The sequence below is a fragment of the Cibotium barometz genome, chromosome 38 (genome assembly GCF_041138505.1).
Source record: "Cibotium barometz isolate CiBa-2024 chromosome 38, ASM4113850v1, whole genome shotgun sequence".
Lineage (NCBI taxonomy): Eukaryota > Viridiplantae > Streptophyta > Polypodiopsida > Cyatheales > Cibotiaceae > Cibotium > Cibotium barometz.
In genome coordinates, this window is record NC_141083.1 from 20,784,423 (window position 1) to 20,856,511 (window position 72,089).

At 41.1% G+C, this 72,089-nt stretch overlaps 4 protein-coding genes and 2 pseudogenes across 4 annotated transcripts; 3 read left to right on the forward strand and 3 right to left on the reverse strand.

Annotated features, from left to right (window-relative positions):
• Nucleotides 1-3,264: 3,264 nt before the first annotated feature.
• LOC147616451 (uncharacterized) lies at nt 3,265-4,024 on the reverse strand. The gene is made up of 2 exons (XM_086777165.1): nt 3,526-4,024; nt 3,265-3,413 (listed from the first exon to the last, which is right to left on the reverse strand). The coding sequence occupies exons 1-2, from the start codon at nt 4,022-4,024 to the stop codon at nt 3,265-3,267; spliced, it is 648 nt and encodes a 215-aa protein (XP_086633291.1).
• An 11,724-nt stretch (nt 4,025-15,748) lies between these two features.
• On the reverse strand, nt 15,749-17,330 carry LOC147616452 (BURP domain-containing protein 16-like). The gene is made up of 2 exons (XM_086777525.1): nt 16,849-17,330; nt 15,749-16,687 (listed from the first exon to the last, which is right to left on the reverse strand). Exons 1-2 carry the CDS (start codon nt 17,287-17,289, stop codon nt 16,031-16,033), a joined length of 1,098 nt encoding a protein of 365 aa, XP_086633651.1. The 5' UTR covers nt 17,290-17,330; the 3' UTR covers nt 15,749-16,030.
• A 492-nt stretch (nt 17,331-17,822) lies between these two features.
• LOC147616453 (MFS-type transporter clz9-like) lies at nt 17,823-18,483 on the forward strand (annotated as a pseudogene).
• A 10,572-nt stretch (nt 18,484-29,055) lies between these two features.
• Nucleotides 29,056-29,913, reverse strand: LOC147616454 (MFS-type transporter clz9-like; annotated as a pseudogene).
• A 357-nt stretch (nt 29,914-30,270) lies between these two features.
• LOC147616455 (BURP domain-containing protein 16-like) lies at nt 30,271-31,853 on the forward strand. The gene is made up of 2 exons (XM_086777526.1): nt 30,271-30,753; nt 30,915-31,853. Exons 1-2 carry the CDS (start codon nt 30,313-30,315, stop codon nt 31,569-31,571), a joined length of 1,098 nt encoding a protein of 365 aa, XP_086633652.1. The 5' UTR covers nt 30,271-30,312; the 3' UTR covers nt 31,572-31,853.
• Nucleotides 31,854-61,202: 29,349 nt separating this feature from the next.
• LOC147616456 (leucine--tRNA ligase, cytoplasmic-like) lies at nt 61,203-64,854 on the forward strand. The gene is made up of 2 exons (XM_086777529.1): nt 61,203-61,247; nt 61,339-64,854. The coding sequence occupies exons 1-2, from the start codon at nt 61,216-61,218 to the stop codon at nt 64,676-64,678; spliced, it is 3,372 nt and encodes a 1,123-aa protein (XP_086633655.1). The 5' UTR covers nt 61,203-61,215; the 3' UTR covers nt 64,679-64,854.
• The last annotated feature ends 7,235 nt before the right edge of the window (nt 64,855-72,089 follow it).

A 72,089-nucleotide genomic window follows, 5' to 3' on the forward strand; every position in this document is an offset into this window, starting at 1 on the left:
TGCATAGAGCTCTCCAGATGAGTTATTAGCTGCTTTAATCATCCACCCATGATCTACATCCATTGGCCACTTACATTTGTTGTAGAGATTTTTAGCCATAAGATTTATTTCAGACCCATGATCAATTAGAACGACATACGGCTCTTCCAAGTCACCTATCTTGACAAGGGTTTTAGTGGTTGCTCTTGCCCAATGGCTCCTGGAGTAATGACTCTTTGTAAGAACTTCTTTTTCATCATCCTCATCCACAAAGCGCACTTGCCGTGCCCCTTCAGCAGAGTGATTACATTCCACCACATTTTCTCTCTCTTCCTTTTGCTGTACCTGTACTCCATGAGTCTTGGAAGTGCTTGCCTCCCCTTGTGATGGAATAGATTCAATTATGGATTGCCTTTTTCTTCCTATAATATCAATTATCTCATCATGGAATTCTTTCTTTGCAATCCCCAAGACTTCCCCTAGTGTAAATTCCACCCTGCTGTTTAAAATCCTCTCTTCAAGCACTTTTTTGAGATCTGTTGTGGCTTCAATATCAGATTGAAGCTTGTAGAGTGGACTTTTCCCTTTACCCTTCTCCTTCTCATGCTTCATTTTTGCTAGCACTTCTTCCATTGATACTTCCTATGGAGGTCTGCTATGCGGTGGAGGCATATGTGATGGCCCAGGATCCTTCTTTTCACTACCACGAGTGACCCTTTTTGATGGCCCTCCTTCCTCATTTTCCCTCTTACGCTTTCCCTCTACTTGTGCCTCATTATTCTGGCATTTTGCAATGTAGGCATGTACAGATAAAGAATCCACAGGCTCCTCCCAGCCAGTCTCAAGACGTATACAGTCACCTGCCTCATGCAAAGCTTGCTTAGACACCTTCTTTGACGCAATTAATTCCATTGTTGATGGCCAAAAATCTTCATTCTCATAATCTTCATCATTCTCAGATCCCTGCTTTGATTGACTAGCCTTTAACCCATAGGTTGCTGCCTCAACCACAGAGATGGCATGGCTAGCAGCCATATCCTCAACCAGCTTTTTCATCCCTCCTTTCCCAAAGTTTGTGCTTAATGGAAGACCAGTCTCTGTAAGGTGGATTTTCCCATCTTTGAAAAACACAAGTTGATTTCTGAGGGCTTCTTTATAGCTAGCACAGTCTTTCTTTGCATGTTCTGGGTCATCACACCATATACATCTGAATGTAAACCCTTCTTTGCTTTGAGGCCTTTGCATAGAAGCCTGCCCTAATGGTAGCCCTTTTTCTTCAATCCTGGACATCTTCAGTTTTAGGTCTCGCATGCCTTTAATAAGCTCATCCATCGGCCCTTCTACCTTTGGGATTGCAGCAGCTGGTTTTGGTAGATTCTCAGGGGTAACAACAGTTATAGGGGTTGCCGAGCTCATCACCATTTTATCCCTCCTTCGCTGCTGCTTTGCTAGCATGGTGACCGCATCCTCGACATCATTCCAATCACTCTTTAGTCCCTGCTCTGTATCCTTATCCTTAAGGAGAATTTTCAGTTTTTCTTGGAGATCTTTCCCAGCTGCTTGTAAGAAGAGCTCTGTTTTTTTCCTGTCCAAGGTTGTGCGCTCAATCCTTGACAACTGGGCATAGCGCTTCTCAAACTCTCTTAGCAACTCTGTGACAAAAATTCCCATTTTGGGTTTTGTGACCCATTCCAAGAAAGTTCGTTTGGTCACCCGCTCAGAATCCTCCATGAAATAATCATCCTTCAAAGCAAGCTTGAACTCCTCCCAATTCCTACCACCATGTGCTGCTTGTAATCCCCTTATGCGCTCTCTTATTTCAGGAACACATACCAGCTCAAAGCTTCGAACCATATCCTCCTCAGTCATCCTGTTTAGCTCCATTTCCTTTGTGTAATTGCGCAGGTACTTTGTGATGTCCTTACCATCAAATTGATCCACCTTTTTCACAATTGACTGCAGTGCTTTGGTCGTGGAAATTTGTCCCCTCTCAGCAGCTTGCTGCTGTTGCATATACATAGTAAACATCTGAAACATTTGCATAACTCCGGGGTCAAAATTAACCCCCTGACCCTCAGGATTCTCAGCCATAGCTTCCCTATGTATTTCACCACACTCTCACCCCAGCAGTTTCACGTCGGGTTCACCAAAAAGCTGTCGTGACGTGGACGGTGTCACTGGGAAAGTGCGAGACTTCTAGCTGCGACAGTAGCTTTTAATCCCCAGCAAGGAAACACACACACATAACTCTTCAAGGAGCATAAGACATCTCCATTTTTGATGACATATACATGTGCCAATTCACTTCAATACATCCCCAAATTCAGCCTGATGATTGCACATAAATTGTGTATCAAGAGCATGTCCAGTTCCAAGCATAGATTTCCTGACTCCTTTTTCCAAATGCCTCAAACCAATCACATGTAGGCATAACACATTCTACAAATGATTTCCATATACATGTGACCATTCACATCACATGTACCATATAATGCCAATTCCATCATTTCAAAATGTCTCTTGATCACCTGAAACCCTGCTTTCAGATTCCAACAACTCACAAGGCAAATGATGGCACATGGCGCATGTACAACATATTCATCTGTCTTTAAAAAAAATCTCCATGTCTAACAATCCAAATTCAAGTGCCTTTCTATTCCATGGTTTTTCAAAGCCATATATACTTTCAAAGCCTTCTTGCTTTTTAAAAAAAAAACTTTAAGGGAAAATATATTCCAAGACTATACGATTTTTCAAATCGTAAGTAACATCAAACAAAAATTTCACTTATCTGAGTAAAAAAAAAAACGAATTTTTCTTTTGATTTCGCTATTTCCCATGCACTGCCGTTTGCGCCAAGATCAAAATACGTCATATAATGTGTGATTTTTTTGAAGGTCATCTCCTTTGATAGCTCTTCATTCACTCTTTAATTCTAAACCCCCAAGAAGCTCCATACAGTAGCCGCCTTCTCATTTTTAAAATCTCTGGTTACATGTAGCTCTGGTTCTCATTTTCTGCACACCCCCCCTGATATGCGCCATTTTTCTGGTTTTTCTCTCTTTCCCCGTAAGGGATTCGGGCGCACTTCACTTTTGCAGCTATATTTTCGAATTTCCCCCGATTCGAATACACTGCGCTTCCTTTATTTTAGCTTATTAATCGGAAATTTCCTTTTTTTAAAAAGATTCTTTCGCATGCCACGCAAGCTGCCACCTTGCGTCTGCGCTAAGGTGCAGCTGAAGTCCTCTCTAATCACCACCTTCAGTAGACTTGTATCCGGAGCTATAGTAAAGCCTGTTGTTTGACACTGGAGAGCTCCTGCTCAAGTACAGCAGCTTTCCCTTCTGCTAGCGCTACCCTGCATGCGGCATCTTTTCCTAAATGCTCAATAATGTCATTGGCAGTTTGGTGCAGAGCAGGATGTATTGATACTGATCGGTAGGTGAGAATCATGATAATCTTCAAGGGAGTTGTGTTGGAGGAGAGAGCTGATGGAGCCGCGGCCTCCTCCAGAGCCTCGATAGCCAGCAAGATATAATGAACCTGCCGTCGGTGTGTGACTGCTTGCTGAAGACCGTGCAGACGTGTAGTAGAGGTCTCGTCCTTGAACGGTAGATGGCGGGCTTCGAGCATAAGCTATGGGGCTACTTGCATGTTTTATTTTAGGCGATTCTGTATCCATCATTTGTGTGGGCTTTAACACTTCCTTCGCCTCATCTTGCCTTTGATCCGTGGGAGTAAGCATACCGCCTTCCCGCCATTTCATTATGTGTTCATAGTAGATGACTTGACCCACTAGGATAACAGTAGTAATGGTGTATAACAAGGCCATGTAGAGTTGTGTGGGGAGCGTGGACGGCTCGAGGTAGCATCCGACAAGGTTAAAGACATCTCCTACAACCCAGGTCATGAGGAAGAGGAGGGAGACGCCCTCGGTGGAACCTTCCCGGAAGTTGGTGATGATCTGGGGAACCTCCGCCGCCCCCCAGCACACAACAGTGCATCTCATCATACAAAACCAGAGCCTCCTTGTTTTGCTCATTCCGACTAAGAACAGAAATCATGGCATTCCAAGACACGATATCTCAAAAGGGCATTCTTCAAAACCAATCCTTACATCATACATGCTCTCACATTTCCATACATGTTGAGAAGGGTGTTCCCTACTACAAGGTCTACCATAAGCATAAAACTCCATAATTCACACCACTCATGTACAGAGGCTTCGAGACCTGGCTCAGCCTCAGCTCGTCTTATTGAACCTCATTTACAATATGAACATATGTACTTAGGCATCATATAATGACTCAAGTCATGGCACTTAATCCCATGCATCTGGATTTGCATTTAATGGCCTCATATGCATGGTTTCACACCATAGGCGTGCCATGGCACGCCAACGTCTCCTCATGAGGTGGGGGTTAAGTCACCGCACTAGCCTGGACCCACAGAACTAGGCAGCATATATACATCACCCTGGTGGTAAAATCCAATTCCCAGTGGCATAGGAGGGGATTGCCCTGGGCCGACTCCCGGCCTCGCTATATCCTCCGCCCGGCTACACAGGCAAGCACGGAGTTAGCTAAGGGGGGGAGAAGTTGTACCTGCATGTTAGCAATAAACTAGTAGTATATCCGATAAAAAGAGACATAGCCTTTATTCAATGAATTCACACATTAACAAAAACCATCGTTTCGGAAAGACAATGATTCAAAAGCAAGATTATTTTCTTATAACTTTACTTAAGAGTAACCATAAGGTACTTTAGGCCATCTATACTAGGGGTTTAACCTTGGTTCCTTTCCTATTATTTCGAGTCTTTGCATTAAGCTTCATAAGAGAGAATTTTACTTAAACTTGTTAAATGACCAACCTGGTTATCGTTTTCGTGCCTATTCGCTTCAAGAGGGGCGAAGTCGATTGCAGGGACGCGATTCGCTTCATTCCCTCCTTGGGCAGCGCGTGGTTATTCATTTCGGCGGCGTTTTGGTGCCATAGGAGCACTAGAGTTTTAAGAGGATAGAGAGAACGGGGTGAATATAAGAGGTTGGGAACTTGGAGAGAAAAGAGAGAATTCTACTGGTTCAAACGGATTCGAAAACACAGTCCATTTGGGGTAGGAAAAGCTTGTTGGGCTTATGGGTAGGAAAGACCTCTTAGCCTAAGTTTAAGTCGCCACATATGGGGGGGGGAATTGAGAGGTGTCCTTAACTTGGAGAGCTCTTGAGAAGAGTGTACGCCTAGGGAGGCCTAGGGAAGAGTAAGGCAAGGGTTGGAGGACAAGCAAACTTTAAGTCTATTCACACGGGGGGGAGAAGAGTGTAGGACATGTCCTAGAGCTTGAGGGAGGGCTTGCGCCTAGGGCCTTGCTGGGGGCTTTCTCGGAGAAGGGGGCTAGGAGGGTCCTTTTATAGGTGCTGGAGGGTGGACATCCGGGTGCGGGAAGGCGACACCTGGGTGGTGTAGGTGTCCGGGCGAGAGTGTGGGCGTGACACCTGGGTGGTGTAGGTGTCTGGGAGAGAGTGTGGGCGCGACACCTGGGGGTGGAGGTGTCTCGAAGAGGTGTCCCCAAGAGAGAGAGAGCGCGACACCTGTGGATAGAGGGTTCTGGGAGGAGGGGGTACGTGTAGGGGTGTGCTGGAGGGTGCGTCTAGGTCGTGTACACACTTGGGTGTCTCGGGTGGATTGTCGGTCGTTTCACGGGTGGCGCCCATGCCGGCCGCCCGCTGTCGTCCCGGGGGGTCAAAATTGTTTTTTGACGAAAATGTCCGGCCTTGCCTCGTGACCATGGGGGCGTGTTCCGTTCGTTGATTAGACACCTGGATAATTACTATTTTAGGTTGGAAGTTCGCAGATTAAAGGCTTAAAAGCTTAATTAAACCCATTCCGGGTACCCATTTTTAGTTTAGAAAAAACTATTTTAAGCGTAAAATTACACGTAGATTCCAAATTTGGATTCAAAATTACAAATTTCTAAGCAAAAATAGCTCATTTTCCAAAAATAGAAGTTTTCTGATCGTAAAAATGACAAACTAAGTTATATTTTTCAACTTTGAAGCAAGTACATTGTTATTTACAATGGGTATGTTATATTTTTCAACTCTGAAGCAAGTACATTGTTATTTACAATGGGTATGTTACACTACAAGAGGGGCAAGGATGGCAACTTGCGCATGTGTGTATGTGAAGCTGACCATTTGAAAATCTTGACTCATGCACATGCAGGTGTTGGGGGTGGACACTTTTCGGGCAATACCACAGCTAAGTTGATTAGGTGGTCTGGGCTTTGGTGGCCAGCCTTACAAATGGATGTCGAAGAATATGTGAAACGTTGTGACGATTGTCAACGGACCAAATCTCCCATCACAAAGGACAATATGCCATTGTGGCCTATGTTAAGCACATGTGTGTTTGCCAAATGGGGTATTGATTTTGTCGGTCCCATTAAACCTCCAGCTCGTCACACGCATGCCGAATATATTATAGTCGCAAATTGACTATTTGACCAAATGGGTAGAAGCAAAGGCTACAGTCAAAAATGATGTCAGAACCACAGCCAAGTTCTTGTATGAGTACGTGTTTACACGCTATGGCTTACCTATTGAAATCGTTAGTGATCAAGGTGTGCACTTTGTGAATGAGGTCATAGAGCTTTTACTTCAAGAATTTTTGGTAATTCACAAGCGTTTTGCACCATATCATCCCCAGACCAATGGTCAAGCTGAGAGTACTAACAAGATTCTCTGCACAGCACTCACAAAGATTGTAATTCAAGGTGTGCACTTTGTGAATGAGGTCATAGAGTTTTTACTTCAAGAATTTTTGGTAATTCACAAGCGTTCTGCACCATATCATCCCCAGACCAATGGTCAAGCTGAGAGTACTAACAAGATTCTCTGCACAGCACTCACAAAGATTGTTGAGGGACATAGGAGTGATTGGGAGAAAAAGTTGCACTCAGTTCTTTGGGCATATAGAACAGCCTATAAAACATCTGTGGGCACAACCCCATTTGAGCTTGCTTTTGGGCTAGATGCAATTCTTCCCATTTAATTTCTTGTACCTACTCTATGAGTTGCTAAACAATTGGACTGGACTGGTCATGAGCTTTCTCAACGCATTGATGAATTGGAAAAGCTTGATGAGACCCGTTTATTGGCGGTAATGGGGATGTATGCCGAGAAGAGGAGACAAAAGCAATGGTATGATCGAAATGTAACAACTGGCCGATTCAAAAAGGGAAACCTTGTGCTCTTGTACACACTTAAGAAGCATAAGCGAAAGCTCAAGAAACGTGGCCTAGGACCGTTTGTGATTAATGAGCTTACTCCTAGTGGTGCAGTGCGTTCAGAGACTGCGTTTAGAGACACTAGAAGGTGAGCAAATGCCTAACTTCATCTTAAGAAATACAATGAACCACTAACTGAAGCCATGCTTCAACAAATGCATGCTGCCAACACACGGAAACAAGCACATGACCTACTTAAACGTTAGGCTCAAGAAGAGGCTAAAGCTAGAGTTGCAAAAGCCAAGGAGCGTCGCAAGGCTTCTGTGTTGACCTTACAGTTGGCTACTGATGAACAATATGTCGATCCTTTCAATATTCAAGTGTGTCTTCATCTTCATGAGACTACCTACTTTGTCTCTGCCTTAATTGACTCTGGTGCAGATTATAATGTTCTCTCATTTGACACATGGGTAGCCTTGGGACAACCTACACTTGTGCACATTCCTATTGACTTATGAAGCTTCTCAGGTGACAACCTACACTTGTGCACATCCCTATTGACTTATGAAGCTTCTCAGGTGAAGATAACCCTATAGAGGGAAAATGTGTCATTATGATGTCCATTCAGGATCACCAGATGTTAGTTCCCTTTTATGTGGCTAGTAAGTCCAAGGCAGTGGTGGTAGAGGTTGTTCTTGGTCGATCGTGGTGGTTAAGTGCTACCAATTGTTCATTAGATTGGAAGAATAGACAATACAAATTGTAAATTGACTCTGATTGCATCTTGGGATCTGCTACTCCACGAGTTTTATCATGTCAAAAGGGTGGTAGTTCTACCTTACACAACCCACTTTCAACATCTGCTCTTCAAGCTCCAAGACAAATGATGTGGATAATCGATGAGTCCTCAAATGAGGGCCACGGCTGGCATATTCCAACTACTCTAGTCACTGCTCAAAGAAGGCCAGGCAAGAAGGAATTGTCAATTTGGCTACCCAAAGATGCGTACAAACTTGTACCATCTAGAAGAGTTGCTAAACCTCTTAAAAAGAATATCTTTTCCAAGCTTAAGCCTCAGATTGTTACTCATTGGGTCCCAAAGCATGTTCTTAAAGCACAAGGCTATTATGAGGGTGCAACAGCACTTTGGCTTCCCAAATGCTATGGTTTGCTAGAGCCAGAAGAGTGTATCAATAAGATTCCAAAAGCCACTCTTGGTTTTTTATATCAGTGGTGGGTGCAAAGGAAATCAACACGACCTCTTCAATATAGGATAGGTGGTTGTGATAGCACCTACAAATCTCCTTGTGTTGACCTTCCCCAAACATGTATTGAATCACCAGTTGTCCCAACTTCTCCTTGCTACACAATTCCACCATCAACTTGTGTACCTAAGACAAATCCAACTTTGCATGAGTCTCTTTTGAGCATAGATTCTAGCACTTCATTGCCTAAATCCTCTTATCTTTCTCAAATTCCTCGACAATTGCTATCCTTCCCACCTCTTAAAAAGGACATACACAAAACCAAAGGTAAGGCATTAACACTACAATTGAAGCTCTTTGGTAGATCAGTGTTTGAATAGCCTCACTTTTACTAATGTGGTTCCTTATGCCTTTACAGGATTGTGTTCTTTTTGAGATGATCTTATCTACATTGTTTTTGATAGGGATTGTAATGATGAATATGAGTGTATAAAGTTTGAAGTTTCTAAATTTCATTGTTCTACGCCCAGATACCTCCTGATGGATACTTGGCGAGATACATGTCCACCATGCATTGACCCTGATAGTACTCAACCTGAACATCGCGGGGGTTATAGTGCTCCTCCTTTTCAAACTCATTCTAGGTACTTTTATGCTTCCTTAGGTGAAAATTGCTGTGGGCATCACTTTGTCACTTTATTCTATCAACAGCATCATCCATTTCCACATTGTCAAGAGTGTGCACGACTCGTATTAGGAGAAGCTTCACACATTTGCTGGCTATGCCGCTCTTACTTTCGACGATATGGCACGGGCTTAATGAAACAAATTGTGGGAATTACACCCCAACGCCATAAACTTCTTAATGTGAGAGTACCAGACCAAGGACCAAATCAACGTAGATTACCTGAGGAAGTTCAAGCACAACAATCGAGGGATACATACATAAATGACTTGCAACCACCTATCTTGCAAGCCCTCCTTCCCCCAGCCTCAACATGTCAATTTTGGATCACTATGAGAAGCTATATTGAGCAGTTCCAAAATCGGAATTGTCTGCTTAACCTTCCCATAGAACCAATGCCATATTTTAGCGAGGAAGCACTCCTTCCTCTACCACCTTTTCCAGAGGCCGGTTTTTGTACAGGGTTGTCCTTGCATCCTGAAGTGATTGATACTATCTTTCCAGCAGAAATGGACACGGATCCACCACCAGTGTAAGGGTAAGCTTATCAACTCCATAATAAGATCAACAAGCCAGGGCACTTTTCTCCCACTGGATTTTTCCCCTCGGCTATATTTGGTGATTGGCACCAATAACAAATTTTATTCTTTTCTTTTCTTGTTTGTTAATAAGACATTTTGCAGAGATCTCAGCTAAACAAGAGCATACAAACACGCCCCAATAGTCCACCTACCGTGCACACAAATTAGGAAGGGGAGAGACATGCAATGCCTACAAAGAGCAAAGAGAAGCAATCTGCACAACATCAGCAATGCATCAATGCAAATGCACAACATCAACGAGCACTACAATAGGTGTATTCAAATCATAATCTTTTGTTCTTTATGTGCTTTTCACTTTTTCATATATTGTTTGCATGTTCACACACAGTTGGCTGGTTTAAGTTTTAAATTAGTTGTTAAAATGTGGTGAGTGATTTCTAGATTCTTAGAGGACTTAGTAGAAGGTATTTCTATTTGAAGATGGTGTAGGATATATGCCAACGGAGTATGCCAAGTTCTTATGCTCTCGAAGTATATTAGTTATCCCTAGTGGTAGCTACCTCTTAGGTATGGGCTAGGTGCTAGGATTAATAAAAAATTTACGAAAATCATGTCCTAAAAAATATATACAAGTGAATCGAGACATGACATGTCTACAGCCATGTGGAATGCTTGGTAGGACCTTGGGTTGTCTTAGCACCTTGGGGCCGATGCCTTGGTTTCCATGGGGTGAACACTGACATCTAAAAGATTAAGAAAAAATCTTCAAGGACTCTATCACCTTGATAGATGCTGGTAGGACTCTGGGGTACATTATGGGCTCTCGAGACCGATGATCTCATCTTCATGGGATACTCCTTATGTCAAAAAGAAAGAAAAGGGTCTGTTGCCCTTGAGGGCCTTTAGATTCTCTTGCCGGAGGTCTCTTGGCCATTGCTTGGGTCTCATTGGGATGGAACCTTCCTCTTTATTCATCTTTTACACACACACCCAAAAAAGAAAGAAAGAAAGAAAGAAAGAAAGAAAGAAAAAAAGGTCCAATCACCATTGCTCATATTTAGGAGTAGGGTTGCCACTTAGGAATAACTTAAATACTTGTAGGACATTGAGACTACGATCATAACCTGTGGTGTACAAGCACACTTGCCTTTACATAGCACTATCTACCACTTAGTCTCACTTTGACTAGTCTTTACTCACTTCTTTTAGCACTCTTTAAACTCTAATCGGCCTTTCACTTGCATGCTCACGTGTGAGATTGTCATTGCTGTTTTCAATAAAAGGCTTTACTTGTCTTCCATTGTTTTTTGCAGCTTTTGCTTCTACCATGCTCGAGGACGTGCGCGATTTAGGAAGGGGGAAATGTTCCACGAGAACACTCACGGGGGAACACGGATTATGGAAGGAGGCCGGAAGCAATTAATGCGAGAGAGCGGGATTGTAGCCATGGGAACATGAAGAGGCACATAATTTTTCCATATTTTTGTGCCGAAGTGCAATGTAAATCGTTTTAGGCCAATATGGATTCTAAATGAGAGTTCTAAGTGTATTAAGCAAGACTCACTTATGGGGTTGTCCGCCCATGTGTGAAAGAGGCCTAGGGTTAGGGTTAGTGGCATCTCTACAAAAGAGATGTTAGCTAAAGAAAGTGGACGTTTTTGCCATTCTCATAAGCTATTGAGTGAAGCTCTTGAGCTCTCAAGCTATGGCAGCTCTCTAACTCTCTCTCTATTGTACTCTAATGAGCATCAAGCTCCAATGAGTATAGCTCCACTTCTTTCTCTTAATCTGTTTTAGCATCATTGAAGTAGATTAATCTATGATTAGTTGAATGCTTCTTTCTTTCTCTTGTGTATGCTACATGCTTGTAGTGTGTGTGTGTGTAGTCTCCATTGATGCAAAGCTCTTGCCCACTTCATTGGCAATGAGTTATTCATGGATAGACTCTCTGTATGAGCTTGTGGGTTTGTGAATGTTACATTCTCTGCTTGCTTAAGCTTGTGGGTTAGTAGATGCACGCTTTTGGGTTTGCAGGCATTAGGGAAAGCTAAGATTTAATCAATGTTTGAATGGGATTAAGAGATTGCTATGCATTGCTTGTTCTCTTGATTAGTGTAGTGGATTTAAGGGATTGAGAGATTGATTGAGGTGTTGAATGGTTGAATCGTCAAGTGGTGGTTTGTGTATGTGAACTCTCCCTCATGGGATAAGCCTTCATGCACTAATCAGGTCGAGTCCTCGGATCGACATTGTGTTTCTTAACACATTTGTTGATCGGTAGTACTCTATGAGCACTATATTGCACGATAGAGAGAACAGCTCTACAAATGTCCCTGATTCTTGGAAGCACAATGTGCTTTAGAATGGCCCTAAGGCCACTCTACCATGCACAATGTGCTTGAAAGAGTGGACCTAGGGACATCTAATAAACGTCATGGATGGTCGAATGGCCCTAGGGCCATTCTACCTTGCAAAATCTTGATGTTTTATGCATGATCATAGAGAGAATGGCCCTATGACCATTCATCTTGATGTTTTATGTGGTATTTAGATTTTTTTGTGATAATGAACTATCAGTGGTATTTTAATGTTGTAAATTATATGAATATTATAAAGACTTGAATTGATTAGGAACATTCACGATGAAAGATCATTGCTAAGAAGCTTCAACGATATTCCTACAGATTAAAATGCTATTGCAGTTGTGGAGGAGTCAGTTACAGGTGATAATGAGAGTTGTACAATACAAGACATGTACAGGTGATAATGAGAGTTGTACAATACAAGACATGTATAAGAAATCAATGTTGAATGTGGTGTTAGATTTTAATGGATTGCTATTGAGGTGTTGTATTCAACAGTCAATGTTGCATCAATCCACTATGTATGGTACAAATAGATATTTTATACTCCGACTTGGATACATAAAGTTTTTGCATAACCTTTTTGAACAATGTAATGTTGGAATCTAGTCAATGGCAATGGAGGATAATGTCATTCAATTGGTGAGAGCTTTGCAAAAAAGCAGGGAAAATACCTTCTTTTTTTCCATTTGGGGTCAACACGATTGACGTTACACTTATGAGAAGAAGAAACTATTTAAGTCAGATAGTCTAGGTGTCGAAGCAATGTTTAAGACATTGGAGAAAATGTCCAAAGCCTTAAATGTGATCCTAGGAGGACTGTTCTTGTTAATGACTCTCCATATAAAGGATGTGTTACTCTCGCTCTAGTAACTGCATCTTCCCATCCAAGTTTGAAACTCAATAAAGGATGTGTTGCTCGCGATAGTAACAACATTATTCTGGGGGAATTACTGCCTTACTTGATGCGGCTTGATTATGCTAAGGATGTACATAGAGTGATTGACTCTAACAATTATGGCCAACACCCACTATCGAATGACCATGAATGGTTTAACCTTGTTAGTGGTTTTGTTAATTATTGGAAAGAGTATAATGTGAAATGGTCACATTTAGATTTAGCACAAGTAGACTTCCTCTTGCAAAGCAATTACAAAACATTTCTAAGGGTAATGCAGAAGAAAATTTGGTTGATACCAGTGGTCCAAGAGGTGATAAGTAGCTATGATTAGTGCAAGGAGTATGCAAATCCTTAGTCGTTGTTCATCTCAACACATAGGAGATGAAATATGAGATATCCTACTAAAAGAATGTTCACACATTTCAAGCAAAGGCACCACATTTGATTCACTAGCTAAAAGGTTGGGTCGCAAAAGGACAAACTAGCATGAAGGCTTAGTCTGCAAAGGAATTTATTAATAAATTTCTAAATGATCATGGTCTCTTGAATATCAACAAGTAATACAAAGGTACCACTCTATTTGAAATTTTCACCACAATAGACAATGGTTTATAACGTATCTGTATTCTAACTCAAGAAACTTGTTTCATGCAAGTTTTTCTAGGCTTATGAATTGATCAAAGAGTTGTTGTCAAAATGATAATGGCTTGCATAGGATCAAGGAACTTTAAACCAAGGTAGTACTTGGAAGTTTAGAAGTGCATATGCAAAGAAATGTATAGATGTGAACACTTACTAATAGTGTAAACTTGTAAGGTGTTTTTCCAAGGGGGAGAAATTATTATGTTACATTAGTACTGATATCTCAAGAAATTTTCCAATGTATTTAACTGATATCTCTTAATAATGCCTTAAAGTTTATGTTCATGAAAATCTTAAACCCTTCTAGTAGCAAGAGTTCTCTTAAACTTTAGTGTCTGTTTTGTCATATTTTCTCGGAGTAGATCAAAAGTCTGAGTGCATCCTACTTTAAGGGGACTCCTTTGGTTTGAATAGAAGAAGAAAGTCTCTAAGACTTAAAGAATGTATTAAAGTTTATGTTCTCAAAAATCTTAAAGAGTTGTCTTAAACTATATTGTACTTTTTGTGGTATTTTGAAGGAGTGGATCTGAAGTCGGATTCCATCCTAGTCTAAGGGGCCTCATTTGATTTGAATATAATAAGATAATGAAAGTCTCTGAATGAGTTCACCGACAACCATAAACCTTTGTGGCAAGAGTTTTTAAACTTGAGTGTGCTTTTTGTGGCATTTCATTGGCCTGGAATCTAAGTTGGTGTGCATCCTACTCTAAGGGGACTCCTTTGATTTCAATATAAGAGCTGTTTACAAATGGTTCAAATACAACAAAACCGTGTAGCTTATTATATCAAGTATTGTAACACCATTTCAAGCACCATTCATGATCGAGAGATGAAGTGTGTAATGGATGTTTACTTGTCAAGAAACACAAAGATGCTTGATGGAGATTTATACATATACATAAGGACTATATGTACATCATGAATATCTATAATTGTGTGCTCACTTGAGGGCATGTACAACTTTGGACACATTCTAACATTTTGGATGAGTGATGATCATGATCTACGTGTCTTTACTAGCATTATGGGATGGTGCTAGGGCACTTTGACACACCTTGTGCTTTAATAGAACATAGTGCCCATGGTAGAATGGTCTTATGGCTATTTTGGAACCCCTTACACGTTACAAATAAATTAATGCACATGGTAGAGTGGCCCTAGGACCATTCCATACCCTTCTGCTACATTGGATATAGAATGGCCCTAGAGCCATTCCATGTCCTTTATGCTACATTCAAGAAAGAGTGTGCATGGTAGAATGGCCTAGGGTCATTCAATAATCTGGCATGCATGGTAGATGTAGAATTTCCCTAGTAGGGACCCTCTTAACATCCTATTATTATACTTGCACACCTTTGATTTTTCAAGTGCTTATTTCAAACCGAATCTTGTTTGTTCCCCTTTCTAGCCTAAGAGACAAGTTCTATAAACACATTGTTGATTTGGCCCTAGAGCCATTCCATGTCCTTTATGCTACATTCAAGAAAGAGTGTGCATGGTAGAATGGCCTAGGGTCATTCAATAATCTGGCATGCATGGTAGATGTAGAATTTCCCTAGTAGGGACCCTCTTAACATCCTATTATTATACTTGCACACCTTTGATTTTTCAAGTGCTTATTTCAAACCGAATCTTGTTTGTTCCCCTTTCTAGCCTAAGAGACAAGTTCTATAAACACATTGTTGATTTGAACATTTTTTTAATACTCAATTCTATAGATTGAGCGGCCTTAATTTCTTGTAGGGAAAGAAGAAAAACCTTTAAAACTCAAACAATGGGCCAATCTGGGAATGGGATTTTTTCCATTTTATCTAATATGAAACCTTAGCATAATTCATGAGAACACATAGAAAACAATTGTCATTGACGCTTCATCTTTTCATTGGGGTTGCATGAGAGAATGCGTGAGAGATACATTCACGATGGTGGTGGTTATTGAGCGTGGGATGTGGAAAGGTAGAAATGAAAAGACACCTCCTAAGAGTGTGTTCAGACATGCTATGATAGAAGTGTGCTCGATTGAGGTCGAAACGTGAATAATGCTCGGCTAAATTACCAGTTAACAGGGAGAACCATGAAAGAGAGGGGGGGATCACAATAGGAGGAAGGGGGATCTTAACTAGGGGGGATTTTAGGAGAGCGAGGAAAGCTAATTATAAATCAAGGATTGGAGAGATTAGAACCAACTAGCATGAGAGAGTCGAGTAATTTAGAGTAAACATTATTCCAAAAGTAGACATAGATACATTATTACAACGTGGATGGTGGGGTATCAACATAAGATGGCGTAGTCAAAAGCATAAGTGATGATTCTACTAGATGAAGATATGATGCAGATGATTGGTGAGTGCAAGCGAAATATCATTGTACATGCATAAGTGCCAAAGCACTGGATTGCAAGCGCATAATAAATACTGTAGCTAGAGCAGAGCACATTGCCAAGTGATGATCGTCTCATAAGGACCCACCACTTGTTGGAAACTCATTGATGAAGAAACACAAGGCCGTTGTCGGCCATCCAGTGGCATGCTTCGCTCTCGCCGGGCTTGGTGCCAAGGTCGGAGAATGAGACATGGTTGGGGTTCCAATGGCTTGTATCATAGTGGCACACTGCAGCTCTATCGTGGATGCTTCCATCACTTGCTTGGAGTGTGGCAACAAAGAGTTTGGTTTGTGGAAGGTAGTGGCAATAGAAAACCCGGAATGGGAAGAACATGTCATGGCATGTGACATACTTGTCACTGGGATCGCCCTTGAGTGTTTTCACATCGAGAACGGTTTGAGTTTTCCCGACGATGACGTGATGGCCATTGGAGACATCGAGGACACCCATGGGTTTTTGGGAGCCCATGGTAGAGGCAACGAAATCCGCCATAGCTTCGATGGAGGTGGGGCAGGACAAGATCTCCCCTGGCAGGCCGCCTTGCTGGCTGAAGCAGTCGGAGACGGTCTCTTGCATGCTGGGCAGGGCCTCCTTGGAGATGCCCAGCATGCGGGCCAGCTGTGGCAAGCCTTCCTCGGTGAAAGGGAAGAGCTGCACCAGCCCTCGAGGCAAGAATGCACGGGGTTGGTCGTATCGGCCATCACCCTTCTCAGGACTGTTGATGTTTAGCTCGATTCGAGCACCCTTCGCTAAGGTCTGCATGCATATATATATATATAGTAAATAAAAGGAAAAATAAAGGAACTGCATATTAGTACTTACAACAACAAGAGAGAAATGAAACCAACATTAAACAGCGATGGATCAGTCCTTTTTTACTAGCTTTTCTAATTACTGATGACTTAACTTGGACTCACCTGCTTCTCCCGGAAGAAGCCACCGTGCCCGAGCTCCTCGCTTTTCACGTTAAATTTACCGTAGTTGTGTTGGTAGCTGCACGCAAGAGTCGAAACGTAGGCATTGCGGTCACAGACGATGCGGGTACGTTTGCAGAAGGATGGAGCGTTGGAGGGCAAGTAGCTGACCACGGAATCTCTGATCTTGGAGATGAGGAAGTCGGCCTCGTTTGCTTTGAGGGGTGTGACCATGGCACTCAGCATGCGTGGCATGGGCACATCGTGGAGCGTCTCCTTCCAGTACCCCATCACCCCTTCCTGATCATCATCAGAACTCGAAGAAGATGATGAAGATAGTAGCTGCCTTGATGAATATGCAGATGCTGTCATCGTGCCATTACTAATCAGAATAACAGCCAAAACCATCAGAACCACCTTCAAGAACTGCGCCGTCTTCTCCATCGCTGTACTACTGCCCCGCTCGTTCAACGTCTAATGTCGTTCCAGCGACCTACTTATATAGGCGAATAAGGCCTTAGCCCAATTTGCTGATTGCTAATCAATAATGCATCTATCTCTAGTGGTAGGCATAATAGACAGACTAGACCATTCGTCGTTCTCGTCGGTACACTTTACACATCTATCTCTAGTGGTACGCATAGACAGATTAGACCGTTCTCGTCGGTACACTGAGCCCTTTGCCCCCGGCTTAACATGGCTTCAATTATTCCTCGCCACCTGTTATAGCAGTACGTTAATGGCCCCTTTCCTTTGCCCTTAAAAGGCTAACCAATAATACATCAATCTCGTCGTTCTAGTGGTACAGATCAGGCCATTCGAAGCTACAGATTCATCATTCGTCGTTCTCAGGAAGCAAATCCCTGCGAGTATCTCCTCAATTTTTATCCACCTTATCCTCGCCAACTGTTATAGGTAGAGGGGCGTGTAGCGTGGCGGGGTCTAAAACTGGGGTGCAAGGTAGCAAAGACAAAGGCATGAGAGTGCTAGCAAGGAAGGGATCAAAGGGTTACAGTGTCACACCGGATAGCCGTGAATGGCTAACAATATTATGTTGTGTGAATGCTGCAGGATCATTTCTCCTAGGTTATTATATCTTCAAGGTAAAGAAAGCTATGGAGAACTACCTTCTCGAATGTGAGGACAGCGCAATCATGTCGATGCAATCGAAAGCATGGATGACTGGCCAGCTTTTTGAGGCATGGCTAGACAGTTTCAAGGCGGCTCTACCAACCCCACTCTCTCTAGAAAATCGGCATCTCCTAATCGTGGATGGGCATGGCAGCCACGCTCGCTTGGATGTGATTCGAAAGGCACGAGATTAGGGAATCGACATCGTCACCCTTCTGGTGCACACTTGTCACAAACTACAGCCCCTTGATGTCTTAGTTTTCAAGCCCTTCAAAAAAAAAATCGTGAAGGAAAGGAACCTTTGGTAGGTGCGTCGAGCCAAGCGACAAAGAGTGACCTTGCTGATGTGGCAAGTAGGGCTTTGCCTCATCGTTCACCGAAAGCAACATCAAAGCAGGATTTCGAGCAACTAGTATTTGGCCCTTAAATCATAATGTTTTTTATTACAATAGGTTGCCATGCCCAAATATTGATGTGCATTGCATTGCTAATGAGAGGAGCATCTAGAAGTTGGTGAGTGTAGCCAAGTACCTTGCACCCCTATGGATGAGCAAATAGAAAAAGCGGCTACTATGCTCTCTAGCTTGGAAAGGGGAGCAAACAATATGGGAGAAGTAAGCTCGAAAAATGTGGTAGAGATTTTGCGGGTGCCAAGGGAGAATGTGTCGATCGGACGTGTGACTAGTGAAGCTTTTGTTGACAACTCTAACTCCTTGATCCTAACCTCTCAACAATACATAGAGACGATGCTTGCAAAGAATGTAAAGAAGATGGAGGTCGAGCGGTTGAAGGAAGAAAAGCGTCGGATGAAGGAATTGAAGAAGAGGGAAGCAAAAGCTGCAAGTGCTGCCAAGAAGCTTCAGCGGGAGGAAGAGAAGCGAGCCAAGGAACAAAGGAAAAGGTGGGAGGTTTAGCAACTAGAGTGGGAGAAGCATCTACGATCAGTCCTTTGGGAGGGGAACACTCTTGATGTATCCATTCTTCCATCACTTGGAAGGGCAAATGACATGCAAAGGGCAGCTAGAGCACACCGCATCCGTAAACAGTCTAGAAGATGTCAAGCTAACATCATGTAACTTGTTTTCAAGCATGGTAGCCATCATGGCATGCATCACTTTTTTGTTGAAGGCTTGTTTTTTCATATGGAAGGTATGTGTAAATATATATGAATGACACTTATCATGGGTAGTAAGTGCTCATGAACACCAATTAAAATACCCACTTAGCATGTTAACCTTTGCACTGTTTGACTACATATTAGAACGTACATGGTTCAAATTAAACAACAATTAAAACTTTTGCTTCTGATTTCTAACTTTGGCATGATCAAGGAACATCACTTATTAAAGAATATAGCCAGCATTCTCATTGGATAATGAAGTTGAAATGATTGATTTGGAGTAATGTACCCAGCATTGAAAATTATAGGTGGCAGCAGGTAGACGAAGAAGACTTCTTCGTCAAACCTCAGAACATGAGACTGAGTGCCACCACTATACACAAAAGGACTATGACTCCGGAATAGCATCCCTACTTGCACACACACACAACCAATTAAAAAAATAGTAGTTAAATATTAGCACGAAAATTAACATGCACGAAAAGAGAGTAAACAATATAAGCATGATTAGAAAGAAAACAAACAAACATATGAGCATGTTCAACGATAATTTGCACACATTAGCATGATTAAGGACCCTATAGTGCACACACTTTAGGATGATTGAGAGTGTGTGCAACCATAAAAATGATTAGAGAAATATTAGATGAGCATTTAGCATGATCAGAGATAATTTTAGCAAACATAAGCATGATTAGAGGAGAGAGAGATTTAACAAAGATAAGCATGATTAGAGGAGAGAGAGATTTAACAAACATAAGCATGAATAGAGAAAAGAAGGAAGCTGAGCCAATATGTGCTAGATGGCACATTCTTCCCTGCACCACATGGGGAACAAAGGTGCCACACTACGAGTGCTAATGCACCACACAGGTGGGGAAGATGCAAACTCCTTCTATGGGTTCAAAAACGTACATGTGCAGCTCTTTGATGCTTTAGGAGGGGCATATGTGTGTCAGTTCATGCCGGAATTTTTTCTGCAGATGCCCTTTGAGAGTGTCTTCATCCTGAAATCTACAGTTCACCTGAATGCGCGTGATTTAGCAGGCATGGAGGTGGGCGGTGTAGGTGCCACATTACCTGCACCTTTACCCTACATCTCTTAACCTTAGCAGAATGGCCCTAATTGCCCCTAGATGAGTACTCCACTACAAAACAAACAAGGGTAGGTGACTTATACTTTTCACATGAATGGCTCCCTTCTCATTCTGTGTACCCCCTCACACACACAATTATTACATGTAGATATCCTTTGCCACTTGCACAAGGAACTTTGGAAGGTTTCCATGTAAGAAATTTGAGAAAGAGTAGGAAATTTTTAAAGGATTTCCCACTTATTTGAGTGTCAATTCCCTATACCAAAGGCCTCTACCCGCCTCCGGTGGGTCTTGGCCACTCTTCTGTACACCTGCCTTTGACGGGTCAAATGGTGACCGGTGTAAATCACTCTACACATGTCGAGATCGGATATCTTGGATGATTCTCCTTGGGTCTTCCATTATGGACCCGCGTGCTATCATGACATTATTGTTTGCAACTTCCACTTGCTAAAAAAACTCATTGGTCTCTCCCTTTGGGTGCAACACCAATCAAGCTCTTGCCAGCATTAATCCCTTGTAACCTAACATATTAGTACAAATTACCCAGTGGACCCTATGCTGGCAACAAAGGCGTGTAGCTGAGCTTTTTGGGCAGCTGACACCTGATGAATTTAGGTTTGTCAATCTCTTTGGGAGATAGTAAGCAAAAAACCATACTAACCTTCTGTATTTAGGGGGGGGAGAGGCTTCATGCCCACTGAATTGGCTTGCAAGAGTTTCCTTTTTCTGCCTTCCAATTGGGTTCTGTGGGAGCAGAACTTGGCTAGGAAGGGATCTTTTTCTGCCTTCCAATTGGGTTTTGTGGGAGCAGAACTTGGCTAGGAAGGGATCTTTTTCTACCCACATGCTTGTCTCACGTGCCTACAATGGAGCGGTCTACCTGCCCGTTATATCAAGCACGGAGTTCTTGTCTAATTTACGAATTGGTGAAGCAAGGAGCTGCATCAGTTGGTAATAGTGGCCTTTTTTAGGTCAGCGATGATTAGTAAAAGAGCATTTACCTAAGATTTGTATAAATGTGAAAAAAATGCCAAAATCGAGTGGCACGGTTGATAGGTTGTGCGAGAGTTGCTCTGAAGTACTAGAGTTATGGCATAGTAGCTGAGTTCACACTATGGATCGACCATGGTACGTTATTGTAGGAGAGTACTTTCCCTTATAGTATGTACTCTTATCTTTTTAGTTACATTATTGTAGAGAAGAGAGAAAGATAGAAGAAAATTCAGCCATCCATGTCTCTCTCATGTGTCTTGCTCTCTCTTGTGTTTGTGTGTTTTCTTGCAAGGAAATTAAGCTCTCCCTCTCCCCTACATTTTCTTTAGTGGAGAGGGAGGGGGAGGGGGAAGGGGAAGGGGAGGAGAGGGAAGAGAAGAGAAGAGGGAGGGGGAGGAGAGGGAGGGGAGGGCTCATAATGTTGAGATATCAAGTTTATCTAGTGAGGCGGTGGACACTGATGACCCGCCTGGGGGATAGACCCCACACTTACACCACTGGCATGGTTGGTGAGATCATGGGTGATATGCGGCCAGTGGGATGACAGGCTGTGTGACAGCCATTCTAGAGACTGGCATAGTTATAGCGTCAGCTCATTTAGTTGGGTTCACACTATAGAGAATCCTAGTATGTATTTGGTTGAGTACCTTTTCATATTGTGTGTACTCTTATCTTTGTATATGGTGTGTTGAGTGTTGTGTGAAGAAGAAGAAGAGTTTCAGCCTGTCACCGTGTGTGTTCTCTTTTAGGGTTTTGAGTGTGTGTGTGCTTGCAAGAGCTCAAGCTCTCTTCTCCCCTGCATCTTTTCATGGTTTCAGAGCCTGGTTTTTGCTAAGGGCTAAGCTGCAAGCAAGAGAAGCATAGGAAGCTGTACAAAGGTAAGAGCTTCATCTACTCTTCCCTTTTTGTGTTGGCGAGACTACACCCTTGTCGGGAGCTCTACGGGAGGCACCCGCAAACGATCTCTCATTGAGGAGCTTTCTTTGCGGGAGTAAAGCTATAGGGAAACTATCGGAGTCCTATCGAGTAGAATTTTTCAGGCCGAAAATGCGGTTCGGGCGCATTAGGACCTCCGTTTTTCGGAAAGCAGGCGATTTCGAGCACTGCGGGTAAGTCATCGATTCTATGTAGAACTCTGTTTTAAGAACCGCAGGAAGACAGATTGGTTGTGCAGACATTGTGTGTGTTGCAAGGAGGTCAAACAGTTGCCATAGTTCAAGGATTGGAACCAAGGAGCCAGAAAAGTTATGTATTGGCTCTCTATCAGTATGCAGGACACCATGATTGGGCACATACAGGATGCCAAGTCACCCAAGGAGGCATGGGACACCTTGGTAAAACTCTATGAAACGAATACCAAGGCACAAAAGATATAGTTGAAGAATGAACTTCATACTATGGAGAAAAAGAGTTGGTATGCTGCTGAAAAAGAAGCTGTTGGGACTGATGTGAGTGGAAATGTGGTTGCACAGAATGCAAGTCAGCAATCACAGTCTTTGAGTGGACCAGGAGAGTCCTCATCTAGTGGTTCAGTTGATAGACCATGGAGTGGCAGGCTCGTCATAATACCAGTCTTGCAAATGTGATTAGTACATCACATAAAGGCAAAGAGAAAGTGGTTGAGCCCCTTAGTATGCCTGATATCTGCCGGGCATTCTCATGTTGATGGAGAGTCTAGTGGCTCAGAGATGAGTCTTGATGAGGATCTTGGGATACCAGCTATGAGAACACCTGGTGTAAAGAAGGCTATGGAAGCCATGAATGCAAAGCTGCGAGGATCTGGGAGAGTGAAGAATCCTGTGCAGAGATTTACCTATGATGGTTATGTGGCACATCACTATGCATACATAGCAAAAGTTGTACAGGTTGTAGAGCCCACATGCATTGATGAGGCTATTGGAAATGTGTGTTGGGAGAAAGCTATGGATGAAGAGATGGATGCACTATATGGAAATGAGACTTGGGATTTAGTGCAATTGCCTGAAGGCAAGAAAGCCATTGGATGCAAGTGGGTGTACAAAGTAAAACATAACAGTGATGGAAACATAAGAAGATATGTACAAGGCTAGATTGGTAGCCAAAGGATATGCGTAGACATATGGCATTGATTATGAGGAAACTTTCAACCCAGGTGCCAAGATAGCAAGAGTGAGAGTTATGATAGAAGTGGCTACGTCAAAGCAATGGTCTTTACATCAGATGGATGTAAAGAATGCATTCTTACATGGGGATTTGCAGGAAGAGGTGTATATGTTGCAGCCACCTAGTTATGAGGATGTGAGTCACCCCGAGCATGTTTGCAGGTTGAAGAAAGCCTTGTATGGCTTAAAACAAGCACCAAGAGCATGGCCTAACAAGATTTCTAAAAATCTTGTCACTATTGGCTTTCATGTAGCCAATGCAAATTTTTCACTGTATGTGAGACACAGTGATAGAGGGGTTGTGCTTGTTGTAATCTATGTAGATGACCTGATCCTTACAGGGGACCATGATGCAGAGATCTTTGATGTAAAGATCTTGCTTAGACAGAAGTTTGAGATGAAGGATTTGGGGGAGCTCAGATATTTCTTGGGCATTGAGGTGATTAGGTCACCACATGGTATTGGATTACTGCAGAGACAGTATGGCTTGGACATGTTGTCCAAGTATGGTATGACAAGCTGTAAGCCTATCTCAGTGCCATTGGATCAGAATGGCAAGTTGAGTGTAGATTCAGGAGAGATTTTGGAGGATCCTACTATGTATAGGCGCATAGTAGAAAGCTTGGTCTACATGATGATCACCAGGCTAGATTTGAGCTATGCTATTAGGTTGGTGAGTAAGTTTATGCATTTTCCTCGAAAGCTGCATTTGGATGCATTGAGATGCATAGTGAGGTATGTGAGGTCTACTTTGCATTATGGACTATTTTCTGAAACTGGGACAGAGATATGTGTACATGGGTACACAGATGCTGATTGGGCTAGTAGTATCTCAGATAGAAGATCTACTAGTGGCTTCATGTTTTCTTTGGGGAGTGCTGCAGTGACTTGGAGCAGTAAGAAGCAGCCTACGGTTACTCTATCCAGTACTACAGAGGCCGAGTACAAAGGTGCTGCTATGGCAGCATGTGAGGTAGCTTAGTTGAGAAAGCTACTTGCAGATTTGGGTCTATCAATAGATAGACAAGTTGTCATTTTCTGTGACAACATTAGCAGTATACAGTTGGCCAGGAACCTAGTTTTTCATGCTCGCATGAAGCATATAGAGGTCCACTACCATTTTGTCAGAGAGAAGGTTTTGGCAGGAGACATTGACCTTGTTTATGTCAGCACACAGGATCAAGCCGCTCACTTCACCAAAGCATTGGGCACACAAAAGCTCCACACATTCAAGGCTTCACTTGGTGTACATGAGATGGAGTTGAGCTCAAGGGGGAGTGTTGAGATATCGAGCTCATCTAGTGAGGTGGTGGACACTGATGACCCGCCTAGGGGATAGGCCCCACACACCACTGGCATGGTTGGTGAGATCATGGGTGATATGCGGCCAGTGGGATGACAGGTTGTGTGATAGCCATTCTAGAGACTGGCATAGTTATAGCGCCAACTCATTTAGTTGGGTTCACACTATAGAGAACCCTAGTATGTATTTGATTGAGCACCTTTTCATATTCTGTGTACTCTTATCTTTGTATATGGTGTGTTGAGTGTTGTGTGAAGAAGAAGAAGATTTTTAGCCTCTCACCTTGTGTGTTCTCTTTTAGAGTTTTGTGAGTGTGTGTGTGCTTGCAAGAGCTCAAGCTCTCTTCTCCCTTGCATCTTTTCACTTGCACCACAGAAAGAGTGCACAGAAAGAGTGCAGGAACTAGGCAAGGCCGTGGGGCTTTGCCTAACTATACTCGGGAGCATAAAACAGCTCAAATCGAAAAGCTAATTTTTTATAACCTAGCTTAAAATTGCATAAGTAAGATGTGTCACTCACCTGACTGCTTGTGTGATTGGATTCTCATAGGAGACGATGTTGCCTTGTAGCCACACTCAAAGATCCACTCCAACACCACACTCCAATGGAATCTCAATCCTTCTCTCACTCAATCTCCCTCTCTCACATACACAATGAGCATATAGTAGCTACTCTAATTGAAGTAGGCAAGCAAGCAAAATAGACAAGAGAGAAAGAGAGTACAGAAGAACAACACTCTATTAGTTGCATAAGAGATTAAATGGTGAGAATATAAAATGACTCTTATCTTGGCCCCGAGCCTTCACACCTTGGGCATCCATACTTAAAATCTAGGTCCATGGCTATCCGAAGGTCCTCCTAGACTTGTGCAAACACCTAATCTAAGAATACAATCTCCATAATTAATCCTGTGGTATGGCTTTCATAGACAAGTGGTGATTGCACACGCAAAATATACAATGTTAGCATTGCTAATGTTGTCAACTGCAAGCAAATGAAGCGACGATTGCCAATGGATGGTGTTGACACTGGAGAGCTATCCAATGAGGGTTAACAATAGTTATTATTTCTTTTTTAAGCCTTCTATGATGATTCCCTACATAGCGTTTGTTGGCGTCTCTACCATCTTTGGAGATGCTTCTTGGTGTTTTGAAGAACTTCATCCCTTTCTTGATATTGGGAATCTATATTGAGACTGAGGAGTTGGTGTTGCTTTCAATCTCTATTTCAAACTGCTCACCACTATTGGTGCTCAAGCTTGAGTCATCCCATGTGGACTCAAGTTCACTATAACCAATTCCCTCGGTATCAAAAGGTAGAGCACAAAATAATTATAGGGCACAACCTTAGGGAGATCCTCACCATCAGGTGGAGCCCATGTAGATCCTTTAGCTCCCCAACTATCTATTGTAGCCATCATATGTATTTAGTTTAGATCTTTATCAGGCTCAATAGAATATTTTTTGGCATCCTTGTAGGGTGGGTCCTTCCCTACATTGGTCTCTTCAAGTATAGTAGTATTGCGAAGGGGTTGAATGGATGGTAGTGTCAAATCTTTGGTCGAAGAGTCCACCACTACCTATTAGATGTACGTGACCACATCATAAGGTCTACCATAAGGATTGAGTCATCAAATTGTAGGTAGACATGATTTTGGACCAATCATGGACCATTTTTGCTTCATGCATAAATGTCTTCCTAAGATCATTTCATAAGAACCAGGTTGCTTGGAAAAGTCTATCACAATGAACGTATGCCTCACCTGATGTTTCAACGCCTTGGTCTTGAAGTTGGGTAACATTCCCATTGGTTTGCTAACAGTACAATCAGCCATTTTAACCACAATGTTTGAGACTTCAAGCTTGGGTTTGGTCATTTTTTCCCATCATTTTTTGGTGATTATACTGACTCTTGCATGACCATCAAGGACCCCCATTATTGTGATGGCCTTAGAACGGTGACTTCTAATAATACATTGGATTCATTATATCCATAATGATCTATGGGTGAAAGCATGTTCAAGGTAACAAAATAGCATGTCCATGGACATGCTAGTTAAAGGGTGCACTCAGCTCATTTCCAGTTTTATTTCTCAAAAAATTACCTTTTTTAAAGTGCACGATTTGGCGCCTTTCTTCTCACTCCACATAAAAAACATTGCTTCCACATTTAATTCTTTTGTCACCCACGTATTCTCCCTCGGATGGAGTTCTCCCACTGTGCATGTTCTCCTTCTGTCTAATTCAAACCACTATACTGTGACAAAAAGTGTGTTTTCTTTCTCTCATCAAACAATCTCTACCTTACCTCACACTCTCTTTCCTGTCTAGCAAATTCTGAGTTGAGACCATTGTGCTATCTTTCTTACTCTGGGTGAGAGCAAGACACATGAGAGAGACATGGATGGCTGAATTTTCTTCTATCTTTTTCTCTTCTCTACAATCATGTAACTAAAAAGATAAGAGGACATACTATAAGGGAAAGTACTCTCCTACAATAACATACAATGATCGATCCATAGTGTGAACTCGGCTACTATGCCATAACTCTATTACTTCAAAGCAACTCTCACACAACCTATCAACCGTGCCAATGGACTTTGGCATTTATCCACATTCGTATGAATCCCAAGTAAATGATCTTTTACTAATCACTGACCTAAAAAAGGCCACTATTACCAACTGATGCAACTCCTCGCTTCGCCAATTCATAACTTGGATAAGAACTTCGTGCTTGATATGGGCAGGTAGACCGCTCCATTGTAGGCACGTGAGACAAGCATGTGGGTAGAAAAAGATCCCTTCCTAGCCAAGTTCTACTCCTGCAAAACCCAATTAGAAGGCAGAAAAAGGAAACTCTTGCAAGCCAATTCAGTGGGCATGAAGCCTCTCCCCCCCCCCCTAAATGCAGAAGGTTAGTATGGTTTTTTTCAATCGTGAGATCAGAAGGTATTAGAAGACTCTCTATTCTCATAAGTTCTGAAACTCTTATTAACGAGCAAAGACAACATTGAAACGACAAATTTCTATAAGGTATATATATATATTTTGTTTTTCAATTATATATCATTCTTAGGGGTTGAGGTATGGCCCCGGCTTCTCTATTAATTGTAAATAGTGATCTATTTGATTGATTTACTAGTTAAAGTTTGTATTCTTTTAAACAACAGCATATGCCTTAATAAAGAATGTCTTATCGTCGCAATCTCAAGTTGAAATGCTAAAATCTTTGTGAAAAGGATTGTTTTCTTAAGAAGGTAACATGGATTCTAGTCCTATGGTTTAGTTGAGTAAATGGATTGTTATCTTGGTTAAATTAAGATATAGGTACAACTTCTCCCTGCCTTGACGCTGTCCCCGATTGAGGCGAGTGATTGTGATGTTGCCTAGTTATGAGGGCCCAGGCTAGTGCGGTGAATTAGCCCACCCTAGTGCATAGACATCCCTTTGAGGGGCGGGAGGATCGAGTGACCCTGAGAGGGCGACAAGCCAGCTTGAGTCCTTGCCAATAGCCAACGATGAGGTGTATGGTCTTGTAGGGTTTTGCCCAGCATGTAGAGGCTGGAAGGCCAAATTCTAGATCATCGGTAGTATAAAGAAAAAGAATAAGAGAGCCGGTTTGACTTGTATGGAATTGATTCATGTATAAACCTTTTTTATAAATCTTGTCTTTAGATATTTATTTATATCAAACAGTGTGGTAGGATTAATTAGAAAACAAATTGACAGGTGAGTAGGGTGGAAAGTGGGAGGATGGAATGCTCCGACGGCACCATCCTACGGACGAGTGGACCTGATTAGTCGGGTAACTTTCCAACATATTAAGTGAAAGCCCTGCGCTAGATAAATAGATTCTTCTAGGAGACTAGGCCAACAGCTATGCCTTGCATGGATGCGGAAAAAAGTGTTGTCTCTAGAAATCAAGATTAGTAGTTGCCCAAATTATGATCAATTACCCTATGGGTAATTTGACTTTTAGAAGACCACACTCCCCCTGTTAGATAGGACTAGGTCTTATCGACAAATCGTATCCTTGAATCTTTACATGGTCAAGGTGTCGACGAGTAGGAAATTTTTTCCAAGCTAAGACTTAGTAGACTATCTTAAGTGTTTCCCCTATTTTTGGAAGGGGAGAACCTTACAGCAGCACTTGCAGCTTCTGCTTCCCTCTTCTTCAATTCCTTCATCCGACGCTTTTCTTCCTTCAACCGCTCGACCTCCGTCTTCTTTGCATTCTTTACAAGCATCGTCTCTATGTATTGTTGAGAGGTTAGGATCAAGGAGTTAGAGTAGTCAACAAAAGCTTCATCGGTCACACGTCTGATCGACACATTCTTCCTTGGCACCCACAAAATCTCTACCACATTTTTCAAGCTTGCTGCTCCCATATTATTTGCTCCCCTTCCCAAGCTAGAGAGCATAGTAGCCGCTTCTTCTATTTGCTCATCCATAGGGGTGCAAGGTACTTGGCTACACTCACCAACTTCTAGATGCTCCTCTCATTAGCAATGCAATGCACATCAATATTTGGGCATGGCAACCTATTGTAATAAAAAACATTATGATTTAAGGGCCAAATACTAGTTGCTCGAAATCCTGCTTTGATGTTGCTTTCGGTGAACGATGAGGCAAAGCCCTACTTGCCACATCAGCAAGCTCACTCTTTGTCGCTTGGCTCGACGCACCTACCAAAGGTTCCTTTCCTTCACGATTTTTTTTTTGAAGGGCTTGAAAACTAAGACATCAAGGGGCTGTAGTTTGTGACAAGTGTGCACCAGAAGGGTGACGATGTCGATTCCCTAATCTCGTGCCTTTCGAATCACATCCAAGCGAGCGTGGCTGCCATGCCCATCCACGATTAGGAGATGCCGATTTTCTAGAGAGAGTGGGGTTGGTAGAGCCGCCTTGAAACTGTCTAGCCATGCCTCAAAAAGCTGGCCAGTCATCCATGCTTTCGATTGCATCGACATGATTGCGCTGTCCTCACATTCGAGAAGGTAGTTCTCCATAGCTTTCTTTACCTTGAAGATATAATAACCTAGGAGAAATGATCCTGCAGCATTCACACAACATAATATTGTTAGCCATTCACGGCTATCCGGTGTGACACTGTAACCCTTTGATCCCTTCCTTGCTAGCACTCTCATGCCTTTGTCTTTGCTACCTTGCACCCCAGTTTTAGACCCCGCCACGCTACACGCCCCTCTACCTATAACAGTTGGCGAGGATAAGGTGGATAAAAATTGAGGAGATACTCGCAGGGATTTGCTTCCTGAGAACGACGAATGATGAATCTGTAGCTTCGAATGGCCTGATCTGTACCACTAGAACGACGAGATTGATGTATTATTGGTTAGCCTTTTAAGGGCAAAGGAAAGGGGCCATTAACGTACTGCTATAACAGGTGGCGAGGAATAATTGAAGCCATGTTAAGCCGGGGGCAAAGGGCTCAGTGTACCGACGAGAACGGTCTAATCTGTCTATGCGTACCACTAGAGATAGATGTGTAAAGTGTACCGACGAGAACGACGAATGGTCTAGTCTGTCTATTATGCCTACCACTAGAGATAGATGCATTATTGATTAGCAATCAGCAAATTGGGCTAAGGCCTTATTCGCCTATATAAGTAGGTCGCTGGAACGACATTAGACGTTGAACGAGCGGGGCAGTAGTACAGCGATGGAGAAGACGGCGCAGTTCTTGAAGGTGGTTCTGATGGTTTTGGCTGTTATTCTGATTAGTAATGGCACGATGACAGCATCTGCATATTCATCAAGGCAGCTACTATCTTCATCATCTTCTTCGAGTTCTGATGATGATCAGGAAGGGGTGATGGGGTACTGGAAGGAGACGCTCCACGATGTGCCCATGCCACGCATGCTGAGTGCCATGGTCACACCCCTCAAAGCAAACGAGGCCGACTTCCTCATCTCCAAGATCAGAGATTCCGTGGTCAGCTACTTGCCCTCCAACGCTCCATCCTTCTGCAAACGTACCCGCATCGTCTGTGACCGCAATGCCTACGTTTCGACTCTTGCGTGCAGCTACCAACACAACTACGGTAAATTTAACGTGAAAAGCGAGGAGCTCGGGCACGGTGGCTTCTTCCGGGAGAAGCAGGTGAGTCCAAGTTAAGTCGTCAGTAATTAGAAAAGCTAGTAAAAAAGGACTGATCCATCGCTGTTTAATGTTGGTTTCATTTCTCTCTTGTTGTTGTAAGTACTAATATGCAGTTCCTTTATTTTTCCTTTTATTTACTATATATATATATATGCATGCAGACCTTAGCGAAGGGTGCTCGAATCGAGCTAAACATCAACAGTCCTGAGAAGGGTGATGGCCGATACGACCAACCCCGTGCATTCTTGCCTCGAGGGCTGGTGCAGCTCTTCCCTTTCACCGAGGAAGGCTTGCCACAGCTGGCCCGCATGCTGGGCATCTCCAAGGAGGCCCTGCCCAGCATGCAAGAGACCGTCTCCGACTGCTTCAGCCAGCAAGGCGGCCTGCCAGGGGAGATCTTGTCCTGCCCCACCTCCATCGAAGCTATGGCGGATTTCGTTGCCTCTACCATGGGCTCCCAAAAACCCATGGGTGTCCTCGATGTCTCCAATGGCCATCACGTCATCGTCGGGAAAACTCAAACCGTTCTCGATGTGAAAACACTCAAGGGCGATCCCAGTGACAAGTATGTCACATGCCATGACATGTTCTTCCCATTCCGGGTTTTCTATTGCCACTACCTTCCACAAACCAAACTCTTTGTTGCCACACTCCAAGCAAGTGATGGAAGCATCCACGATAGAGCTGCAGTGTGCCACTATGATACAAGCCATTGGAACCCCAACCATGTCTCATTCTCCGACCTTGGCACCAAGCCCGGCGAGAGCGAAGCATGCCACTGGATGGCCGACAACGGCCTTGTGTTTCTTCATCAATGAGTTTCCAACAAGTGGTGGGTCCTTATGAGACGATCATCACTTGGCAATGTGCTCTGCTCTAGCTACAGTATTTATTATGCGCTTGCAATCCAGTGCTTTGGCACTTATGCATGTACAATGATATTTCGCTTGCACTCACCAATCATCTGCATCATATCTTCATCTAGTAGAATCATCACCTATGCTTTTGACTACGCCATCTTATGTTGATACCCCACCATCCAGGTTGTAATAATGTATCTATGTCTACTTTTGGAATAATGTTTACTCTAAATTACTCGACTCTCTCATGCTAGTTGGTTCTAATCTCTCCAATCCTTGATTTATAATTAGCTTTCCTTGCTCTCCTAAAATGCCCCCCAGTTAAGATCCCCCTTCCTCCTATTGTGATCCCCCCTCTCTTCCGTGCTTCCCGCCCTCTCTTTCATGGCTCTCCCTGTTAACTGGTAATTTAGCCGAGCATTATTCACATTTTGACCTCAATCGACGAGGAACCTTTTCATACACACACTTCTATCATAGAATGTGGACACACTCTTAGGAGGTGTCTTTTCATTTCTACCTTTCCACATCCTACGCTCAATAACCACCACCATCATGAATGTATCTCTCACACATTCTCTCATCACGCAACCCCAATGAATAGATGAAGCATCAATGGCAATTGTTTTCTGTGTGTTCTCGTGAATTATGCTGAGGTTTCATATTAGATAAAATGGAAAAAATCCCATTCCCAGATTGGCACATTGTTTGAGTTTTAAAGGTTTTTCTTCTTTCCCAACAAGAAATTAAGGCCGCTCAATCGATAGAATTGTGTATTGAAAAAATGTTCAAATCAACAATGTGTTTATAAAACTTGTCTCTTAGGCTAGTAAGGGGAACATTACCAAACAAGATTCGGTTTGAAACAATCACTTGAAAAATCAAAGGTGTGCAAGTATAATAATAAGGATGTTAAGAGGGTCTCTACTAGGGCAATTCTACATCTACCATGCATGCCAGATTATTGAATGATCCTAGGGCCATTCTACCACACACACTCATTCTTGAATGTAGCATAAAGGACATGGAATGGCTCTAGCATAAAGGACATGGAATGGCTCTAGGGCCATTCTATATCCAATGTAGTAGAAGGGTATGGAATGGTCCTGGGGCCACTCTACCATGTGCATTAATTTATTTGTAAAGTGTAAGGGGTTCTAAAATGGCCATAACATCATTCTACCATGGGCACTATGTTCTATTAAAGCACAAGGTGTGTCAAAGTGCCCTAGCACCATCCCATAATGCTAGTAAACAAGACACGTAGAACATGATCATCACTCATCCAAAATGTTAGAATGTGTCCAAAGTTGTACATGGCCTCAAATGAGCACACAATTATAGATAATCATGATGTACATATAGTCCTTGTGTATATGTATAAATCATGCTGATTCTAGCTGCATCACAAGCATGTTGAATTAATGAAGAATCGATGGATGTGATAATCTCACTCACTACATTGCTAACAACAGATTGGTGTATTTTAGGATGATGAGGGTCAGTAATAATTGAGAGAATATCCTTGGTATTCATAATGGCTTTGACCAAATCCTTCTATCCCTCTTCATTAGAACCACACACCTCTTGCAGAAAATTCCTGGCATAACACAAATCATGATTATTTTGTTTAAATCACTGAGTGCATAATGAAAGTTTATGTTACTTACTTTGTTGTACGAATCCTTTTCTTCCATGCTCCACCTTTAAACGCAAGAGATTCTATACCAGCCAATGTCTTTTTGCGTTCACAAGCACCATTTGGCGTTCCTTTGAGTCGTTTGATAGGTTCCTCTAGCCTTTGAATCTTTGCATCCTTCTCCAAGATCTCTGCGAGGATCTCTTTCATTTTATCTGCTAATGATGTTTTAAGTCTTTCTTGACATTGTAAAAGGCTGAATTGTGATGCTTGCAATTGAGATTGGAGAATATGGGTTTGCAAAGCTCCACTTTAGTCAATCTTCTGCAGTATCGTAACAAGCCAAGCTCTCCAGATGATAAATTGTGGAAAGGAGGATTTGCTCTTAATGGAGGGTCAACTGGATAGAGATGCCCACCATCAACCCAAAGATCTACATTTTTCTCCTGAGCTATCCTACGAGCTTGGACAGATTGTGCATCAGTAGGATGGGTTTTTTTAGAGCTGCCATACTCTTCAGGAATACGAATGTGTAAATCAACCTTCCGTTTTCTAGCTTCACAAGGGGCTATACACACAGCTTGCAAAGGCTCCATAACTAAGCAGAGGAAGAAGCTAAAGCAAAGTGAGAGAGAGAGGGAGTGAGTGAGAGAGACTATTAAAACTTTGCTGTTGTAGGTTTAACATAAATCCGTTTTTCTAAGTAAAAAATGATATTTTTGATATACAAATATACTAACATGGAGTTTTTCATCAATAATTAAAAAATAATAATTTTTGGGGTCCCAACAATTTCGAGATCTGATAATTAGTTATGTTTATGGGGTTGTGGGGACCTGACAGTTAGTTATGGATGTACTGGCTCCTAACAGGCTTCTGACGTGACCCTTGAATTACAAGGTTTTTTAGAGGAAAAATTTTATTTTCATCACATATATTGGTTGGGTGGTGTTTATTCCACCTCAAAATGTAAAAAAACAAAAAAAAATCACTTTTTGTGGCCCACCTAATAACGAGAATGTTTTGCTGATGTGGAAGGGAGATATGGTGGGAGTTAATGAGAAAGGAGATTTCAAACTGACATGAAAGATTCAATTTATAGAGAGAGTGAAGATTAAAAAATTCAAAAAGTAAGAGAGAATATGAGAATATTCCCTTTAAAAAGTGAAACTAGGAGGTATGGCTGATGTGGCAAGGTAAAAAATAGGGGTCATCATAGCCTTTGTCTCCCTTAAGCCCAGCTTTTTAAGCTCTAATCCCTTAAAATTAGGAATCCTTAGGAGGCCCTTTTTGGGTCCAAAAAATTCCTAATGATCTTGTCAGACCATGCTCTTGGTGCTTGTTTTAAGCCATATAAGGCTTTCTTCAACCTGTAAACATGCTCGAGGTGACTCACATCCTCATAACCAAGTGGCTGCAATATATACACCTCTTCGTGCAAATCCCCATGCAAGAATGCATTCTTTACATCCATCTGATGTAAAGACCATTGCTTTAACGCAGCCACTGCTATCACAACTCTCACTATTGCCATCTTGGCAACTGGGCTGAAAGTTTCCTCATAATCAATGCCTTATGTCTACGCATATCCTTTGGCTACCAATCTAGCCTTGTACCTGCTTATGCTTCCATCAGTGTTATGTTTTACTTTGTACACCCACTTGCATCCAATGGCTTTCTTGCCTTCAGGCAATTGCACTAAATCCCAAGTCTCATTTCCATATAGTGCATCCATCTCCTCATCCATAGCTTTCTCCCTACACACATTTCCAATAGCCTCATCAATGCATGTGGGCTCTACAACCTGTACAACTTTTGCCATGTATGCATAGTGATGTGCCACATAGCCATCATAGGTAAACCTCTGCACAGGATTCTTCACTCACCCAGATCTTCGCAGCTTTGCATTCATGGGTTCCATAGCCTTCTTTAAACAAGGTGTTCTCATAGCTGGTATCCCAAGATCCTCATCAAGGCTCATCTCTGAGCCACTAGACTCTCCATCAACATGAGAATGCCCTGCAGAAATGTCAAGCATACTAAGAGGCTCAACCACTAGACTCTCCATCAACATGAGAATGCCCTGCAAAAATGTCAAGCATACTAAGAGGCTCAACCACTTTCTCTTTGCCTTTATGTGATGTACTAATCATATTTGGAGGACTGGTATTATGACGTTGTCGTGCCATGGCACGTCTATGGTGTGAAACCATGCATGTGAGGCCATTAAATGCAAATCCAGATGCATGGGATTAAGTGCCACAGTGTACATGATGTATATATGCCTTTACGCGTAACAGGGCTTTTTTTTTGTTCATGTTTGTGTACATGGTTTTCATGTGAGCTTGGTGTTTTGAAGCAGATTCTGAGGGCTATAGTCCCTGTGCCTGTGTACATATGGGATGCATGATTTGCGAATAAACTTTACCCTGAATGCCCTGGCAAATGTACAGAGTGGGTGGTTTTATGGTTTTTTTTACGAGCTGATGGTGATGCCTGCACGTGAAAGTGTTACGGGAACTCCGAATGTGATGATGGTTGGTCAGTCTGAGCGGATTCTGGATGCAGAGATGGCACTCCATTTTTAGCATGAATGTGGAGATGGTTGCCAAATGCATGGCACCGACTGTGATGGTCTTGTTTGGTAAGTAATGATGTAGCTGACGAAGACAGTGGGCAGCTCTTGTACTAGAAGCGTGGGCACCGTTTGTCCAGGAAAAATACAAGGAAGAGAAAATGTGATGTATTTGACACCTTGTGGTTCTTTAAACGCGGGCAAAGTTCATTAACACACTTCAAACTACCTAGACAATGGCTTCGCCGCCGACATACTCTAGGGAAGGCAATGTTAGAGGTTTGCAGCTTTGACCACCAGCGGGGATCATACTTATGCTCCGTGGAGTCCATTCCTAGGCGTGTTCCCATGGTCGGTGGGAACTCAAATGCAATATCACCATTGTATCGTCTAGGAATCTCCACGGCCCTTGATAACATCTTTGACATTTAACAAAATCTTTGTTAATGTGTTTTCCTTCTTCATGCTGAATAGGTATCTAAAATGCTCTTACCTTGTCCTCTTGCAACACTGGATGAGCTTGATGCATCGGTATAGGCTTGTTATCGTGAAAGACTCTCCATAAATCTATCACATTCTTCAGAGTTGGAAGACCTCTGGGCGGCAGGCTATCTAAGATGGCTACTAGTTTTGGGTTTGACTTCAATGAAGAATCAACTATTGTCAAGTAGTTGGCCTGAAAGAGAGTCCTCAAGTATGTAGAACTTCTCCCCCTCATTATTAGAGGTTGCCTCGAGAGAGGGATGTGCAACTCTTGGGTCCCAAAATACTTACTATAGCTTGCAATCCACAAAATGAGTGGGGAGCACTTGCTCATGTAAAAACTTTGCACTCACCACCCACAACCTATCCATTATTTAAACTCAGTTCTTTCTTAGAAGATGGGAATATGATTGCACAACTCATTGTAAAGAGGAGCAAAAATGAAGTACACAAGAACAAAAAAGAATGGTACAATAGGTAGGGAGTACACAAGTACTGAATGGTGATTAACACTCTTAAAAAAGTTGGCCATTTTTTATTATACCGTTATTATTTTAAATAAATTTAAAAATCTAAAAAAATAAATATATATTAAATGATTTTTTTGAAATTAGCATCCAATCATCTCTCTCCTATTTCTCTCCTCTCTCTCCTTCATCATGGTTTATAAGATGAACATTAAAAAACATAACCATCTAAAAAACTGGACAAATACATTAAAGAAGTTGGCACTATGAAGTAATGTCAACATTATTACTACATCAAAGAAGTTGGTATTATAAAGTAGTGCTAGCATTATTTCTACATCAAAGAAGTTGCATTATGAAGTAATGCCAACATTATTACAAACCTCAATACTTAGGAAACACACTCATAAGGTTCTATAATGCGCAACCATTGATTGGGTTGTATTCCTAATTAATTGCTCGTTCTCATCGTTAATGACTCTATATGTCCTCCGATAAGCAATTGCACTTGATATTCTGAGCTCAAACATATCTATCGTTGCCAGGTCCTTCTCCTTTCTTCCTTTGATTATTTGCTTCAATTCTAATAATAAACTCCCCAAAATCTCTCTAGCTTGGCACAAGTCTGGATTGATTGAGTCATTCTTATACATCTCATCAAGCACCATGTATCCTTGCAAGATGATACACACCATGATAAGCTCCTCTAACGATGGCGTGGTCATGACATGTAATAGAACACAGAAGTGGGTGCTTGGGAGGAGCTAAGGAGGCGCTCGAGAAAGGCGCGGGATGAGGAGGGGCTTGAGGAGGAGCTGAGAAGGAGGCGCTTGAGGAGGGAGCGCTTAATAGTGGTTCTAGGTGGAGGGGGAGCTTGAGGAGTGAGCTGAGAGGAGGTGGAGTGAGCTGAGAGGAGGTGGAGGGGGAGCTTGAGGAGTGAGCTGAGAGGAGGTGGAGTGAGCTGAGAGGAGGTGGAGGGGGCGCTAGAGGTGCGTGCGAGATGAGGCATAGCCATACGTGGCATGGCCACGCCACGCATGGCTACCACATGTGATGCCCGAGTGCAGGCATTGCACGTGGTCGCCACGTGTAGTGCGCAGTGCACGTGGCACCAAATAGATGGTACCACGTGTGCTATACAGGCCATGTGGCACACCATAGCGTGCCACGTGGTATGTCTATTCCATGTGGCAAGCCAGTAGCTCACCACATGGACTACCATAACCACGTGGGCATGCCATGTGTCTCGCTCAACCACTCAACATCAGCCAATTTTCCTCCATCCTCCTCTTGCCATGGACCAGTGTCCTTAACTCTTCTCCCCCCCGTGTGAATAGACTTACAGAGAGGCTTGCAGCAACCCCTCCCAGCCCTCTCCACGTTTTTGCCTTTGGCCTTAAGGACATCTCACAATTCCCCCCCCCCCCATTTGCGTAGACTTTAGTAAGGGATTTTTGGCTCAAGCGAGGGTTCGTGCGCCATATTCTTTTGCTCATACGGTGAGCAAACGAGCTCGGAATTCAGATCCGACTGAAGCGTTTCGATCGCAGCAGCGAGCTCTACAAGGCGACGCCTAAGATGGCCTCATCCCGGAGACGGCAAAATATTGCCTCAAGAGGCGCACGTAACAACGAGATGGAGGGAGATGCGCCCAATTCGGCTCCAGTCCTCCCTTCTCAAGTCCCTCAAGGAAACGGTGGCCAGGTTAGCTTGGTTAATTTTCAAAAGAAGAGAATTTTCCTTAAATTAGTAAATGGTGTCTTTTTCTTTTAAAACGAGGACATAAAAGTTATATGAAATTACGAATTATGTGATGTTGTTTTCGATAAATTGCGTTGAAATTACTATCTTCATGAATTGTGAATGCTATACTTAGAAAATTGCATTGAAGTTGTTATCTTTGGAATTCAAGATTTCTTTTGGCTTCAACGCTAACTCCGTTCCGTGCTTGTGTAGCCGGGCGGCGTCATTAGCAAAGCCCGGGAATGGCCCAAGGTATCCCTCATACCTTTGGGAGAATAAGGATCGCCGATTGAGGCGAGAGATTATGAGGCTGCCTAGTTCTGAGGGCCCAGGCTAGTGCGGTAAATAAGCCCACCCTAGTGCGCAGACATCCCTCTGAGGGGCGGGAGGATCGAGCGATGGAGCCTGAGAGGGCGACAGGCCGGCTTGAGTCCTCGCCAGCGGCCGACGATGAGGTGTATGGTCCCGTAGGGTTTTGCCCAGCATGTAGAGGCTGGAAGGCCGAATTCTAGATCATCGGCAGAATAAGAATAAGAGAGCCGGATTGGCTTGTATGGAAATGGATTCATGTATAAACTTTTTATATAATTGCATCTTGTCTTTGGTATGATTGTATTGTGTGAGAAGGCTGTTATAACGAACCTTGTGAAGAAGGGCCCTAATTAAGGAATATGCTTATTTATGTCAAACAGTGTGGTAGTATTAATTAGAAAACAAATTGATGCGTGAGTAGGGTGGAAAGTGGGAGGATGGAATGCCCTGACGGCACCATCCTACGGATGGGTGGACCCGATTAGTCGGGTAGCTTTCCAACAAATTAAGTGAAAGCCCTACATTAGATAGTTAGGTTCTTGGGCAACTCTATTCAAGAAGACTAGGCCAGCGGCTGTGCCTTGCATAAGATGAGGAAAAAAGCGTTGTCCCTAGAAATCAAGTCTAGTAGTTGCCCAATTTTTGATCAATTGCCCTATGGGTGATTTGATGTTTAGGAAATCACGCTCCCCCTGCGGGATAGAGCTAGGTCATACCTATAAATTGTATCCTTGAATCTCTACAGGGTCAAGGTGTCGATGAATAGGAAATTTTTCCCAAGATAAGACTTAGCAGACTATCTTAAGTGTTTCTCCCATTTTTAAAGGGAGGAACCTTACACTTTAAACCATATAAAGCCTTTTTCAACCTGCACACGTTGTTTTCCTGCCCTTTTTGAACAAAACCACGAGGCTGCGATACATACACCTCCTCATGCAAATCTCCATTCAAGAATGCAGTCTTTTTGTCCAACTGATGTACATTCCAACCATTATGAGTTGCCAATGCACAAATGCTACGAATGGTAGTCATACGACAAGTGGGAGCAAAGGTCTCATCAAAATCAATGCCCTTTTCTTGAGCATAACCCTTTGCAACAAGCCTAGCCTTATAGCATCAACACTGCCATCTGGCTTTCATTTCAACTTAAAAACCCACTTACAACCAATGGCCTTTTTACCAATAGGCAAATCACACAAAGACCGTGTACCATTCTTCATTATAGCACCATATTCACTTTGCATTGCAGCCAACCAATTTTCTGATTTTTGTGCCTCATCAAATGAAAGAGGTTCTTCCCCTTCACACATACTAGACACAGCCAAAGCATAACAATCTGATGCATAAGAGGCATGCTGAGAACCTGAACGAGTACGACCAGGCATAGGTGCATCAATTTTACTATCACGCAAGGTTTGCACCAGCCATTTAGGCATACCTCTAGCCTGCTCATTTTCAGCCCTATCCTCATAAATTACATCATGTAAATCTGCATCAGAAATAGGCTGATCTATGATGTCGTTTGAAATCTGCACAGGCTGAATATTTGCCTCATTAGGACTTACATTTGAATTCCCACCTGTAAATAGAGGCAACAATGTATCAAATACATCCCGTGAGCTCACACATGTCTCTTTGGTACATGATAACAAGGGCTGCACAGCATCTTCCACAAAAACAACATCTCGACTAATCAAGATACGCTTTGACTGCGGATGATACAATCTGTAATCCTTCCTCTCAGCACTGTAACCAACAGAAATGCATTTGACAGCCTTATCATCCAATTTTCTGCGTTGTTGCATAGGCACTAAAGCATAGGCCAAGCAACCAGTTCAAAACTGCCAACATCAATGGTTCCATTGAAAACATCTCCAAGTTACTAGGAGTCAGGACTGGGTCTGATTTCAGTGTTAATGGATCACGAGAAAGTACCTTTGAATCTGCTTGTTGAATGACTGAACTGTTGGCAACCTGGGAGAGCTCTACCACCTGTTGGTCCTTCACTTGATCCAACTGTTGAAGAACTTCAGACCTAGGATTACCTCTCAAACCATCGAGTGTGTATTTGTGTGCTTTTGCTTGTTGGTCCAATGGCCTTCACTGGGTAAGAAGAATTATTGGCACATGTGACAGTATTCTCATTAGGGATAGCCTCAAGACAAGTGAACATATCACGATGCGAGGTAATGTGCTTTGTAGTACCACTGTCAAAATACCATACATGAGAGTCAACAAAAACTGCCAAACATGCATCATGTACAGATGGGTCATACTGGCAATACACGCTAAACGCCCATTCTGTATCCTGCACAACATTTGCAGAATCTGCATTTGTAGAAGCATCCGCTATTGTGGCTGCATTTGACTCTTTCTTCTTTGCCTCTTTAGCCTTTAGCTTAGGGCAATTCTTAATGACATGATCATTTGCCTTATAATAGTTGCACCTAGTCTTTTTCTTGCCTTTATCAAGAGCCTTCTCAGACTTATTGTTGCTACCTATGGAAGGAGAAGAAGTTGCAGACCTACTAATAGGAGAAGAAACAGTGGAAGGGGCTGCCTTACCACTTCTTCTCTACTGCTGGGCAGCAATAAATGCTTGATCAACTGCACGTTGCCTGGCCCTGTTTTGCCTGGATTGCACTTCTTGCAAGAGCTTGTTGACTAAAGTATCATACTTGACAGCATCAGGGTTGTCCTCAGCAAGAAGTCTCCACGTGGAAGCAAAAGTCTGATATGTCTCAGGTAAAGCATCAAGAACAGTCTGCACAAGAGAATGATCAGGAATAATCTCACCTGCAGAAATCAACTGTTCTTTGAGATCTTTAATCTCAGCAAGAAAAACATTCATGTCATCATCTTCCTGCATAATCTTCAATTCTAGCTCTTTACGCAGGTAAGAGATTTTTGCCTCGTTTACGACCTGCATACAAACCAGCTAGAATATCCCAAGCCTGTTTTGCTATTTTAGCTGAACGAATATGTGGGGTGATGTTACGTTTGACAGAAAGTGCAATCAAGGCATGAGCCTGCGCATCTTTACCATCCCAACGATCTTGTTCAGCAGTGGGTAAAACAGCAGCAACAGTAGAGCTGCTAGAACCTGCAACATCCTCAACAGATCCTACATCCACAGAACCTGGACGTACATCCATACCCTGCACAATGTTCCACACTCCTTTTGCAACCAAAAACATGCTGCATCATGTATGCCCAAAGTGGATAGTTGATGTCTCCATCCAGTTTGTCTTCAGCAGACAACATGCGAAATACATCATTCAGCCATGGCCACTGACTGAAACTGATGCAAAAGCTACCTGTAATGAAGCAAAGACTGAACAGAAAACAACTTGTGCTATGTAGCACGGTCCACAATAGAATACGTATGCCTGTTTTGCAGAAAACTGCACTGTCAAAATTTCTGCAGAAAATGACGAACACCTGTGCAGAACTTGAAATGCAAAAACGGAGCCCGAAACGACCTCAGATTCAATTTCTGAGAATGCAAAAGCCCTACGGGCTAATTTGCAGAGTGTAGGGACTTGCAAGCGCTCGTGAAAGCTCACCTCAATTGGAGAACGTGAGTCGGAGGGTACTGGCGGTGTAGCCCTGGAAGCCGATGCCTGCTCTGATATCAATTGTTGGAATTAGGGTTGCAAGAAAGCACATCAAGCTTGGAGAAGAAGCAAGAATACACACAACACAAAGTGTATTAGATTGTGTCAATGTACAAAAGATAAGTTAGCTCTAGTATGATGGGCGTATATACAAGCCGGGGGAAAAAACCTCCTAAAGAGGGAAAAAGTGCCCCGACGGTCCTAAGTGTGTTCACACACATCACTGCCTATGTATATGGCAACAGCCCATCGTACCAGAAGCGCACCATTTTAACTGTACCGAGGCTAGTCAAAACCTCGGCAGGCTTTGCCGCGCGAGCAACGTCCTTTAACGACTCCCCACCAGCTGTTGCAACGAATCTCTCCTTAGTTAAACATAAGCCAAATGCTTCATCCAGCATTCTAGCATAGAACAATCCTTTTCAAAAACAGAGTTTCTATGCAAGTAAGAATTTTTTCGTTTTGAGTTTGATTCCATAAAACTCTTTTTCTCAAAAACCAGACTTTGTTAATGAAAATCACGAATCTCATGTCAGGGTAATCCACCCATCAATTTCAATGAATTTCGAGTTCATTTCTCGATGATATCGGGTCTAGGAAAACTTCTCTAATTCAGCCGCCCCGCCGGTAGTCTATTCTTCGTAAACGAAGATTTGGAATTGGTCACAAGGTTTTGCTTGATTCAGATTCGAGAGATGGGTGAGTAATTTACTGGCCTGCCATTCCGTGGTCGTGGTCTAACCAAAAATTATTCTGTTTACTTCTAACTTTGATTCCTAAGTATTTTCTTCAGATAAATTAACGGTGACTTCCAACCGTAAGGGAAAATCCAATTTTATAAAAATTCATTCTATTGGACCACAATAGATTTAAAAATAGTTCTATTTGAGAATAATGCGATTTTATATAAATAACTCTTTTTTCCAAATAATTTGATTATGAATATGCATCATTTTATTGATTAATCCGCATAGAAATATCTTAAAATATTCTTTTCATCAATTTGTTCTTCAACATTAGGATACCATAATTTCCTACGTGAAATCATGGTGAAAACTTTCTTTTACATCTAAATTAATTTATGCATTTTTCTACTTAAATAAAATAAAAATTCCTCTTTCAAATAAATTAAAGTATCCATAATTTAAAATATGCCAAAAATTCCTCTTTTAACATTTAAATATTCAAATCTCAAATATCATGGAAATTCCTCTTTTTATATCTAAATTTTTATGCATGAAAATAAATTTATAAAGAATTTCTCTTTTCTCTTAATTAAATAAATATGCATAAATACAAAAATGTATTTCCCATAAATATGATAAAAATCATTCTTTTAGCATAAAATATCTAAATCTAGAATATGATAGGAATTTCTCTTTTTGCCATAAATATTTCCCATAAATATGATAAAAATCATTCTTTTAGCATAAAATATCTAAATCTAGAATATGATAGGAATTTCTCTTTTTGCATTATTTAAAATTATGCATAAAAATAAGAATTATCTCTTTTCTGGGAAATTTCACCAAAGCTTCGCTGTAGAAATGTTCAATTTTCTAAATTGAATTGAAAATTTGTAATGAAAATATGTTAGAAACTTCTCTTTTAAACTAAAATCAGATTTATGCATACATAGCATAATTCTAATCACAATTATAAGCATAAGTATGATTAATTCTATAGATTAGACTAAAATAATCATTCCTCATTTTTGAAAATTTTAGCATAACCTCCTTTCAATTTAGATGAATTTATATGATTTTTCCATACCATAAACAAGATTAAAAGAATTAATCTTTCTTTTCCTAGATTAAAAATCATGAAAATAACTAATCTTTAGCTTGTCAAGCATAGAGTTTGGCTTAAGATAAAGAGGTTATGAATAAGAATCATCCTTCTACCAAGGATTTAGCCATAGGAATGACTAATCTTTCAAGAGAGAGATTTTCTTAAAGAAAAACATTAAGATTGAGCATAAAAATTAACATTAATCTAAATAGACATTATGAATATTTGGGAAAGCTTGATTTGAAGAAAAACCATTGCTTAGAAAGCTTCTCAAGCTTTAGAGGGGTTGAGAAGAAGAAAATCATTGAGAGAATTGAAAAAAAATCATTAAAATAGGTTTACCGTTGATTTGGGCTTGTTTCTTTGGCTAGAAGAGAAGCCCCCAAGCAAGTCCTTGGCCACAAGAGAGAGTGAGTAATCTCCAAGAGAGGTTGGAGGAGAGAGAAGCTCCAAAGGTCTCAAGAGAAGAGGGAAATTAGAGAGATAATAGAAATAAGCTAATTTAGAGAAAATACTAGCATGGTAATGCTCCAATATGAAAATACAAAGGAATGAGGGTCTATTTATAGGTGAGGGAGGCCACTAACCAAGCCCAATTGGGTTCTAGAGCCTTCCAGCTTCAGTTTGACCCAATTTGGACAAGATTTGGATCAGTTTGGCTCCCTTTTTGATCCAGTTTGCTCCAGGAGAGAGGAGAGATGAAATATCTTGGTTAAATTGAATTAAAAAAACCCAAACAATGATGAAGAAAAGGTGCCTACCTCAAGTGGGTTTCCCACCTTACTGAGGTGTCAAAAATGCATCATTTCACCTAAATATCTCATTTTTTTACTAATATGCCTTAATTTTTAACTAATAAACCCTGTATTCAGTCAACTCTTCATCTCATGTGAGCATTTACTCATTTTTGGGGTATTTTCTTTTATTCTTTGTATTTATCTCATCCACTTGGATTAATCCTATTGGCTCTCTGGAACCTTATTTGGACCTTAATCCAAAAAATTCTGAAAATGTGGACTCTCAGGCTAAGGCCCTTACACATATTCAATTAATTCCTAATGCACATTGGGAAATTTATTTTGAACTTTTGTTTTAGGGGAATTCATCTTAGAGGTTAGGAGAAATTTTATATCCAAAAATATCTCAATTCTAAATTACCTCTCTCTAGAATATTTTCTCTTTCTGGACCAAAACAAGGGAAAATAATATTTTTCCTGCATTCTGAAATAGGGGATGATTACATGGGATTGAGGTTAAAGCTTATACATTATTCAGGGCTGAGGAGGAATCTTACATCCTCTCCCACTTGAAAAATGTGAGATGTCCTCATCTCGCAAAGAGGGGGTAATCCTTTACTAACTCTTCTTCTTTCTCCCAAGTGGCATCCTCTAAAGGGAAGAACTTCCACTGACCAGAAATTCTCTGAGGACTTTGCTCCTGAGAAGCTTCTCTCGAATGTCAAGGATTTCTCTAAGTTGGAATACTATTTGGCCTTGAGTCAGAGAAATTAATTGTTCATCAAGCACGTGATTGGGGCTAGGTACATACTTTTTAAGGAAACTGACATGGAATACATTATGTACCTTGAGATGGGGAGGCAAAAGATAAGCTAGATCTCCTATTTTCTTAGTGACGGCATACGGCCCACAGTATCTTGGAGATAGCTTTTTCTACTTCCCTAGAGATAAAGAACTTCTCTTGGGTCATACACGAATGAAAACCATATCTGCTTCTTCAAACACTCTCTCCGATCTCTTCTTGTCAGCATACTACTTTTGTCTATCCTGGGCAGCCTTAATATCTTTGCAGATTGCTTGCATTTGCTACTCCATATCATCAAGCATCTGTCTTGACATTTTGACCCTGATCAATGGGTCGGACCATGTTAATGGCGTGAGGCAATCTTGTCCGTACAGAGCTTTGAATGGACTCATCCTAATACTTCGATGATAAGATGCATTATAAGAAAACTCCACTAGATGTAAGTAGCTTAGCCACTTTTTGGGCTCTATCGTAGCATGACCGAAGAATATCTTCAATTACTTGGTTTACTCTTTCAATCTAACCATCTGTCTATGGATGATAAACTGTACTGAGATCTAAGGAAGTTCCTACTGCTTCGAAGAATGCAGTCCAGAACCTTGATGTGAACTTAGAATCTCTATCGCTCACTATTCTTCTGGGTAAGCCATGCAGTATGAAAATCTCCTTGAGGAAGACTCTGGCAACATCCACTGCAGAATAGGTTTCTTTTATTGGAATCAGATGGGCAACCTTTGTTAATCTGTCAACCACCACAAAAATGGAGTTGTAACCTGATTGCACTAACGGTAATCTAGTAACAAAATCCATACTGATACATTCCCACTTCATTGTGGAATGTCCAAGGGATACAGCTTACTTGGCATTTTAACCCTTTCTGCCTTGACTCTTTGACACATTAAGCACTAGCATACATGATTGAGTATATCCCTTTTGAGTCCTGGCCAGAAGAAGCTCTTTTTTACAGGCATGTAGATCTTTATAAACCCTGGATGTCTAGCTATCGGGCTATCATGGGCTTCCCTCAGAAATTTTCCCTTTGTTTCCTCATCATTAGGAATGCACAACCGATTATTGTAATACATGCATCCTTTGTCCATTTTGTACCCAAGAACTTTACTCATTTCCTAAGGAGTCTTGCTTTCCTGCATTAGTTTGGTAGCAATGGGGGCAAAGAATCTGTCCTGCATGATTTTCTCTCTTGCTTCACTGATCAATGGATTTGACACCAATGTAATTGCAAGCAAGGAGGCTTTCCTACTAAGCGCATCGGCTACCACATTTTCTTTCCCTGGCCAATACTTTATCTCAAAGTCAAATTCCTGTAGGGTCTGCATCCACCTTCTTTGACGCATGTTGAGATCCCTTTGGGTGAAGATCCACTTCAGAATTTGATGATCTATCAAGGTGAATCTCTGTCCCAAGAGATAATGTCTCCACAATTTCAGAGCATATACTACTGAGAGTAACTCCAAGTCATGGATGACATAATTTCTCTCATGCGTTCTGAGCTTTCTGGATTCATAGGCTACTGCATGACCTTCCTCCATAAGAGCACCGCCTAAGGTAAAACCACTGGCATCTGTCACTACCTTAAAGGGTTTGGAAAAATCTGGCAACTTAAGGACAGGGTTAGTCACTAAGGTTGTCTTTAGCTTATCAAAGGCACTTTGACACATAGGAGTCCACTGAAATGGGTACTCTTCTTGAGGAGATTAGTCAAAGGGGATGCTATCTAAGCATACCTACGTATAAAGATTCTATACCATCCGGTTAGTCCCAAGAATCCTCTTTCACTGTTTTGGGCTCTAACCACTCCACAACTGCTTGGATTCTAGTGGGGTCATAACAAATCCCATCTTTAGACACTATGAATCCCAAGTATTCTACATGGTCAGCAGAGAGTGCACTTGCTCTTCTTTGCAAAGAGTTGGTGCTTCCTTAGGATTTCCAGGACCTTGTGCACATGATCTTCATGATCAGCTGCATTCTTAGAGTATACCAAGATGTCATCAAAGAAGACAAGAACAAAATCATCCAAGTGTTCTCTGAGAATATCATCCTGCATGAGACGGTTAAACGTCGCTGGGGCATTAGGCAATCCAAATGGCATGACTGTAAACTCATAAGGCCCATAGCGAGTATTGAAAGCTATCTTCGGGATGTCTTGTTCCTTGATTCTGATCTGGTAGTACCCGGATTTGAGATCTATCTTCATGAACATTTGGGTTCCACTTAACCGATCCAGAAGCTCATTAATCCTAGGGATAGGATATTTATTTTTAATTGTTAGCTGATTCAACCCTGTGTAATCAATACAAAGTCTTAACGTTCCATATTTCTTCTTTTGAAAGAGAACGGGCGCATCCCAAGGTGAAACACTGGGTCTTACGAATCCTTGCTCTAGCAGTTGTCTTAACTTCTCATCAAGTTATATGGCTTCTGGAACTGGCATTTTGTATGCACACTGGGCTATTGGTTGAGCTCCAAGGGTTAACTCGATCTCATGATCTACTTCACGAGTCGGAGGCATCTCAGTTAGCTCTTCAGGAAACACATCGTCATACTCACTTAACCACTCTGGTTTCTTAACCTTGCATTTTATGTCTATTGGATTCATCTTAACTACATAGACAGCTTGCCTCTTTCTGAGTCCCTTTAACAGTTTAGAACCTTTGACTAACTGCAGCACTGGGGATCCAGAAATTCCAGTTCCTTGAACTTTATTTCCATGAAGGTCAAGGAAAGAGATGGTTCCATTGTGACAATGAATGTTAGCCTGATTTTTATGGAGCCAATCCATTCTAAGGATTCCATCATAGATTCCCAAGGGTAGGACTCTAAACTGGCAATCTGTTATGTTCCCATCTAGATTAAACTGAATATGGTCTGTCTTAAGGTGTGTGAAAAGAATCTTTCCATTGGCCAATTCCACTTGCATAGGTTTCCCTTATTCTTGATTTAGGGCTAACTTACGTAGACATCCTGGGGGTAAATAAAAGAATGTGTACTGCCTAAATCAATCAAAAGCTTGAATTGCTTACCCTTGTACTCTGCTGGAATCTGGAGGACTGAGAATTGACGATTTGGCCCCTGATGCTCAATGGTGGCGGCACAGATCGGTCCTTTTTCTTCCTCCATTTCCTCAGCTATTGTGACGGCTCTAGCTGTTGTAGTCTGAGGTGGAACTTTCTCTCTTTGGTTTCCCCAATTCTGGGAGGGAGTTCTGAGGCTACTTTGCATTGAGGCTATAGGCTAAGCTGGCACTCTTCTAGGGTTGCCCTGGTTTTGGCGAGGAGGACCCTGATTGGACTGATACGAAGGAGTCGGTCTCTGAACTCTAAGACCTTGGCTTCCTTGGCCCATAGAAGGAGGGAGTTCTGAGGCTACTTTTCATTGAGGCTATAGGCTAAGCCGGCACTCTTCTGGGGTTGCCCTGGTTTTGGCCAAGGGGACCCTGATTGGACTGATACAAAGGAGTCGGTTTCTGAACTCTGGGACTTGGCTTCCTTGGCCCATAGAAGGAGTTGGGTAATCCTTGAGCTGGTGCCCAAACCCTTGACAACCAAAACACCTGTTTTCACTCCGAAGCTCTTCCCTCTACATTCTAGAAAGATCCAGGGTTCCTGGAAAAGAGCTTCAAGAAAAAGGTCTTCCTTCATTCCTGAAATTTCCCGTCTCCTGGTTCTGATTGGGACCTTGGTGTCTCTTTGGAGGCAGAAGGTTGGAAGAACTTCTCGGTGTCTAGAACCTTTTGAAAAGGATGAGGGAGATGGCTTTGGCAGGACCTTCACAACAAAGGCCTTGGCAAAGTCTTTCGCCATCCTCACTACTTCAGCCATTGAAACTAGCTTGGCATTCTTACTAGGGTATCCAAGGGTTCATTCATTCCCCGAATGAACCTGGCCATCAGCTGTTCTTCATCTAGTGGTGGCGAGTATTTGAGGAGGAGAGCGAACGCTTGGTGATACTCTTCAATAGTTCTACTTCCCTAGGTTAACTCCAAGAATTCATTCATCTTGGTTTCCAAAAATCCGGGAGGACAGAATCTCTTCCTTAGATAAGCCTTGAGATCAATCCATGTCTAGGTGTTCTGATCCAGATGGTTGGTCTCGCAGTGGTTTCTCCATGCCACTCTGGCTGTTTCTACTATCTTTAGCCTTGCAAGAGCCATTTTACACCTCTCATTGTATCCGCCCGATGACATCAAAGTATTCTTCCATTGTTTCAATCCACTTCTCCACAGCCTCGCCCAAGTTTTCCCCTTCACCCTTGAAGGGTCCTAGCTTTGTTCTGTGAAGGGCTTTGCAAACATCGGGGTCAAGCTCTTCCTCATCTGTGAGAGGATCTGGCTGGTGGCCACGGTTCGCGTGTCTCATAATTCTGCCAGAAAATGATACATCATTAAATTTCTATTTGATTTCGTCATTGAGATCCTAAGACTTAAGAGGTTTGGAATTAATTACTTAAACAAGATAATCCATCTTATCGGAGATCTACGGCATACATCCGAGGGATAGATCTTATTTTTTCAACTTGTCATCTAATAGACAATTCACTTATATAAGTGGAAATTTTCCACAAAACACTTCTTTATTTATATAAAGGTTGCAATATGTACAGAGAGCATCCTGGCTCCAGAAATTCAAAACCTCCGCGGTGGGAAACGCATCAGACGGCGATACTAGGCTACAGACATGCTGCGGTACAACTGTTCCCTTACTGCTAAGGGTGCTACAATCTTTCTTTTCGGAACAAAATAGCTAAGAAGTCTATAAATATGGCAAGATAGTCTGAAATCTGGAGGCGTGGGACGATACAGGATCACACCGTGAACCACGTTTAGCTTCAACAGGATCATGGTCAAAGAGATATTCTCCCTTAGCATCAGGTGGCGCTGGCTACAAGAGGCGTGGACATACTGCCTGCATACCACTTATGCTGACGTCTTTGCACTGGGTCGAAAAAATATAATTCCTCAAAATGATTCGCAAGCCTTACGTTGCTCCTTCGAGACATAGCGGAAGACAGGATATGCTCAAAGACGAAAGCAGTCATATCCTGAGATGGAGTGACATCGGGAATACCAGATAAACATGGAACTTCCATCTATAAAATCCGATTCATCAATTAAAAGTCTTCATTAATGAAGCTTAAGGAATGAAAAAACAATATGTAAATGCTCTTTCTGAGTTTTTATTATAAATCTTTGATAAAATTCATTTTTCCTTAAGCCTTCAACAAAGCTCTTATACTAGCTGTGAGACCCCCGCCCCCTTCAACAAAGCTCTTATACTAGCTGTGAGACCCCCTCTTATACTAGCTGTGAGACCCCCGCCCCCTCCGTGCGGCCTCCTCTGGGGAATATTCAAATCCACCAACTGTTGTAATGAATCTCTCCTTAGTTAAACATAAGCCAAATGCTTCCTCCAGCATTCTAGCGTAAAATAGTCCTTTTCAAAAACAGAGTTTCTATGCAAGTAAGAATTTTCCCGTTTTGAGTTTGATTCCAAAAAACCCTTTTTCTCGAAAACCCGACTTTCTTAATGAAAATCACGAATCTCGTGTCAGGGTAATCCACCCATCAATTTCAATGAATTTCCAGTTCATTTCTCGATGATATTGGGTCTAGGAAAACTTCTCATTCGGCCAGTAGTCTATTCTTCGTAACGAAGATTTGGAATTGGTCATGAGGTTTGATTCAGATTCAAGAGATGGGCGCGTAATTTACTGGCCTGCCATTCTCGTGGTCGTGGCCTAACCAAAAATTATTCAGTTTACTTCTAACTTTGATTCCTAAGGATTTTCTTCAGATAAATTAACGGTGACTTCCAACTGTAAGAAAAAATCCAATTTTATAAAAAATCATTCTAATGGACCACAATAGATTTAAAAATAGTTCTATTTGAGAATAATGCGATTTTATAAAAATAACTCTTTTTCCCAAATAATTCAATTATGAATATGCATCATTTTACTGATTAATCTGCATAGAAATATCTTAAAATATTCTTTTCATCAATTTGTTCTCAACGTTAGGATACCATAATTTCCTGCGTGAAATCATGATGGAAACTTTTCTTTTATATCTAAATTAATTTATGCATTGTTATACTAAAATAAAAAGTAAATTCCTCTTTTAAATAAAGAAAAATATCCATAATTTAGAATATGCCAAAAATTCCTCTTTTAACATTTAAATATTCAAATCTCGAATATCATGGGAATTCCTCTTTTTGCATCTAAATTTTTATGCATGAAAATAAATTTATAAAAAAATTATCTTTTCTCTTAATTAAATAAATATGCATAAATACAAAAAAAATATTTTCCATAAATATGATAAAAATCATTCTTTTAGCATAAAATATCTAAATCTAGAATATGATAGGAATTTCTCTTTTTGCATTATTTAAAATTATGCATAAAAATAAGAATTGTCTCTTTTCTAAGAAATTTCAATGAATTTCGCTGCAATTACTAGAAATGTTCAATTTTCTAAATTGAATTGAAAACTTGTAATGAAAATATGTTAGAAACTTCTCTTTTAAACTAAAATTAGATTTATGCATACATAGCATAATTCTAATCATAACTATAAGCATAATTATTATTAATTCTATAGATTAGACTAAAATAATCATTCCTCATTTCTAAAAAATTTAGCATAACCTCCTTTCAATTTAGGATGAATTTATATGATTTTTCCATACCATAAACAAGATTCAAAGAATTAATCTTTCTTTTCCTAGATTAAAAATCATGAAAATAACTAATCTCTTTCTCTAGCTTGTCAAGCATAAAGTTTGGCTTAAGATAAAGAGATTATAAATAAGAATCATCCTTCTACCAAGGATTTAGCCATAGGAATGACTAATCTTTCAAGAGAAAGATTTTCTTAAAGAAAAACATTTTGAAGCTTTAGAGAGGTTGAGAAGAAGAAAATCATTGAGAGAATTGAAAAAAAAACCATTAAAATAGGTTTACCTTTGATTTGGGTTTGTTTCTTTGGCTAGAAGAGAAGCCCCCAAGCAAGTCCTTGGCCACCAAGAGGGAGAGAGTAATCTCCAAGAGAGGTTGGAGGAGAGAGAAGCTCTAAAGCTCTCAAGAGAAGAGGAAATTAGAGAGATAATAGAAAAAAGCTAATTTAGAGAAAATACTAGCATGGTAATGCTCCAATATGAAAATACAAAGGAATGAGGATCTATTTATAGGTGAGGGAGGCCACTAACCAAGCCCAACTCGGTTCTAGAGCCTTCTAGCTTCAGTTTGACCCAATTTGAATAAGATTTGGATCAATTTGGCTCCCTTTTTGATCCAATTTGCTCCAGGAGAGGAGAGATGAAATATCTTGATTAAATTGAATTTAAAAAACCCAAACAATGATGAAGAAAAAGGCGCCTACCTCAAGTGGGTTTCCCACCTTACTGAGGTGTCAAAAATGCATCATTTCATCGAAATATTTTCTTTTTTAAAAAACTAATATGCCTTAATTTTTAACTAATAAACCTTGTACTCAGTCAACTCTTCATCTCATGTGAGCATTTACTCATTTTTGGGGTATTTTCTTTTATTCTTTGTATTTATCTCATCCCAACACTTGGATTAATCCTATTGGCCCTCTAGAACCTTATTTTGACCTTAATCCAAATTTTTTTGAAAATGTGGACCCTTAGGCTAAGGCCCTTAATACACATATTCAATTAATTTCTAATGCACATTGAAAAATTTATTTTGAAATTCTGTTTCAGGGGAATTCATCTTAGAGGTAGGAGAAATTTTACATCAAAAAATATCTCAATTCTAAATTACCTCTCTCTAGAAAATTTTCTCTTTATGGGCCAAAACAAGGGAAAACATTATTTTTCTTTCATTATGAAATAGGGGATGATTACAGGGGATTGAGGTAAAAGCTTATACATTATTCAGGGCTGAGGAGGAATCTTACAAAAGGAAAAGAAGATGTTTTTGGTGCCAACAACCCGGGTCCATAAAGGGATGAGTCATGGATAATGGATGGATCACTACAGCAACTCTAAAGGGAAAGAAGATGTTTTTGGTGCCAGTACCCTGGGCACATATAGGACCCCGCTTCTAGAGACCTTCTGCTTTGGTGCAAAGCAACCACCCCCTAGACCCCTGCCCCAAAATTGGAGAAATTAGAGAGGAAACTTCTCAACCTAGTCTTCCATGTCAAAGGTTGTTACTGTTGCAGATTTGAAAGAAGAAGAAAGAGGGAGAATTCATGCAGCCATTGAACAGTTCAAAACCAACAATTCTCCTTCATCCAAGCACCGAAGGACTACTAAGGTAAACAATTTCAGCTTCTAATTAATTATGGTATTACTCATTTGTTCATATTTCTTCGTTGCTTACGAAAGTTGAATCTAGACTAGAGAAGCAATAGACAAATGCAAGTCAAATTAGCTAGTGGGAAGATGCTTCTAACCCACCATGAGACAAAAGAAGACACTCAGTTTTCTCTAGATGGCAATGTAGCTAAATTCAGATTCAAAGTCCTACCTCTAGGGTTGTATGATGGTATCCTAGGAATGAATTGGCTCATTCAAAATCAAGCCGACATTCATCACCACACAAAGGGACCATTACCTTTTCGGATATCCACCGAAATAAGGTGCAAGGGATCAAAGTGACTAGATCTCTTACCTTACTTGTAAAGGCATCTAGGATTCAAGGGTCTAAGAAAGAAGTAGGAAATTTACGTTATCAAGATTAATCCTATTGATAACGAGTTAAACTCCAAAGAGCCTGATTGGCTCAGCAAATACATTGATATATTCCCATAAGAATTGATAGTGATGCCCCAAGTTTATGAAGTGGACCACAAAATAGCATTGATACTTGGAGTGTAACCTATTATAAAGGGAGCCTACAAAATGTATGTTCCCTGAGGCCATCAAACTTAAAGAACAATTAAGGCAACTCTTGGAGCAAAAATTTATCAAGTATCCACGTAGGGTGCACATGTGCTTTTCCAAAAAAAAAAGAGGAATCGCTAAGGTTATGTATAGATTATCAAGGATTACATCAATTGGAGAAAATTTATCCAGTATCCTCATGGGGTGCACTTGTGCTTTTCCACAAAAAAAAAAGGACGGTACTTTAAGGTTATGCATAGATTATCGAGTATTAATTAACAATTGAAAATAAGTATCATATCCCTATGATAGATGAACTTTTGAATCAATTTCATGGTGCTCAGATATTCATAAAGGTTTACTTAAAGTCTGGGTACTATCATATTAGAATTAAGGAGCAAGACATTCCGATGTAAGAAATTTTCAGAGAACAATTGGATGATTTTATTCTCATGTTCTTTAATGACATCATGGTTTATTCAAAGAATACTATAAACCATGAGAAGCATGTTCATATAGAGTTTTGGAGGGATTGAGAAAGCATAAACTTTTTTCTAAGAAGAGTAATTGCACATTCTTCATAGATTGTATTGAATATATAGGATTCATTATTTCAAAGGATAGAATCTCAGCTGATCCATCCCAAGTGAAACTTGGCATTGATTGGCTAGAGCTAAAGACTCTGAAAGAAGTTTGAGGGTTTCTTAGTCTGATAAGATGGTAAGATTGCCCTCCCTCTGATAGCACTTCCCAAGATGGATCTCAGATGGATGCACCTTTCAAATGGACTCCAATTTGTCAGAGTGCCTTTAACAAACTCAAAGTTACCTTGGTATCTAACCCAATGCTAAAATTGCTAGAGTTTGGGAAAAATGCTTTGAGGTTATCACCCAATACAAGTGGATATGTAATTGAAACTTATGAGTCTCAAATTCTAAAGCCTCATGAGAGGAGTTATGCACTTCATGACGGAACTTTTAGATACACTGAAATTATAGAGGCATTACCTACTTGGGCATGGATTCAATCTAATGACAGACTAGAAAAGTCTAAAATGGATATTTACCCAAAAATATCTCAACATGTGTCAAAGGAGATGGATGTAGGCTCTACAAGAATTCAACTTTGAGATAAATTACAGATTTGGGAAGGAGAATGTGGTTGCTGATGTCCTTAGTCAAAAAGCTTTCCCACACCTCCTTCATATAAGGGTATAGATGCTAGTGAATTGCCATTAATACCTCTTACAACAGTATTATATGAGGGTAAAGATGCTAGTGAATTGCCATTACAACAGTAACTCTATAGAATCTTACATTGTCATAGTCATACTTGTCATAGGATCTTACATTGTCATAGTACCCAACAATGGTGTCATACTTATATATACTTTATCTTTGGGCATGTTTGGACACATCTCCCAGGCTAAAAAATTTGTGGATTTCTAAAGCAATTTAACTTTACAATACCCCTACACATTAGGTTAGTTAGTTAGCTGCCCCATTAATCAGCCGCACACATCTACATAAAGTAGTTTTCACACCATGGGCTAGTCCACACATGGGTACCTATTTGGCTATCCCAAAAGTACCACTTCTATCCTTGAACTTGCCCAAAACTTGATTGATCCTCTCTACGTACTTACATAGATGATGCATGTGACACTACTTGTTATTAAAATCTAGTACTTACATAGATGATGCACGTGACACTACTTGTTATTGAAATCTAGTCTCGATGATACTGACTCTTTAGATCTATCTTCAAAAACATTTTAGCACCATCTTACTTTCTAGGACTCATGGTGGAAAAATGATTTTTGATTGCTAGCTTTTAAGAGAACCAATAATTGACACGGAGACATATCAAGCTATCCTCCTTGATGAAGAGAATTGGAGTTGCAAATGGTGCTTGGTTGGAAAGTAGATTATTGCCTTAAATTTAATCCTTGGTTTAGATTTTATTAGGGAATATTGAGATTAGAAGTAGTGCCTGATCTTGGTATGAATTTAGAGAGAAGATACCCTTTATATTTCCCTTATCTCTCTAGAATGGGATCAAGGTTGAAATGCTGAACTTTACCTTAGAAATTAAGACTAGAGGATCTTAGAGCTTAAATTAAATGCCAAAATTGTGATGTGACTATGGTTTAAGCCTAGAGAGAGAATCTTAAATCAACCTATGAGAATAAGATCTCTAAACTGGTATGGGATGGATGAGATGCTTAGGGAAGAAGAATTATGTTGACATTACCCTTAGTCTTGACTTTAGTGAGATTAGCATAGGTTATTCATACCCAAAGAAGAATGTGTTAACTTTAGTAATATTAGTATAGACTATTCATACTAGAAGAAGAATAAAGAATTCTTGATGGATTTGCATGAACTAGGGACATTGGGAATTCGCTTGTGGAATGGTGGAGACCTCACCTAAACTTGAGCAGCTGGAGATCTACAACGAACGGAGCTATGACTCAAGGACTCTAGAAGTCTTGTTGGACTTACGATGGTTTACTAGACTAGATTCATAAGTGATGCATGGTTTCTTGATCATGTTTTACTTGTTTGCCATTATATTCATCAAAAAGTGTTTATCGTGCTGAAGATGTCACCCAAGCGGTGAGTCTCATCATGAAGACGGTCGCTCAAGACCTTGACCCATCTTGGTCAATCGTGGGTGTGCTCCCAACATAGTCAATGTGATGAACAAGGGGTGGCTCCAGTTATATTGGGCATGGTAAGTCTTGGGATTCGATGTGCGCATCAGTTTCATGTGGCTCCTATGACTAATTGGCTAGAACGTTCTTACCATATGACTCTCAAAAGTGGCTCCCTAGATTTTGGCACAACTATTAGATTCGGATGTGAGAGGCGTACGGGCTCCTTAAGTCAGCATAGTGGTTTGAGAGTGTTAAGGCTCAGTAGTGCATACCTTCCTGGCCTGAGGATAAAGGTTGGGGTGTGTGGAGATATTGATTGATTACTGCAATGATATTATGATGTATTCAAACATATTTTTATATTATATATTAATCTTTCAGTCATTTCATTTTGAAAAGAATTATATGTTGTGGAGTGCGTGTGCAAACTATGTTTTCCATTGGGTGCAAGTGTAACAAAAAAAAGAAATTTCAATTATGGGTATGTGAGTTCGCAGTGACTCCATAGGAGGGTGGCAAGCTAACCCATGATGGTATTGGATAGGGTTAGGCTGAGTCTATGAAATTGGTCGAAGAGGTTGATAAAGGATTTAAACACTAGAAATTAAGGTAGAACAATCCTCTTCAATATCGATAAATAAGGAATTGTGTTGAGCCCAAGGGAGCTACAGTGCCTCTTATTTGTGAAAATTATGAAGCAGGCATTTACTTGGAGGAATGATACTCATTCCTATCGTAAGGTCTATTCCAATCCAGCCATGTAGAGAAAGTTATTGGATTGCCAAAGTGATGGGATATTGACGTATGGAGGCCCCGAGTGAGTCTCTCTACCCTTAGATTATTCTTCTACTGTGATTAATCTATGTTATTAGGGGGTAGGGGTCTCATAGGTACAATAGACCAAGCCATACATGTTCTTTTAGTCGTATAGCATAAATGTAAAATGAAAGAAAGTTGGCCACTCAAGGCATGGAGTGAAAACATGGGTGTAGGTCACCATCCTAAGGCAATACTCAAGGCATGGAGTAGGCATGGGTGTAGACCACCATCCTAAGGAAACAACCAAGAAGGCCATGGAGGCTTGGGCATAAGCTCCAAGATGTCATATCATGATAAAAGGTATCGAAAAGGTACAATATCCTAGGGATGGTGCCTTTTATAGTCCCAAGGCCCCATATGCCCTACACAACATATGTGTAAATGCCCCTAATCCCCCCATGTGCCTAGGCCCATGCCTATATGTATGTGCACACTAAAATCCCTTCAGTACAAACCATCCCCTCCTATAATGATTTCGTCCTCGAAATCGAAGGGTGGTCATGCACAAAACAAATACCAAGGCTATATACAAAGAACCAAATACATGACCAAGTTTCACCATTGCACAGCACCAATACCAATACATGAATCTCATGACCCCCGGGGTCAAATGGAAAAGATAAAGGACTCATGTCAATGATGAGGCTAGTCGAGTATCCTACAGGGTCAAATGGAAAAGATATGAATGTCACCCCGAAGATGAAGTAATACATACAACTGCATTCGCCTGGATAAAAGAGAAATCCAAACCATTTATACTCCAAAGAAATGGCCCTCAAACCACTTGAATCAAATGGAAAATGTAGAGAGATAATGTCGATGACACGGCTGGTCAATCCTCCTGGGTCAAACGGATAGATATGGTGCACATCATGGACCTCCGATCTCGATGTAGTAGCTCCTGGGTCGAAGGGAAAACTCATAAGTCCATCCTCATGACCATAATGCAAATCTGACATCCGTGGAGTTCACCGAATGTAACCACCACTCGTGGTTGGAATGAAAAATGGTCCTAGTGCAAAAGAATCCGTGCGAGTAAGCCAAGACAAAGGTGTGTCGCAGGTACATATGAGTGTTGTGCCATAGAATCATCCACCATACATCTCAAGTGGCATAGAATGCACCCAAACATGAATATCCAAGCTCCAAAGATCATAGGATCATATAGACACCCAAATGAACTCATCTCAAGGTCGGCCTCATGTAAGATCAAATGGAAACCCATGCCATCATCAACCCCCATAGCTCTACTTGAAAAGTCAAAGACATGATCCATTGCATCTATATGTGCACGAGTGTGATCCAACCCATGAATTATATCCTCATGTGCAAGACCCTTTACGTGTGTATGATAATCCAAGGTATCAACATAATCATCAACATCATCATAGTCAACAACACTAAAAAATGAAGAGGTATTCTCACATGAAAGATAAATGGTATCATCTCCTAAATCATCATTTATGGCATCCCCAAGGCCTCCAAGGTCATCCTCATAAACATGGTCTATCTCCATCAATGATGCCCCTATGTGACCTAAATTTCAATTTTAAACTCTTGTGAACTACAGGATTGACACACTCGGATAAGAAAGGCAAAAAGCCAGAGACATCCGAACCGTTGGTTCACAAGATACCTAAATTCCTAGCAGAGAAAAAAACAAGGCTGTTTGAAGTATCTGTGACAATAGGTATTGGGAATGGTGATATTAAATTGTCTTATTTTGGGAACCATTAGAAGAATTCGTTAGAATGGAATGCTTTAAAGGTCTTTTTGCTCTAGAGAAGGGGGCATATTAAATCACTTGCACTTTCAAATGGTAGCTAGTTTAATGGCACCATCTTTAATTAGCATGGGTAAAACCATAAAGAGATACTTGGGGTGGGATATGTTTAAACTTGAAGGTGGTCTAGTGATGTGTAGAGGCCTTCGACAGATTAGGATGCACACACTAGAAGGAATGATAGGCTACTATATGAAGGATTTGCACAAGCCACACTTTGAATTTTTCTCACACAACATCTTGACTGAAGGGATAACAAGAGGTAGACAGCTATATGCTTTGTATGGCCAAGTAGACTTAAAAAATAAGGTTTGCCTATCACCTGTAAACTTATTTGAGAGAGCTTATGTATATATGGACAACTACATAGCTAATAAACTGGGAGCCTCATTGCAAAGCACACTTTTGAAGATGGTACGTACGGGTAAATACTACCAGGCTGCTTCATGGATCATTCCCAAAACTGGTTCCGGCATCAACAAGCAAAGATCAACTACTGTTTGGAAAGTAATGAAACTCCCTCACTTGACCCAATGTATCGAGATCGAAGAAATTTTCTTCTCCGACGAACCCGCCAAAAGGTATTTCAACCAGATGAATCTAGCACCCCGAGCTCAACATGAAGATGAAGGCAGCGACAACACTGAGGGAGAACAATATCTAAACAATGAGCTGGGGACTCGAAACAACCCGATTGTGGTTGATGATGATGTGCTAGAACAACAACAACAAGACTACAACACATCATTTCTTTCTGTGTGGGAAAGGACTGCAGACTTCAAGAGATCTATCGTGGAAGGACATAATTTTGTACCTCTATCACCTAAAGTATGTAAATATGTAGGCCTCAGTGAAGAAAATGGTTGTTTTCTATAGGTTTTTGATAGAAAGGCACTTCTATAGTATCAAATGTACAGTGTCCTTTTGTAAATAAGCCTTTCTAGTTGATGTATCGTCCAAGTCAGGTTTTTCTCTCAAATGTACATCTCTCTTTTTTTTATAATGTATATAGTTTGCTTGTATCAAAATTTTACATATAAAAATCTTCCTTTTCTCCCGCCTCCCGCCTAAAATTTACGTTCAAAATTAATTATTTTAAAAATTAATAGCCTTACTCAAATACATCTAAGGTTTCTCTTTTTAATTTTTCCTCCCGTCTAAACCTTCCAGCCTTAATATATCTTCAATTATTTGGACCGAAAATTGAAGCACCAACAACAAAAAATTAATTAAAAAAACGTTTGAAGTCATATGAGGGCAAATTTCCTGAAAATTAAGTTTTCTTTTACAAATATGTGGCTTGGTCTTCAATCGAAGAAGCTGCGGTACAACCCTTTATTCTTTGAACGTTTCTTAGTCATCATCTTATTTTCTTCTTCTTCTTCATCATCATCATCTTTGTCATCTTCCCTGCAGATCTCTGTGCAGCACAAACTGTGGGAGCAGAGGATCCATGGCGACCTCGGCGCTGGAGGGCGTCAAGAGCTTCGCGCGGCGAGACGAGCTGCTGCGGATTCAGGAGGAGGTGCAGCGTAGATGGGAGGAGGCCCGCGTGTTCGAAATCGACGCCCCCCCCCACCCCCGCTCGCATGGCGACAAGTTCTTTGGTAACTTCCCTTACCCTTACATGAATGGCGCCCTCCACCTGGGTCATGCCTTCTCCTTCTCGAAGCTTGAATTTGCCTCTGCTTTTTTTCGCCTCAAAGGCCGCAATGTCCTCTTTCCCTTCGGTTTCCATTGCACCGGGATGCCTATTAAAGCTTGCGCAGACAAGCTAGAGCGCGAAATCGCCCGATTCGGCAATCCCCCTGAGTTCCCAGAACAGGAAACCCTAACCGGAACCCTAACCCCAACCCCAGACGAGACTGCAGTCAAAGCTGAGCCTGAGAAGTTCAAGAGCAAGAAATCTAAAGCCCAGGCGAAATCCGGGGGTGAAGTTTACCAATGGAATATTATGTCCTCCCTTGGCATCTCAGCACAGGAGATTCCTAAGTTCAGAGACCCTGCCTACTGGCTGACCTTCTTTCCTGCCATTGCCATGGAAGATCTGAAGGCCTTTGGTGTCGGTGTGGACTGGCGACGGTCCTTCATAACTACGGATATGAATCCCTACTATGATTCTTTTGTCAGATGGCAGTTTAGGGCTCTAAAAAAGCAGGGGAAAGTGGTGAAGGATTTGAGATATGCCATCTACTCTCCTCGTGATGGCCAGCCATGTGCTGACCATGACAGGGCATCTGGGGAAGGAGTCCAACCACAAGAATACACTCTCATTAAGCTGCAAGTGAAGCCTCCTTTTTCAGGTAAGCTGCAGTCTTTGGAGGGAAAAAATGTCTACTTGGCAGCTGCAACACTGCGGCCTGAGACCATGTATGGCCAAACCAATTTATGGGTGCTGCCTGACGGGGAGTATGGTGCTTTTGAGGTCAATGACACCGATGTTTTCGTGGTAACCAGTCGGGCTGCACGCAACCTTGCTTTCCAGTTCTTATCCAGGGTCCCTGAGAATCCCACATGTCTGCTTGTCCTGACTGGCCATGACCTGATAGGTCTGCCCCTCATTGCCCCACTCTCTATGAACAAGGTTGTGTATGCTCTTCCCATGCTGACTATTCTTACTGATAAAGGAACAGGCATAGTGACAAGTGTCCCTAGTGACTCACCCGATGATTACATGGCCCTTTTAGATCTGAAAAACAAGCCCGCCTTTCGTGCCAAGTTTGGGGTCAAGGATGAGTGGGTGCTTCCATTTGATGTTATCCCCATCATCAACATTCCTGACATTGGAGACAAGTCTGCAGAAGTTGTTTGCTTAGACCTGAAGATCAAAAGCCAGAATGATAAAGAGCTGCTAGCAGAGGCCAAAAAAAGGACATATTTGAAAGGGTTTACAGATGGCATCATGCTGGTGGGTCAGTATAAAGGTGAGAAGGTGCAGGATGCCAAACCTCTTATCAAAGAGATGCTGCTACAGAGTGGACAGGGAGTGAAATACAGTGAGCCTGAGCACAAAGTAATGTCCAGGTCTGGGGATGAATGTGTTGTTGCATTGACAGATCAATGGTATCTTATTTATGGCGAGGCTGAGTGGAAATCAAAAGCCGAAAATTGTTTATCAGCGATGGAACTGTACAATGATGAGACTAGGCATGGATTTGAGCATACACTTGGCTGGCTTAATCAGTGGGCTTGCTCGCGATCCTTTGGGTTAGGGACTCGTATTCCTTGGGATGAACAGTTTCTTATAGAATCTCTGTCAGACTCCACAATCTACATGGCATACTACACTATAGCTCATCTGTTACAGGGAGGAGACATCTACGGGCACAAGATGGATGGTATCAAAGTTGACCAGCTGACTGATGAAGTCTGGAATCATATTTTTTGTGATGGACCGTTCCCCTCTACAGACATTCCTGAAAATCAATTGAAACAGATGAAGCAAGAGTTTGAGTACTGGTATCCTTTTGATCTTCGTGTGTCGGGAAAGGATTTGATTCAAAATCATCTCACCTTTTGCATATATAACCACACAGCAATGTTTCCGAAGGAGAAGTGGCCCAGAGCTTTCAGGTGTAATGGATTCCTGATGCTCAACTCTGAGAAGATGTCCAAATCTACAGGAAACTTCCGAACCTTGAAACAGGCCACACAGGAATTCTCAGCTGATGCGACAAGATTTGCACTGGCAGATGCTGGGGATCTTATGGACGATGCAAACTTTGTTTTTGAGACAGCTAACTCTGCAATCCTTCGCTTGACAAAAGAGATTACATGGATGAAGGAAGTGCAGGCATCAGAGTTTTCCTTGAGAGAAGGACCTGCCACCCTTTTTGCTGACAAGGTTTTTGAGAATGAGATAAACATAGCTGTGCATGTAACAGAGCACAATTATGAGTCCTATATGTTTCGAGAAGCATTGAAAACTGGTTTTTATGATCTTCAGACAGCCCGGGATGAATACCGACTGTCATGTGGTGCTCTGGGAATGAACAGGGACCTTATATATAGGTTCATGGACGTGCAGACACGTCTCCTTACTCCTATTTGTCCTCACTATGCGGAGCATGTGTGGTCATCATTCATGGGGAGGGAGGGCTTTGCAGTCCAAGCTAATTGGCCTACAGCACCTCCTGCAGATTTAATATTGCAGCGAGCAAATAGATATCTGCAAGATACAATCACTCTTTTCAGAAAGCTGTTGCAAAAGCAGATGACAACGAAGAAGGGTAAGGCACCTGTCTCAAGCGACTCCAAACCCACAATAGGGCTTATATATGTGGCTGAAAAGTATGATGGCTGGAAGGAAGAATGCTTGAAAATTTTACAGCAGAAGTTTGACACTCAGACAAAGAGCTTTGCTCCGGATGCAGAGATTATGGATGCTTTACAGAGCAGTGCTGTTGGAGAGCTAGGCGACTTGAAACAGATCAAAAAGATATGCTCCTCTTTTCTAAAATTCAAGAAGGATGAAACTCTTGCTGTGGGGTCTCATGCTTTGGATGTAAAGCTGCCGTTTGGTGAAATACAAGTTCTTCAAGAGAATTTGGACTTGATCAAGAGGCATTTGGCTTTGGAGGAGCTGACTGTCTTTTCTTTCACAGATCCACATGCTCTTCACATGGTGGGATCTCGAATGTCTGTCTTGAAGCAGTCTCCTCCATCGCCAGGAAGCCCTGTTGCAATATTCCTTTCACGTGCTGATGTCCCAGAAGATGAGAAGCTAGAAAATGGTGTGAGCAGAGTGCATATTTGAAATCTACGATGGCTCCAGTGCGCCCAATTTTGTCCCTCTCTCTCAGTTAAGGATATTTTCAGCCGAAGGCTTCCACCTGCAAGGTAGTTATCATCTTGACGTTAACTGAGTATTTTAGTACGAGTTCTTAAATACTTTGGTTTTGTGACATTAATATGAAATATGGTTTCGATGCTCTTCGCTTCAGCATGTATACCTGTTCTTCTTTGTTGTGCTTGCAGGAGTTTAGTTTAAACTGAATACCAAAGAAAACAATAGTGTTAACATTCTGGATAATGGGTAACTTAGGGAGAGGGAACTTGGAAGGAGAGGTCTCAAATGCTCTAATGGTAAATGAGAGCGTTAGCAAGAGTGTCAACAAAGATGGGTGGGAACTTAGAAGTACTTTAAGGACCCCTTAAGATTGCAGGGAATTATAGGAGAACCCAAGTGCTTCAACTGTCTCTGATGATATTTAGTTCCTCCAGCTCGGAGATGGAAATGAGATTTTGCTGTTGACACGAATAGGATCAAAAATAAATAAATCAAGTGATGGCCATTTTTATATTATGAGGTATTTGAAGTTATTGCTTGGCTAGGAGCCCATGTGCATGCTCAAAGGACCTTGTGCATTTGTCAGGTTGTTGATAATAGATACCATATCCGACCTTTTAATAAGTGTTGTTTCTTGTTTGGCATGTGGTTTGCCACTACCCTCTTTGGTGTTTAAACTGTTACGAAATTTCAATACATCCATTTAAGTTCTTTCTATGGTAGTCTATGCCGCCTTCTTTGTTAGCGCCATCACTCCAACTTGAGGCTTGTTATTCTTTGCAAAGTTAACAGAGAGAGTTAATTAATTATTCTAATTAACACAAATTAAGGTGCAAAACACATATAATGTGATGCAAATGCATTACTAATATCTAATATGCAATCTAAGCTATCAAATTTGTTAACACAACTAGTTAAAAAGCTTGACATAACTTTACATAAAGCTAAAAAGTACATGATTATTTATTTTTAAAACAAAGAGATTAAAACACACTAAAAAGCACACAAACATTCAAACTAATAAATGCTAATGAGATTAAACATGGAAACATAAAAATCAACATCTTTTCTCCTTTCTTTTCACACCCCTTATCTTCTTTGCACAAAATATGAAAACGGGGATGAAAGGAACACAAAGAAAACCACCTCACAAGCTAAGGAGGACACCTTGTCTCCTTGGTAGCACTGCTAATGTTTAGCTTATTTTCAAACAAAGCAATGGGTCACTGTGCGACAACAAAACAAAGTTGCCTTTGTCATGGGGATTTAAGTTGTACCTATTTAGAGCTTCCCAAGGGAGGCTCTCCAACCGCTTGTGTTGCAACTAACCCATTGCAATAGCTTTCACTATTGTTACCCGCGGTGTTGGATGTGGAATACCTTGAAGAAGCGAGACATAGTAAGAAGCAACAATGGTATGCAATAACTTGTAAGCTCTCACACTCTCACCACACACACTCAAGAGATAAGGTAGAGTAGAGAAGCTAGTGCTCTTAATCTCACACAAAGGGAAGTGTCCATTCTTGTTTGCTGGAGTTATCGTTTATACATACTAAGTATCCGAGCACCCAAACTTGGGCGGTTTGCCTTAGTCTAAACCATGTATATGTGTGCTCTAGCTAAACTAATGTACATTCCATTGATGTCAGCATTACACTTAGCTTTGTTATCTCTTGTTTACATCGTTATGAGGACATAAGAGTGGAAAAATTAATAGATATACATTTGAGTGCTAAAAAATCGTTCGAGCGAACTAACTTACAAAGTGATCTAAAATAAGAGATTTTATGGCATAAATCACTTGTAAATAGATTCAATTTCGTAAAAGCTTAGTTAACCGGAGGATCAGTTAACATTCCACTTCGACTGGACATTATTACAAGTGCCAAAAATTATACATCTTAAAGCTCACTAGCAATAGAAATTATTATTAGGGAGATTCACGAGAGTCATCCGCCTCGTTAAATGAGGAATCAATGAATAACCCTCCTTTTACTCCTAATATTGGCTCCCCACTGAGTGGGTAGAGCACTCTCTAATTGTTGGTGCATTCGAATATAGCCCATTAAACCACACTTCCTCAAACCCATCCAGCTTTTGATCCCAACAAACAACTAGCACTCAACAAAGTGCTTTCCTGCTAAGAAGGTTAAACTCCTTTGGATCCACCTCAGTAAGTGAGCTTTGAAAAGAAATAAGCCAATTGAGCGTAGATACGAGCAGAGTACCAATGAAAGACCTGAAAACAAGAGCCGTTACTATGGTCCTCCAAGCCCTAGATTCACCAACTGGCTCCCTAAACAGTGCCATAAACTTCCTGAAAAGGATATTAAACTGCCCTATCTTTGGGTGAAGCTCCAGTGAAGGAGAGTAGGAGGAGGACTAAGAACCTCAAGGTTTTCTCCCTCAAGAAGTTGTCAAACCATATCAGATGCCACAATGTTTCGGCCTTGGGGTCTGCCCATAGGCAAATGATCAGGCTGAATCCACAAACCAAGTGTTGCAAAAAATCTTGAAGAAGATAGTTAATCAAAATCAGACAAATTGAGAACATAGTTATATTCGACACTATGGGCATTTTGGACAGCTTATAAAGTGGTATAACAGGTCACTATGGGCATTTTGGAGAGCTTATAAATTGGTAACATGTCACATTCCTTTTTCATTAGTGTATGGTTTAGAAGCAGTTATGCTGATGGAATTCATCATTCCCAGTTTTCAAGTAGCAGTGATTCTCTGAAGAAATCAGTCATGCATCATTTGGAGCAGTTGGCATTGGAGGACATAGACTTTAGAGTAGCTAGAATGCTGATGTGATCCAGAGACATTGGAAGCTCTTTGTGGACCAAAATACAAAGTTCAAGATTTTTGATCTGGGTGATCTAGTTTTATTACTCAATTCCAGAATGGGTCCACATCCAAGTAAGCTCAAGCTCGAGCTAAGGTGGATTGGACCTTATCCAAAATGGGTCCACATCCAAAATTTGGTATGGGCACATTTAGGCTAACATCGCTAGATGGGGTGAAATTGTCAAAGCCAATTAATGGGTTCATATTGAAACCCTATTTTAGTGAATTGCCAAAACCTATGCCTGTGTAAACGATTTCTGTCACACACATGCATGACACATGCATTGGGTAAAGTGCAAGGCCATTGGGGTCATTAGTATTACATCGTGGGGTGGTCTCGATTTCTCTTAGCCACCTTGTCACCTTGATTTGTGTGTTCCTTGAATCCATGATTCATGAATCTGTACCTTTCTCAAGGACAAAGACACTTACAAAAATACATTTTTCATTCTCACCAAGTGCTTTCACAAAGTTTATTTCTTTCTTGCTCTCCATTCTCTCTCACACATAGCTCACATAACTTGCAAGCTCTCTCTACAATCATGGTGGAATTTGAGAAGTTGACAAGAAATTCAAGATGTCAACACCAGCTTCAATCGCACATAATTGCAGAAGGTAGGGTTGCAGTTGTTTACTTCCCTTCCATTGGAACCCTCCGACCATGAGCTTGAATGTGCAGAAGAGAAGTTGCATGAAAAGAATGGGGTGGTGAAGACCACCACACACGGATATCACTTATTCACTATTGAGTATGTGGCCAAGGTTTTTCATTTACCTTTGAAGGTAGCAATGGATGTTCCATCAGCCACCATAGAAGAGGATATGGAGTTTTACTTCAGCTCCAAAGCATTTGGCAAGGAGTACAAGGGTAATAATCACAAAGAAGCTCAAGATAATACATTTTAGGTTTCTCATTAAAATTATCATCCTCACCCATAAGCTCACTTACATGTTGAAGAGGACACTAGGTTCATATTTGTATGCATCTATTGGAAAGCCTGTTGCATGGGCACACATCTTGTTTAATCATCTACTGCAAGTAGAGCTTAACAGAGTAGGCCCTCATTCAAAGATAAAGATTGGGCAATATTTACACTTTTCTCCATCAAGGGATCTCCACCACTGTATAGAACCCTATTATTACAGCTACCTTAGGAGCACAGGGGACACTTCACTTTCAGAAGAAAGTGAAGAAGTTTCAAGATAAAGAGATGTGGGAGGGGTCCCATAAGGAAATATCCAAAGAAAAGACCTCAAGGAAAGAGCTGGAGGTGGAAGTGCAAGCACAGACAGAGGCACTCGCGGAATCTCGAGAATTAGAAGGGTTCGAAACCTGTGAAGAAGACTCCAGAGATTCCTGATGTAACAAGAAGTTCCATTCCTTTAATTTTTCCAAATAAAGTGGAAGTCTTGGATATGCAAGAGTAAATCCTGGACTTCTGGCAGAAATATATAAGTTCAAAATTCCAATGTCAAAATTTGATGACTCGGCATTTATTTGCAATGAATCAACATGAAGTTGCATCTAAATTTGATCGAGCAAGACTCCAAATCTTACAAAGTCGAATTAATGCAATGGATGTCGCTGAAGATCTAGAGGTCTATCAGCAAGTGCTAGACATATATGAAGCTCAGATCAAGTAGCTCATGGAAGATTTATATGCTGATTATATAGAAAAATTTAAGTTTTTAATTGATCCTGACTACTGACCTAACACCCTAATAAGTAGAAATCTAGATGATACATCCAAAGTAAATGGATCCAAAGGAGGTGGATCTAGAGGGCCAGGTCACATTCTGACACCAACAACAACTGCAAGAGGTTATGCAAAGATACCAACAAAGACTTCAACGGCCCACTCTTCTACTCAAGTTGGAAATTAGCATGATAAAAGCAAACAACTACTTGTTGAGAAAGATGAACAACTTGCATGTTTTCAATGAGAATGCATTATTTATAAAGAATAGGCTAAGGCTTACCATCATAATGTAGAGCAACCCAAAATGAAGTGACAACTTTGGAGCTAACTAATCAAGAGCTAGAGAAAAGAAATGTTGAACTAGAAGACCAGAAAGCTTAGGATGTTTTGAAGATCAACCAACTTAAAAAGAAAGCTATTGGACCCAGAAAATTAAGAGATAAGCTGGATGAATATAAAGAGGAGATTAGGAATTCAAAAGAAAATCTTGAAGAATATGCTAATTTAATAGAAAGTAGTAGATAAGTTGGATGAATATGAAGAGGAGATCATGAATTTAAAAGCAAATCATGAATATTATAGTTTAATGAAAAGGAGAGATAAACTCAAGGAGCTTAAAAGTTCTATTCAAGTGCTAGAAGAAAGAGTGTTTGAGAGATAAGCAGACTCCATTTAGAATGCTGTGGAGACTTTATGGGTCTCGATGATTTTCCCATTACACCAAACTAGGGCACTATGCAAAGTGTGATAGCATATTTTAGTAAAGAAATTCCACCTCTTGCCTAATAGCTGCATTTTTGAAAGTCTAGATGATCCGCATCCTTTCCAAGATCAGGATCATCCTTTCGGATCAGGATCTCCACTAGCTCAACATGTTCCATAGTTGATGTTGGTGCCAACATTAGGACTCACGCACAAAGATAAGGTTTGGTTACCTTACTATATGGTTAGAGTACCAATCTGGAACCCAAACCAAACAATCCAAAAAATTAAAAGATATTTATTTATTTATCTTCTCAAATAGATTCTTATAGAAAAATACATCCTTTCACTCATATTATAGATATTGATTTTAGATAGCCATTAGATTGATATGGATTAAGATTTCATCAACATATATTTACTTAAAATTTACATAATCATGATTTATTAGTACTTATCCAAAGAATCCTAGTCATGGGTATTAGCTTAGGAAACAAACCGCCTTAGCTTTATTATTACTTTTACCTTAGCTTAGAGGTAGCTTAGGAATAAGATCTCAAAAGGTATGTCGGATAATAGAGCACTTTGTTTCTCAATCCAAATGATTATTTATGTGCTAAGAACTGACAGAAGATATATGCAAAGAATAAATACATAGAGTCAGTTATGCATCTTTGTTTGGCAATTCTGTGTGTGTATTATATGTAAGGTTCTATATGTTGGAATTGGGGTTAGGCACACACAAGATAGAGAAGCTTGAGAGTACACAAACTCACTAGATTAGAATAAACAAATGTGTGCCAGATACAAAAGATAAGTACACACCCCAAAATGAGTAGATAAGAGGGTGTACATACACATGAGAGAAAAAACCTCCTAGTGAGAGAAAAAGTGCCCCGGCGGTCCTAAGTGTGTTCACACACATCACTACCATATAATGCTACAAATCCCCCTTGGAGTGATGATGTGAACATGTACATGGTATGGCCGATCAATCCTGAAAAGGTAGTAAGCCCAAAGCTTTACGAAAAGCTTCAAACTTTTCATGAGGAAGAGCCTTCGTGAATAAATCTACCATGTTGTCATGTGTAGGCACATAGACCAACCTGATATCTGCCCAGAGAGTCTTTCCCTGACATAGTGGTAATGCACCTCAATGTTCTTAGTGCGAGCATGAAACATTGGGTTCCTTCGCAACAACTGCTAACGCTCTGGCTATCAATGAAAATCGTAGTGCTAGACGACTGTCCAACACCCAAATCAACCATAAAACGTCTGAGCCACATACACTCAACTGTAGGCCATAAATCTGCTCAATTGTGAGACCATATACTGTATATCTGGCCTCATGTTGCACACATAAAGAAGGGATCCAACAGTCTGCTGATACATCTAGCATATCAAAAGAGTCTCCTGCATCTTGAAGACTAAGTCGAGTACCTGTCTCCATAGGTGTAGCCACATGTTTATAGTCTTCAAGATTAAACCTTTTTAATAGCTTCTATATATATTTAGACTGCAGCATAACAATGCCATCATTGCGCTGCTGCATAAACTGAATCCCTAAATAGCAATGTAAGGACCCCAAATCTGATATCTCAAATGATGACTGTAAATTAGACTTAAAGGCTGAAATATGATCTATATTGGGTCCCATGAGCAGCATGTCATCAACATATATAACAATGACCAAAAATGTGTCCTTACTCCTCTTCACATAGAGGGTACTCTCTATTGGACTGTTGCAAAGATCATTTGCAACCAAGTATGCATGAAGTTTCTCATACCATGCACTAGGAGCTTGCTTAAGGCCATAACGAGCCTTTTTCAGCCGGCATACTTTAGACTCTTCTCCTTTCACAACAAAACCAGGAGGTTGCGATACATACACCTCCTCATGTAAATCACCATTCAAGAATGCAGTCTTAATGTCCAACTGATGTACATTCCAGCCATGATGTGCTGCCAAAGCAATGAGACACCTAATGGTAATCATACGAGATGTGGGTGCAAAGGTCTCATCATAATCAATTCCCTTTTGCTGGGCATACCCCTTTGCAACAAGTCTAGCCTTGTAGCGATCAATGCTACCATCTACTTTGCGTTTTAACTTGTAAACCCACTTA

Excerpts from the sequence above, each read along its gene's own strand:
- LOC147616451 (XM_086777165.1), bottom strand. The coding sequence starts at position 4,024 with ATGAGCAAAACAAGGAGGCTCTGGTTTTGTATGATGAGATGCACTGTT. Across the intron at positions 3,414-3,525 it reads CAGTCACACACCGACGGCAG|TATCAATACATCCTGCTCTG; the intron begins GTTCATTATATC and ends CCTACCGATCAG.
- LOC147616452 (XM_086777525.1), bottom strand. The coding sequence starts at position 17,289 with ATGGAGAAGACGGCGCAGTTCTTGAAGGTGGTTCTGATGGTTTTGGCT. Across the intron at positions 16,688-16,848 it reads GCTTCTTCCGGGAGAAGCAG|ACCTTAGCGAAGGGTGCTCG; the intron begins GTGAGTCCAAGT and ends ATATGCATGCAG.
- LOC147616455 (XM_086777526.1), top strand. The coding sequence starts at position 30,313 with ATGGAGAAGACGGCGCAGTTCTTGAAGGTGGTTCTGATGGTTTTGGCT. Across the intron at positions 30,754-30,914 it reads GCTTCTTCCGGGAGAAGCAG|ACCTTAGCGAAGGGTGCTCG; the intron begins GTGAGTCCAAGT and ends ATATGCATGCAG.
- LOC147616456 (XM_086777529.1), top strand. The coding sequence starts at position 61,216 with ATGTGGCTTGGTCTTCAATCGAAGAAGCTGCG. Across the intron at positions 61,248-61,338 it reads CTTCAATCGAAGAAGCTGCG|ATCTCTGTGCAGCACAAACT; the intron begins GTACAACCCTTT and ends TCTTCCCTGCAG.